At 51.9% G+C, this 58,620-nt stretch overlaps 4 protein-coding genes across 5 annotated transcripts; 2 read left to right on the top strand and 2 right to left on the bottom strand.

Moving 5' to 3' along the window:
* The first annotated feature begins 3,369 nt into the window (after positions 1-3,369).
* On the top strand, positions 3,370-10,005 carry LOC114696651 (keratin, type II cuticular Hb1-like). The gene is made up of 9 exons (XM_028874518.2): positions 3,370-3,789; positions 5,256-5,464; positions 6,455-6,515; positions 6,640-6,735; positions 7,231-7,395; positions 7,643-7,768; positions 8,042-8,262; positions 9,133-9,164; positions 9,619-10,005. The coding sequence occupies exons 1-9, from the start codon at positions 3,427-3,429 to the stop codon at positions 9,783-9,785; spliced, it is 1,440 nt and encodes a 479-aa protein (XP_028730351.1). The 5' UTR covers positions 3,370-3,426; the 3' UTR covers positions 9,786-10,005.
* Positions 10,006-18,548: 8,543 nt separating this feature from the next.
* On the bottom strand, positions 18,549-25,093 carry LOC114696580 (keratin, type II cuticular Hb6). Its single transcript, XM_028874383.2, has 9 exons — positions 24,662-25,093; positions 23,796-24,004; positions 23,054-23,114; positions 22,202-22,297; positions 21,872-22,036; positions 21,500-21,625; positions 21,000-21,220; positions 19,334-19,365; positions 18,549-19,200 (listed from the first exon to the last, which is right to left on the bottom strand). The coding sequence occupies exons 1-9, from the start codon at positions 25,028-25,030 to the stop codon at positions 19,022-19,024; spliced, it is 1,458 nt and encodes a 485-aa protein (XP_028730216.1). The 5' UTR covers positions 25,031-25,093; the 3' UTR covers positions 18,549-19,021.
* Positions 25,094-34,270: 9,177 nt separating this feature from the next.
* LOC114696581 (keratin, type II cuticular Hb1) lies at positions 34,271-39,532 on the top strand. 2 transcript variants are annotated; one of them, XM_028874384.2, is made up of 9 exons: positions 34,271-34,724; positions 35,382-35,590; positions 36,143-36,203; positions 36,864-36,959; positions 37,125-37,289; positions 37,536-37,661; positions 37,934-38,154; positions 38,689-38,720; positions 39,022-39,532. In XM_028874384.2, exons 1-9 carry the CDS (start codon positions 34,356-34,358, stop codon positions 39,186-39,188), a joined length of 1,446 nt encoding a protein of 481 aa, XP_028730217.1. In that variant the 5' UTR covers positions 34,271-34,355; the 3' UTR covers positions 39,189-39,532. The 2 variants fall into 2 exon arrangements, with proteins under 2 accessions (XP_028730217.1, XP_037053242.1); XM_037197347.1 differs by lacking the exon at positions 39,022-39,532 and having other exon boundaries at positions 38,689-38,967.
* Positions 39,533-45,468: 5,936 nt separating this feature from the next.
* Positions 45,469-50,197, bottom strand: LOC114696582 (keratin, type II microfibrillar, component 5-like). The gene is made up of 5 exons (XM_028874385.2): positions 50,100-50,197; positions 48,942-49,046; positions 46,494-46,711; positions 46,187-46,218; positions 45,469-45,878 (listed from the first exon to the last, which is right to left on the bottom strand). The coding sequence occupies exons 1-5, from the start codon at positions 50,100-50,102 to the stop codon at positions 45,739-45,741; spliced, it is 498 nt and encodes a 165-aa protein (XP_028730218.1). The 5' UTR covers positions 50,103-50,197; the 3' UTR covers positions 45,469-45,738.
* Positions 50,198-58,620: the final 8,423 nt, after the last annotated feature.

A 58,620-nucleotide genomic window follows, 5' to 3' on the forward strand; every position in this document is an offset into this window, starting at 1 on the left:
GCACTTCACATACACGGCTGGCTAGCTCATCACAGAGCCCAGGCTAGCTCATCACAGAGCCCAGATAGCCACTGCACTATTTTACAGCTGAAGAATGAAACCATGCAAAGATTAATTATCCTTTCACACCACGTCAAACTCAGAACTTGTATCTACTTTTTCTGACTCCCAGACCCTCCGACCTCGCAGAAATGGCTTCCCCCAAAGAAATATCACTTCTACAAGCAGCCAGGCACCAAACAGTGGGCCCTGGCCAGGCAAACCCTTTGGTCCCACAGGCCCATGTTGAACAATTTGTGTTAAGGAAACTGAAGGCTGTGTAGAGAAATGTCACAGGTGTTTCTCAAAATTCAGTTTAAAAATGACAGAAAACAAAAGCAAAGGCCCATGGATGTTGAGACACAAAGATAAGAATAGCAAAGCCAGAGAGCACCAAATAAGAAGCCAGGCATTCAGGTGATTACCACCAGCAAAACACAGTCAGGAGGATACAGGTGGGAGCCACCAGCCCAGAACAACAGACAGGCTCAGAGGGCTGACTAAGCAGGGCCAGCAGATGGCCCAGGCAGATGCCCCAGGTCAGTCCCTAGGCAACTGAGTCATCCAGCAGCAGCCCAGAGCAGTCACGGAGCACAGGCCTTATGATGGAACTGTAGTCTCAGCTGGAGCCTTTAAAGGCTTTGGTCAAAGCCAGAACCAATCACAGCTGGGACCCAGGTGGGCAGAGCCAGCCTTGGTGGGGAGAGCTGCCTAGGGCCTTTGTCAGTTTCCTGTGTGTGTCTGTTTTCAGGAGCTCGCTGGTCCCAATGTCTTTGTTCTTTGACACTTACACCTGTGGACTCTAATTTAGCCTTTTTGAGGTGGCGATGGTCGCCTCATAAATCCATGGCTGTTTTCTGCTGACCCAAGGTGTGGTACTTGGCATCTCCCTGGCCATGACACTGTCCCTTTGCAAGGTCTTGCTGACTGCAAGCAACCAAGACCCAGTCACCCTGTAAGCATGGAGTTGGGGTCAGGTGGCCCTTCCCATGGCTTGGACTGGGACCATTGAATCCCACGCCAGCAAAGCATGTGCCACAGCCATTCCAACTGTACATGTAAGGGAACTGGAGCAGCCTGGGCCTCACGCAGAGCTGGTACCACAGTTGCCAAAGATGCCTCGAATGTTGCGAGTCTGTTGCAACAATAGCCAGATAGGCATAAACATCATCATGGCTCCTCGAGCTGAGGAGGTGTATGTGACGCCTCAGCTCGAGTTCCTTAGCGAAAGGACCCACTTGACTCCAGCCCCAGGGCTGTGAGAGATGAGCTAGCCAGAGAACAGTGGGGCAGTTACGGGCAGTGAAGAAAACGAGCTCCGGGAAAACATCCCTCAGCACTTCAAGGACCTGGTCCCACGTGACACTGGAACCAAGTCATTCCTGATGCTTCCCTCCCGCACAGAGGAGAAGGGTCTTTCTTGGTCGTCTAGCAGCTGTGAACCTGCTAAGGCTTAGCATGACAGAACCAGCCAGCCCTACCCTCTCCAGCAGCTGCAGAGATCCCACCAGGTCCAAGCCTCAGCCCCGTGGTGGGACTCTCACACCAGGCGCCCCATCCCACCACCCACACCTTAGCCTGAAACTGTGGAGACCTGAATGTGGGGTCCAAAAGAACCCTTTCCTTCCTCACCCCTGGAAGGTGTGGACCAGCTTCCTCACAAGTCCCCACAGCAGACAGGCTCCTCTTCATTCCAAAAGCTCCCTGCGGGATGCGGTTGGTCCACACCCCACACACCCCAAGGAGGAGCGGAGAAGGTAAGGTGTTGGTGGGATGCGTGGAGGGTTATTTTTAGCTCAGCCTGTAGCTTACTCAGGAAATGGTTCCATCAAAGGCGTCATTCTCAAAGGCCAAGAGACGTGTGCCTGGGAGGGTTTATGAGCTCAGACACCAGGTCAGGGAACCCTCCTGGACCTGCCATCGTGTGACCTGAGCTTAAAGATAAGGCCAAATAAAGAAAGCATGGCTTTAAGGGTAGTCCCCTGAGTCCCAGCATTATGCCATTCAGTGAGTCCTCCCTAGGGGAGGACTAGACCCCATTCAGGACCCTGTAGACCCCACGCAGTATTTTTCCTGTTTCCCAGTGGGTGCAGGCACACCAAGACAGTCACTGAGCTTGCTGCTTGTACCTTGTCAGACTCCAGTTCTTGAGCCTGGATATTAAAGGACATTCTTCCCAATTGCAGCTTCTCCGTTACCCATTGGCCAAAAACTGGTTTCCCCAAGCTCTTTCCACACCACCCACCTCCAAACCCCGGATCTGGCTGAATCCACAGGGATCCGGCAGCATTGTGGCTACAGCCAACGTGACTGAGTTTGCATTTCCTGGAAAACGGAGGAACGAGCAGTCTCCAGATCAGAGCTAGACTACAGGGTCGGGGGTCCTCCCAATTCTGCCCCCTCCCAGTCCTTCCCAAACCCTCCTTCGATTCCCCACTGAGACACCTGGAACTCTGGAGACCCCATTCTCAAGCCTTGCTCCAGATCCTACCTGCAATGATATCCAAAACCCAAACAGCAGTTCTCTGTGGGTCGTGACCCCTTGGGGGAGTCACATATCAGACATCCTACATATCGGATTCATAACATTACGATTCATAACAGTAGCAAAATTACAGTTGTGAAGTAGCAATGAAATAACTTTATGGTTGGGGGTCGCCATAATATGAGGAACTGTATTAAGGGGTCGCAGCATTAGGAAGGTTGAGAATCACTGCTTTCGTCGAGTCTATCCTGAGCATTCCAGCTTGCCTCCTCCCATGTGCCAGCTGCTCTCCCTGCACTGGGAGTACCCAAAATGTAGAGACCAAGCCTTATTCCCACTCCAAGCTCTTGATCTCCCACCCCCACCCCACCCTGGCCAGGCTCCATGAAAGAAGGAGCTGGAAAGGTTGACAGGACCCTATCTGGCTGCCTTTTGGATGGGGATAAATGAGAAGGAGACTTTAAGGACATAATCCCTCATCGGGAAGGACAGACCAGCCACTCCGCTAAAACCCAGGTCGGATCTCCGGGATCCATAGCCCAGGTAGGCCCCTTCCTGAAAAGGGCTCAGAGAGCATGCGCCCAGGAATTCCCGTGCCCTTCTCTCCCAGAGACCAAGGGAGGGGCAGAGAGACCAGGAGGAAGCTTGTAAATGGCTTTGAAGATGAAACAGGCCCGTGGCCCAGGATTGTTGACACAGCCACACCAGGAGGCAAGCGAACTGGAGCTTAAGAGGCCAGGCGCTGCCAAGCCAATAAAACACAGCTATTGTCTCTTCTTGGCCTCTTTTAATGCCAGCTGCTGTGGGCATATAAAAGGTCCTTCAGTGAGCCAGGGAGCACACGGCCTCGGCTCCATCCGCTGTCAGTTTCTCTCCTCTTTGCACGTGTCCTTTCCTCCACCATGACCTGCGGCTTTCGAACTGGAACCTTCAGCTGCGCCTCAGCCTGCGGGCCCCGGCCTGGACGCTGCTGCATCTCCGCAGCTCCCTACCGCGGCATCTCCTGCTACCGCGGACTCTCAGGGGGCTTCGGCAGCCACAGCGTCTGCGGGGCCTTCCGCTCCGGCTCCTGTGGACGCAGCTTCGGATACCGCTCTGGAGGCGTCTGCGGGCCCACACCCCCCTGCATCACCACAGTCTCTGTCAATGAGAGCCTGCTCACACCCCTCAACCTGGAGATCGACCCCAATGCTCAGTGTGTGAAGCATGAGGAGAAGGAACAGATCAAGTGTCTCAACAGCAAGTTTGCAGCCTTCATCGACAAGGTGGGTGTCCTGGACCAGCCCCTTCCTGGAGCCCACCATAGGCATGGCGGAGGCGGGGTGTGGAGGGGAAATCAGAGTACAAACCCGTAGAACCCCCAAGGCCAAAGGGTCACAGACAGAAAGAGACTGGAAGCTGTACCTTCCAGTCTGAGATGGGGAAACCAGTTGGAAGCAAAACTGGGAGCTGGACCTACAGAAGCCAGGCACAGCCTCACCGCACAGCTCACCCAGAGCTGGCCTCCGGGACTCTCCGGTGTGTGAGACCAAGTAGATGCTCATGCAGGAAGCTGGGTGTCCTCCCCACGTCGAGAGTAGAAAGAGTGACCGCGAAGACTGCCCGGAAGTTCCTCTCACAGAGCTGTTTTAATCCCATGGAGCACCTGGGCCAGGGTACTTTGTGTAAGCGACTGTACGGGAGCTCAGCATGAAGGCCTGAGCTGCAGCCACAGGCCCGAGCCTTCTGGGAAGGAGTCTGCGTGTGGTCCGGGCTCCACAGACCCCAGCCTGCAGCCTTCTTCCCAGAATCCAGGCAGCCATATGCCACTGAAGTGTGAGCACAGGGAGAGGAAGGCTCCAGGAGGGAGCAGCTCTGGGCTGGGGAGAGCTGTCCAGAGCTGGCACACACAAGACAAGACAGCTAGCTCGGGAAAGAACTTACCAGGCATATAGCAGGGTTATTAGGCAAAGGCGTCTGTGTCTGGGAGTGGACCAACCTGGGGGGAGGGGGGAGATGAGGGTAATATGTAGCCTGGGGCCCGATAATCTGTAATTATAGGGGTGGGACATGGCCCCTGCAGATCAAGGGTCTCTCTCCAGAGTCAGCCATGTTCCCTGGCTCGACTCCTGGGTGCAAGGGTGGAACCCAAGGCATTCCTGCACTCCCATCCCAGGTGCCTATTATTCTAACCGAGCTGCTGTTGCAGCGTTCCGTAATTGTGGCACACACTCACTTCACTTTCCGGAGTTTACAGTCAAGGCAGACCCACCGGTCCATCTGCAGGTTGACTGCCACAGCTGCCTCGCTGTGTTATCTTCTCGGGGCAGCATCTCTCTCTACACTTTGTGACAGGTGCTTTAACTGCTCCTCTCCGCAGAGGGCTGGGTGCTTTATCCAAGGTTACGTATGGTGACCTTGGGTCACGTGTGGTTTAAGCACTTCCCATGACACCAGATGAACTGACTGAAGTCGGCTCTCGAGGAGTTCCAGGCAGTAAACTGATTCAGCCGCAGTGTGGTTATAGAAAGATGACATGCCAAACAGGGAGGACATGGGCTTTCAGGAGCTGTTGCTGTGTGTGCGCACGCACAAGTGTGTGTGTGTGTGTGTGTGTGTGTGTGTGTGTGTGTGTGTGTGTATGCGTGCACACACACAGACATATGCACACATGCATGCATGCACACCAGCGAGCACCCTTGCCCTCTGATCCTGCAAGAGTCCATTCTCAGACTTTTATTCTGAATGGCAGGTCCGCTTCCTGGAGCAGCAGAACAAGCTGCTGGAGACCAAGTGGCAGTTCTACCAGAACCGCAAGTGCTGTGAGAGCAACGTGGAGCCGCTGTTCGAGGGCTACATCGAGGCCCTGAGGAGGGAGGCTGAGTGTGTGGAGGCTGACAGCGGGAGGCTGGCTGCTGAGCTCAACCACGCGCAGGAGGCCATGGAGGGCTACAAGAAGAGGTGAGGGTCACTGGGCAGTCTTTGTAGGAGCTCCCTGGGTACGGAGGGACATCTGGCCTGTGGTTGGGATCTCTGCCTGCCTAGGTCAGGAAGCCCACCCCTGCCTTGTCCATCAAGGAGCCCCTTTCCCTGCCTTCCTCCAAGCACAGGGTCCCTTTCCTTTGCAAGACAGATGGTCATCAGCCTCCTCCAAGTAGTACAGGCTTCCTTTCTCCATCCAACAAACATCTGGGAAAATCTACATTTCCTGGTCTCCAGAACTAGCCCGTAAGCCTCTGGATGATGTTTGTAGGGTTTCCTTCCTGCTCTCTTCTCCAAAAACTGCCGCACCCAGGTAGCACAACAGGAGGCAACTAATCCAGCCAGCGCCGTGCATGGTCCCTGCCCTTGGGGGTTCACAGTCTGCTGGGATGTGGGCATGGCATGGCCACATCTGGAGACTTTCAGTTACATGAGACACAGCCGTGAAAGATGGGCAGGGAGCGTCAGAGAGCTTCTGCTTCTCGAAGGGACAAGCCTTCCTCAGTGACGCACTCTGGCCACTGCCCCTGGCTCTTAGCAGGCCTTCATACAGAGTGGCCCCTTGGCTCACTCCAGGAAGAGATAATAAACAGGGTGCTGACCAAGGGCTCAGAGCAAAGGATGAGGAAAAACAGTATTCCTCTCTGACCAACCCCCCCCTTCCTCTCTCTCACACACACATACACATACATGTGCGTGTGCATGTGCGTGCATGCGTGCGTACGTGTGTGTGTGTGTGTGTGTGTGTGTGTGTGTGTGTGTGTGTGTGTGTGTGTACAAATTCACAGCTTCCAAACACCGCTATCCTGTCTCTGCTGCAAAGACCTAATGTTCTCATGGGCATGTGCCTAGTGCTTGGCCCATCCCAGATCCTCTAAAGAGGCCTGGAGTTCAGGCTGCTCTGTAAGTCAGTTTCATGGCCAAGGCCCACGGCCACTTGAACAAGGCCTCCTTTCCCTCCTGCCTCAGGTATGAAGAGGAAGTGGCACTCAGAGCCACGGCAGAGAATGAATTTGTGGCCCTGAAGAAGGTGAGCGATTGAAGCTAGTCCCCACCCAGTTCCACCCAACCTTGCCCACTGGGCTGCCACTCAGCAGCCAGGTGCCCCCAGCCCAAGGAAGAGGTAGCATTATGGCTCTCTGCAAACCCCACAGGACGTGGACTGTGCCTACCTGCGCAAGTCAGACCTGGAGGCCAATGCGGAGGCGCTGACCCAGGAGATCGACTTCCTGCGGCGGCTATATGAAGAGGTAAGGTTGGTAGCCATGGTAAGCACACACAAGGCTTGGAGGGAACCCCCAAGCCCACCAAGCCCCCCTCCATAAGTAACCTAATCTGACACATGAGCCCAGGTTGGAGACTGGAGAGCTTGGGTGGGGGACTGAAGAACCAGGCAGATGAGATGAGCTGTCCATCCAGGGCCACCTAGTTCTTCCTAAACCAACAGGTACAGCTCAGTCTTACTGACCCTAAGGCTGGTCTAGAGAATATCAGGCCCCAGGGCATAGTCTGTCCCTAAGGAACCATCTGGATACAGCCTGGGTTTGCTGGGTCTAAGCAACTCCCCAAGCAAGAATTTGAGAAATTCTTGGCTGCCTCAAAGGGAACTTACAAACAGAAAGCTGTCACTTCTTTGGGGGGCAGTCGTTTTCCTACAAGTATGGCTGGCAGGCTCCAAGAGGGGGGACGACAGGTGAGGAAAAGTCCAGAGAACCTGACTATCTTCCTTCTCTCTCCTCCCACAGGAGACCCGAATCCTCCACGCCCACATCTCAGACACCTCGGTCATCGTCAAGATGGACAACAGCCGGGACCTGAACATGGACTGCATCGTGGCAGAGATCAAGGCTCAGTATGATGACATTGCCACCCGCAGCCGGGCAGAGGCCGAGTCCTGGTACCGCACCAAGGTGAGTGGTGACACACCTGTCCTTAGACACTACAGTGGGAAGGACTCCGGGATCTATCAGAAAAGGTTTCATGCACCCCAAGAATTGCAAGAAGATTGCAGACAGCTCTCAGGTGGAGGAGGCATCCCCGGCTGAGCACTGTGCTGCTGTGCATCTTGCACATCTTGCACACTCATTTGGTGGTGTGCCCACTGGGTCGATGTTGCATCCTCTGCCTCATGGGCATCTCTGCTTCCCTCATCCCCAGTGTGAGGAGATGAAGGCCACAGTGATCCGTCACGGGGAGACCCTGCGTCGCACCAGGGAGGAGATCAATGAGCTGAACCGCATCATCCAGAGGCTGACGGCCGAGATTGAGAATGCCAAGTGCCAGGTATGTAGGGGTCAGCTGTGCTGAGAATAGGGAGGCTGGGTGCCTCCTCAGTGCCATAGGGCCAGCATGTGCCCTGCTTGGCTCTTACCATTCAGTATACCTCCTGTGTATATGAACAGAATCCTGACCAAGGTCACTCAGGTTGATCCATGTGAACAAGGCAAAAGGCTGCTTCTAGAATGTTCCCAACTGGCGGGAAAGACTGGACAACATGCTGATAATGGAACGAGACCCAGGGACCACAGGCGATCTCATTCTCTTCTGTGTTCCCAGAACACCAAGCTGGAGGCCGCAGTGACCCAGTCTGAGCAGCAGGGAGAGGCCGCCCTCACCGATGCCCGCTGCAAGCTGGCTGAGCTGGAGGCTGCCCTGCAGAAGGCCAAGCAGGACATGGCCTGCCTGCTCAAGGAGTACCAGGAGGTGATGAACTCCAAGCTGGGGCTGGACATCGAGATCGCCACCTACAGGCGCCTGCTGGAGGGCGAGGAGCAGAGGTGAGTCCCTCACACACTCCACTACCTCAGGAACTTCCCCTGCTTTGTCTGTCTGCCTGTCTCCCACCCTGCACATCTCAGTTTCAGCCCCAAGAAGCAGCATAAGCTAGAGCCATTTCTGATTGGAGCCCGGTGTTCTTGAATTGGCCTTGGGTGGTCTCATGACACAAACCGTTGCCACCACAGAGCCAGAGCTCCAGCCATCATAGGACCCTGCTAGGACCAGAACCAAAGTGCCCTACCTCTGGGTCAGAACTCCCTTGGGTCTTCCAAGATGGGCACCTTGCCTGTAGGTCCATAAGGTTTTGCCCTGGGTTAGGGCTGCTGGCCAACTTCTGCCCTTGGGCTATATGCCCAGGAGGACGCCTTTGTTACTTTGCATTGCTGGACAGAGGTCGGGGAGCTCCTCCAGCTCACAGTTTCGGGGAATCTGGTCCCATCCTAGCAAGGAGACCGTGGCAAGGTAGTTCCATCCACAGCTGTGGAAGTATGTAGTGAGGCTGTCCACACAGCAGCAGACCAGGCAGGGTCAAGAGCTCAACCTCACCTCCCAAAGTTCCACAGCCTCCCAAAACAGCACCGGCAGTCAGAGCCTGTGGGGGCCATTTCTTCCTAAATCTGGGCCTAGCCAAGTCTGTCAGGGACTTGCTGGGGCTACATATTGCTGAGTCAGCCGAATGAAGGCAAGCAAGACTTGAAACCATTCTGACCTCTGCTCAATATAGTGCGCCCCGCATGGCCACAACCACCACAGAGACACCTTTGTCTAAGTGGCAGGAAGTTAAATATGAATGGGAATGTGGCATCTGAGGGAAAGCTGATGATATCTCATTCTGTCTCCTCTCTCTTCTCTGCCTTTCCTCCGCTCAGGCTGTGCGAAGGTGTTGGAGCTGTGAACGTCTGTAAGTATAATGAATCCTGAAAGGAAACCATAGGCTTGGGCATCAGCAAGGGTTCCCCAGTGTGGTATACAGACACTGGGCAAATATCACTCATAACTCCTGTCAAGGGGACTAGGTTGCTCATGCAGAAAGAGAGACTGAGGCCAGCCCCCAGAATGGCTAGTGTGGGAAAGGGGGAAGATATCACCCCCCAGGGACCCCAGAAGTCACTTAGTATGGTGTCTGCCTTGTAGCAGCGAGGGAGTCCACAACAGGAGTTACAGCGCAGAAACAGGTTCGTAACTCAGGCCTCCCGGGTCCCACCCACAGGCCTCCCTGCACAGCTTACAAACTAGAACTGAAGGCTCTTTGTGGCCTTCCCTGAAGGGCCAGAGCAACCACACTGACCAAGGGAAGGGTGACTAGCTGGGGTGGCCACCAGCCAGGCTTCAAGGCCCCGACCTTGTTCCCACAGGTGTCAGCAGCTCCCGTGGTGGAGTTGTGTGCGGGGACCTGTGTGTGTCTGGCTCACGGCCAGTGACAGGCAGCGTCTGCAGCGCCCCGTGCAGCGGGAATGTGGCGGTGAGCACTGGCCTGTGTGCACCCTGTGGAAGCGGCTCCTGTTACCAGGGGAGGTGTTAGGAGTCAAGAGGGAGCAGGGAGTGGCCTGCCCCAAGGTCTGCTGCCCTTGTGTTCTGAGAATACAGTCCCTACCCCCAGCAGCTGCCCCTCTGTCCAGCTACCTGCTGCTGGCTGTGATAGATCAGCCCCCTGCCTCAGCTGCGGTCCTGGAGGTGCCCGGTCCTGCTTCCTGTGCCTCCAGCCTCTAGGCTATGTTATGCAATAAACTGTGCCTACTCTCCGAGTGTGTAAGGTGTCGTGCTTTCTTGGGGGTAAGCTCGCACTGTCATCTGGGGAGCACTGGCCTGGTGATATGGCCGAAGGACTGAGCCCACTGGGGCCTGTCCATGTGGTAGACATTACAGGGCCTGTTCCCAAACAGAATTGTCTCCCCATCCCCACCAGGCAGAGCTCAAAGCTCAGGTTGCCTGTACTACACCTACTAGGCCGTGTGGCTTTGGGGGCATGCTCTCAGTGCTGCCCACCAAAGACAGATGTGACCCCTGACACCCGTTTCCCCCATACATACATACACGTCCTTTCTTCATTCCCAGAGGCCTTCTCAGTCAATCCCTGCGGTTGGTACAGCGAGACAATAGAATTCCCTCCTCCAAACAGTCCTTAAGGAAACCAGAGGCCACGGGCTCTGCTGAAAGGCAGGGTTGCATGTCTGTCTGTCTGCCTGCCTGTCTGTCTATCTGCCTGTCTTCCCATCCATCAGTCTGTGGGGGGGGGGTAATCTTTCTCTCTGTTTGTCCATCCATTTGTGTGTGGACGTGGGGAGGCTTGGGGCGGGGGCGGGGGGCGGTAATCTACCTGTCTGTCTGCCCACTCATCCATCTGTGTGTGGGTATGAGGGTGCTGGGGGTATCTGTCTATCTGTCTGTCTGTCTACCCATCCATCTGTCTGTGTGTGGGTGTGAGGGATTGGGGGTAGGTGTCTGTCTGTCAGTCAGTCCATTCATGGGGAGGGCATGTGTATCTCTCTCTCTCTCTCTCTCTCTCTCTCTCTCTCTCTCTCTCTCTCTCTCTCTCTCTCTGTGTGTGTGTGTGTGTGTGTGTGTGGTCCTAACCCCCTTCCACCTACACCCCACTTTCTTCTCCCCCATATGTTCACTCCTTGCATCCTAACACCACACACACATCACAGCAACAACTATCAGAAGTGCCGCCAGGACCGCTTTGTGTCGCTCCGGTCCCCACTGCCTGTTGCCATGGCCACCTCACTGCCTTGCTCCCAGTACCTCCGTGACTCATCCCCAGCACTAGGGTGGCCACTCTGTTCTTCTTGGCCTGACCTCACTGGTCCTGGGAATGCTCCAGAATAGAAGACCCAGAAGAGTTCTGAGCCCAGGCTAGAGGAATCAGAGCTAAAATATCCTCCACCCCCACGCACCCACCCCTGCCGCCCTCCCCACTCCCCCTTCCTCAGCCCTGCCTCTGCCCATGACCTCCTCCTCCCCACCTAGCCACACCCTCTTGAAACATGCCCTACCTCCTCACTGTTTAGGTCTCAGGCCCCCTGGGATCCACACCTATCACCTTCTCTCCTCCACTCTGTGGCCCCTGAGAGTCAGGTCTCCAGCCTGTCCCTCCTGCCTCATAGGGTCTCACTCCTCCCATGGACATCACTCATTGGCTCACACCCCTGACCCTGCAGCCTCACCTTGAGCACTCAGGGCCCCTCTACCTTGCACCCTGGCCCTGGACTACTGTACCAGCCTCCACCTCAGCTCCCACTATGCTCAAGGTCCTACCTGGTTAATCCTGAGGCTGTGCTCAGAATCCTGAGGCCTTCACTGGCCTCCCTGCTCAGCAGCAGGCTCCATGCCCCAACCCCACATGATCCCTCTCCCACAGCCATGGCCCTGAATTCTGCCTCTCCTGGCTTCTTCCTGCCCTTCCCCATATCTTTCTCCTCTCTACTTTGTCCAGAGCTGTAGGGTTTTTTTGTTGTTGTTGTTTTGTTTTGTTTTTACTCTTTGCTGTTTGGAGGCCAGCTACCCAGCTACCAAATAATCACACAGAGACTTACTATTACTTATAAATGTCTGGCCTTAACTTGGCTTGTTTCTAACCAGCTTTTCTTAAATTATCCCATCTACCTTTTGCCTCTGGGCTTTTACCTTTCTCTATTTCTGTATATCTTTTTTTCTGCTTTTTATTCAATGTCTGGCTGTGTGGCTGTGTGGCTGGCCCCTAGCATCTTCCTCTCCTCCTTTTCTCCTCTTCTTGCTCCTCCTCATCTCTCTTCTCTCTCTGTTTATTCTCTGCTTGCCAGCCCCACCTATCCTTTCTCCTGCCTTGCTATTGGCCGTTCAGCTCTTTATTAGACTAATCAGATGTTTTAGGCAGACAAAGTAACACAGCTTCACAGAGTTAAACAAATGCAACATAAAAGAATACAACACATTTTTGCATCATTGAACAAATATTCCACAGCATAAATGCATGCAACATATCTTTAACTAATATTCTACAACAAAGAGCAGCACCCTTTGAGGCCACAGTCCTGTCTAGCATCCCTCCTGGCCCAGGCTGCCCTTGAATTCACAGCTCTCCAAAGTACTTGCTTCTCTCCCTCCTACCACAAAACCATACAACAAGTGCTTATGTCTTTCAACAAGCTTAGAATTATTGAATAGCAGTAAATTAATTAGCTATATAAGTATTCTTGACTGCAATTTATCTGGTAATTCTGATCCCACTAAATAGTATGGCCACTGGCAATCGCAATTGGTTGGTTAGTTGACTGGTTTTTTTGAGACAGGCTCTCCTGTCATCCAGATGGGTCTCCAACTCACTGTGTAGCCAAAGTTGGCCTTGAACTCCTGATCCTCCTGCCTCCACTTCCTGAGTGGATTATATATATACACCACCAACCCCCAGCTTCAGGTTCTTTTTATTCCGATAATAGTTAATAATGTCACTCCTCAAACGACACACACATTCACATAGTAATACATATGTCAGTGACAGAGGGGTTACCAGACAGTTCAAGAGGCCACAGACTTCACTGAGCGCAGAGAACTAACACATGTGCAGATGGCCATGGGCCATTAGGTAAGAAAGTCAGCTGGAGAGATGTTAGAGGTGCAGAGCCAGGCCTACCTGCCACCAGTACAGTCAGGTGAGCTCCGAGGCCAGGTCTGCATGGACAGAATGGCCTTCACTGTTCTTAGTGTTTTGGGTAAGTTCACAGGCCTGGTTTTTCCAATATAGTTTTAATCTGCTTGTGTGTCCATGTGTTTCCATCTACTCTGATAAGTTTATGGGTGATACTTTGTAGCTTACATAAATGAGATTTATCAGTGTGTGCCTCATGTCTTGTGTCTTCACACACACAAGATGCAGAGTGTTTCAGATGGAGTCAACTGCTGTTTGATAAAATGGAATCACCCATTGCAAGGCTCAGTTCAAAAGCCACCGTTTTACATAATTCAGAGCAAGGTGAAGCTTGCTCACACCACACAGCAGTAAGAACCTCCACAGAACATGAGCCCCATCTACCATGGCTCTCTCTGCCCTCCAAGTGACCTCGGGCTATCTAGAAGAGTATACTAGCCCCCCCACACACACACACACTCTGGCTCTGACCCCCACTCAATACCTTTCAGGTCTCCTGGTCCCTTCACTTGCTCCCCACGGGGCCTCCAGTGTCCTTGTCACCCAGCAAGTGCGGGGACAGAAGCTCTGTGGGGCTCTTGCAGTTCTTCCCTTCTTGGAAGCTGCTCTGGGACACTGATACTTCTTCCCAAGGACTTAAGGGGGTGACATTAAGGACAGGCAACCTCAGGGGGCGCATCACAGTGTAGCACAGGGAGAACTCAGAGGGTCACCTTCTTCCCACCCTCTCCAAGGCTGACACTGTAATGTGGTGACATATTGTGTACCCTAATAAACTTGCCTGAGGATCAGAGGACAGAGCCAGCCACTAGATTGGACATAGAGGTATGTGGGGGGGGGCAGAGATCCTCTGGATCTCTGTGAGTTCAAGGTCACATTGGAAACAGAGCCAGGCAATGGTGGCACACACCTTTAATCCCAGTACTGGGAAGCACACACGCTTTTAATCCCAGGAAGTGATGTCTGGGCAGAGAAAGGTATATAAGGTGTGAGGAAGCAGGAACTCACTCTCTTTAGGCTGAGGATTTCATAGAGGTAAGAACTAGCAGCTGGCTGCTCCGCTTCTCTGATATTTCAGCTTTTACCCTGGTATCTGACTCTAGGTTTTTTATTAAAAGGACATTTAGAAATTCAAGCAGCACTGTAGTCTCAGCTTTTAGACCCAATGATGAGTCTCCAGGCTTGCCTCCCTGTCACAATAGTCACCCTGCTGTGTGGCTTTTCCTGGGAAGACAAATGTCTGCATATTCACCTAGATAGGGCACTGATGAAAAGCAAAACAAAAAAAGCAATGTTTCTAAGTAAGTCTATTTGAAGAACCAATGAGTGTGTGGAGATACACACACACAGAAGGGTGGGTGACTGAAAGGCAGCTGCATCATGAAGGAGCCCACCCACCCAGCGTGGGCAGTGCTCACACACACACACACACACAGGGTGGCATCCTGGAGCTCGGGCAAGCTCCCTGTCAGTTCCACCTTTATGGCCTTGGGCAGGGCCTGTGAATCTGGGGAGCCTCTTGAGCCTGGGTTTAGCTGTCTTCCTGGGTCTTGTGAGCCTCCCTCCTCCTTCCCGGAGGAGCTTTTGAGTTTGGAGGGAACAAAGGACTCTGCCGAGCCCTGGGTGTTAGGGCTGGGAGAAGAGGGAAGTGGGCGGGAGGATCACTAGCCAGAGTCAGAAGCAATGCTGGAATTGAGACCTTAAGGAGAAGGAGGGGTCTCCATCAGAATCACCCAAGAAGTACAGTCTCCATGTTCACTCAGGTAAAGAGAAGAAGATTAAAGATGGCTGTCTCGTGCCAGCTTGGGTGGCACACACTTGTAATCCCAGCCCTCAGGAAGCTGAGGCAGGAGGATTGTTATGAGTTTGAGACTAGCCTGGGCCACAGTGTGAAAGACTCTGTCAAGAAAGGGAGGGAGGGAGGGAGGGAGGGAGGGAGGGAGGGAGGGAGGAACACTGCAGAGAGGGGGGGTTGTCCCAGTCCCTGAAGCTTGTTTTAAGGGAAACAGTTATTGTCTGTGAGGAGCTATCCAGGCAGACAGGTATGTGGCAGGCACGGAGTATCAGCTGAAGAGGGAACAGACAATCCATGGGCTCAGGGAGGCTGGGGACTGGTTTGCAGGATGCCCTGGAAGCTTAAAGTGAACCAATCTGCTTTCCACTCGGCTCTCTGCCCCCAGCCCCACCCCAGCCTCCACCCACGAAAAGCTTCCTCATACAGAGGAATTTCTCATTCCTGTCATCTTTGCCCATCATCTCGCTGGGTCAATGGCGACCAGGCTTTCCAGCATCTCTAATGAAGAATGGAAACGCACTGGCAATCAGAGCCTCTGTGCTGACAAGCTTGAGATGAGATGGCTCAGGTAGTGGACAGTATCAAAATTACTGTCCCTTGGTTCCTGCTCTGCTCTGTGCATTAGCCGGAGTGCCTGAGCATCCTGTGGGCTGGCAACATCACCCCAATCGTCACACAGGTCAGAAGTTCTCAACCTGTGGGTCGTGACCCCCTTGGGAGGGTGAGTAACCCTTTCCCAGGAGCTGCCTGAGACCATTGGAAAACACAGATTTTTACATTATGATTCATAACAGTAACAAAATTATAGTTATGAAATAGCAATGAAAATAATTCTATGGTTGGGGGTCACCACAGCATGAGGAACTGTATTAAAGGGTCGAAGCATTAGGAAAGTTGAGAACCACTGACGTAGGTCAACTATATGGGGTCTGGAAGTGAGGGCCCTCAACTACATGTACTGGTTGCCAACCCTGTGACAAGAGCCTGGGCATCCTGGCCTTTTTCTACCACCCCACTCCACCTTCTCAGTTGGATGGTGAGGGATGCTGTATCACACGCTATTAGCAGAGCTGTTAAGGTTGGAGCCTGCCCTGGAAGCTCTGGTATGCCAAGCTTGGCCACCTAAATATCTGGCTCCGGGTTTTTTATTAATAAAACCCGTTTAGTAATTCGTCTCATACACAGTGGAAAACAGAAGAAGATCTACCCAAGAATGCTACATTTGGAAGAGGAACAAACAGTCCAGTGACCACCCCGGGTCCATCTTTGGGATCCTGGCATGAGGTTTAGGTTTAAATCGACAGTTAGAGGCGTGCGTAACTAAGCATTGTTGGTGGGGGTACCGTCCTACCGTCTGACCCTGCTGCAGTCTCTCCCACAATCTGTCTGACGAGTTGTCAGAATTCCTCAGGGTTGGCGCCCAGCTTGAGTACTTCACTTATCTGAACATGAGATTCCTGGGAAATCCCTATTGCTCTAGAAACACTGTTTCAATAGCCTGAAAAGGAGGGGCACAAGTCTCTGTAGTATATCTTCAGGCCTGCTGGAATGTTTCCAATGCCATCATAGCAACAGTAACAAAAAGGATGAAGCCCTTGTCCCAGCATCGTTTAATGCTACATAATGTCCAACAATTTATGTCTTTTCCAGTTCATCCTCCTGAGGAGACTGTCTTCAAATATGGCTCCCAACAATTCTATCCTTCTCTGAGCACAGCCATTCAAACCACAGAAAGGGTTCAAGACCCAGCCTCTTGACTTGGGGCTGGTCCCTACGGTCCCTTTACCAGGGAGGGCCCCTCCAGGCTTCTGCGCCCTGGCCTTGTGAGAACAGGAAGCCATGAAGGAGAAGAAAGGGCCCTGACCATCCTGCCAGCTGAGCTGCCAGCACCAAATGCCAACCATTTCAGCGAAGGCATTTAGGACTCTCCAACCACCTGAAGCCAGCATCATAAAGGAAAACAGCTACCTGACCCCACAAAAAAATAGTGTTTTAAACAACTGCCTTTGGGAAGTTTAGTTATGAAAGGGCTAAGTACAGAGAATGTGGTACCTGGTAATGAGGTGCTGCTGTAACAAAGTCAAGGACCTGTGGCTTTGGAGCTAGGCCTCAGGGTGAGCTTGAGTGTCCTCGGGAAGATATGTGGGGAAGAACTAATTACAGGGAGATAATGGATGTTAATACTGGGGAGCAGAGAGGATGCTCCGCATGTCTGCGTTTCTGTGTGTTTGTGCTCTCTCTCTCTCTCTGAATGGAAACAAGGGCATCACACATGCAAAGTGTATTAGACCTTTTGACACCATAGCATAAATGTCTCAGAGAAACTATGTGAAAGAGGAAAGCATTACTTTGGCTAAATGTTGCGGGCTTTTCCCTCTGTCACTGAGAACATGTTGGGGGAGCAGAACTGCTCCCTTCACTGTGGCCAGTGAACAGAGAACTCACAGACTTCCTCCTTTTCTTCCTTGTCATACCCAGTCCTCTAGATTGTGGGACAATGCCCCCCCCAATTCAGAGGGTGTCTGCTCCCCTTTAATTAGTTTCCTCTGGAAACCCCTTCACAGACACAACCAGAGGTGTGCTTTGCAAATACCCTAGGTCATTCTCCATCCAATGGACTGAAAATCAAGGTTAGCCACACCACCGGGCAGGCCCAGCCATGTCTGTCACTATAGCGCCTCTATTTATTGTTTTACTGTTTACTAGCCACCCCTCATTCCCCTAGTCCTCCGCTGTAGTTAATAATTATTTGTGATAATTTCCTCTGCTCCCGTTATTACCTTCCCATTTGAGCCTCGCTGATGTATTCTAGCTGACAACCCTTACCTAAGCTCTCAGCTGGCAGCCAGGACCAGGACCAGCCTTACCAGAGAGGCCCTGAGAACCTCTCTCGCAAGTACCCAGAAAGATGCCAGGTAAAGAGGAAGAGCTCCCCTGCCAGCCCACAGGGTCAGGAGGAAGCAGGGGAAGTGTGGAAGTTGTGTTTGAAGCCTTCCTGGCTGGGATCATAACTCAGCGGGAGAGCACTTGTTCAAGATGTACAAAATCATGGGTTTGGTCTTCAGCACTGGGGAAAATACATTTATTTTAAATTTTAAAAAAGACGCCTCTCTGGAGAGATTTGCCGTGTGCCATCACTGTGTGACCCTCTTCCCACAAAAATGTAGGCACCATCGTCTCATTTTACAGGTGAAGAGCCAAAGTCTGGTGAGAATGAGAGACCTGCCCGTTGAGATGGAACTGGACTGCTGATCCGATAGAGCTTCTAGAAACAAAGCCTTTCCCCCTCTCCTCAGAGAGCCAAGAGCCACCCTAGGAATGGCGTGACCCTCCTCACCCTCCAGCAAAGGAACTGGACACTCGGGGTGGAAGCAACCTGTTCATTCACCCACACAACAGGTGACAGCTGATACCAGGTCTTCTGACCCTGACCTACCAGGAGTTCCTCTCCTCCTCTCCTCTGCCCCCCACTACCGTCCTTCCTCAAGCACGGCACCCCAGAAACGCCCTTCAAGGAAGGGAAGCAAAATGACTGTGGCTGAGAAGCCCCGGGTGACATTTCACCTTGTCTAGAGATATCTTTGCTGATCACAGTAAGGGGAGAGAAATACTGCCTGCATCTAGTGACAGAGGCCAAGGATGCTACAAAATAAAGTGTCCGGGGAGCCCTCAGGGACAGTCACCCAGCCCACGATGCCCAGTGCTGAGACAGAACACCTCAGATAGAATACTGACCACCCCACAAGACTCTCTGCCTTGAGTCTGCCTTTGTTGTCCCCAAGGCCTGATTTCTCCAAGCGATGGGAGCTGCCTGCTGCTGCCTTCGCCTCCTGAAAACACCAGGTGGCTGGTGTGTGTGTGGGGGGGGGGTCCTGAGACCTCTGGCGGTGGCACCTGTCATAGGCAGAACTTTGGAGAGTCTGAGGCGCAGGTTTGATTCGCTGCAATTAGTTTATTGGGAACGCAGAGTGAGACAAAGGCCAAAGTGCAGGCCGCCGCCGCCGAGTCCCTGGTTTGGGGGGAGCGGCTGCCAGGCAGACCCGGAAGGAGATGCTCTGGGTCACGTGGTCTCTCGCTGAGTGACAGGAAAGCCAGCAACCGTGTTGGTCCCTGTCTCCGTGCCCAGGCAAAATCATGCTAGGGACCCGGCGGACAAAGAGGATCCTGGGGCAGCGGATCCTCCAAGATCTTAAGACCAATGAATCCGGCAAAAAACAGAAGGGGAAATAAAAGCAAGAAGCTAGAGAAGGCTACAGGATGAGATGGAGGCGCCGAGGCCACTGTCGCGCTGTGCGGTCACTTCGGGCAGAGTGGGCGGTGGCAGCCGTGCGGCTTCCTAGCACTTCTTACAGCCTCCGCTGCAGGCGCCCGCCCCGGCGCAGGGGGCGCAGGCATTGGGGGTGCCCACCACCACGTTACCGCTGGGGGCGCTGCACACTCTGGTGTTGACAGCAGGGCCAGTACCGGAGACACAGAGATCGCCACAGACGACGCCACCGCGGGAGCTGCTCACGCCTGGAAGCGGGGAGAACACGGGAGACCGCGTCAGGCACGGCCACTGCCAGGCGGCTCTGCAGCAAGCGCATGTGTTCCCGCCCCCAAAGGCTCGCTCCACCCCGCAGGGAAGGGGAAGGCTGGGATTACTTACACACATTCACGGAGCCAACGCCCTCACACAGCCTGTGGGAGAGGAAAGGGAGGCAGACGTTGTTAGTACACCGGAAGCATGGGACAGGGGACATCGTGGGCCCTCCTAGGCTCTTGCCCTAGGGAAACGGTGTGTGGGAGAGACCGAGAAACCAGGAACTGGGGGTAGCCCTGGGGGTACTACGTGAGTTCGGAAGGCAAGGCATATCCTCCATCTCACCACGCTATTCTCTGTGCACCCTGAGTTTTAACCTCCCCAGTGGGGTCTAGGTCTCCCCCCACCAGAATAATCCATCGCTCTCGTGAGGACAAAGAGACCTAGACACGCGTGGGAAAGCACTGGCTGCTGTTGTCCTGTTGGTTCTGAGTTGTGAGTGCATTCCAGGGGACCAGACGTGACCTTCTAAATCCTATCTGATTGCCATCATGGCAATGTGGGCCTAAAGGAAGCCAGAACTTTTTGCCCCAGTTTCTGGAAACAACGCCTGTCATCACACATGACTCCCCTGTGAAGAAATAGGTACTGGAAACCCAGAGCCCGCTTGGAACCACTTACAGCAGCTGTCTCCTTGGGAACTCACAGACTAATGGCAGTGAAGGGTTAAAACTCCAGCCCCACCTGGCCTGTATCTCCTGTCCACTTGGCATTATCTCCCAGAAGGGCACCAAACAGAATTGCCTTGAACACGCAATGGCCAAGAGCTGGCAAACTCGGCCTCAGATCCCGCAACCGGCCCTCTCTGGTCTCCTGAGTAACTGCTTCTCTCCACCCCATGTGGTGGAGGAGCTGTGATTCGCTTCCCAATGCTCTGCCTATATCTTTCTCTGACGTCCAGATCCCCAGGTCCTATCACCCTGTGCCTCTGGGCTTCCCAAGCTACTTCACTGTGTTGGGGGGGGTCTCTTTGTGTAACCACACGGACTTCCAGGGACCAAGTCTGTGTCCCCATGTCCCCAGTACACACGATTCTCCATCTGTGTGCCGCCCTGGGGGCTGGCTACACACAAAAAGCAGCTCTGGATATGACCAATGACGGACCAGGAGACAGAAAGCAAGGGTGCAAGATGAGATCTTGGTTTAGAGTGGGGTCCTTAAGGTCTTGGGTTGTAAGGGGTCCTCCACCACAGGAAGGCAGAATGGCCAGAAGTTCCTCCAATAGTACCCAACTCTGACTAGTGAAAACTAACAAAGTTCCTCTGCTGTCCATACCGCACTCCGAACTGCACTGGGAGATCACTTTAGGGCACTCATTGCCAAATACCTAAGCAGGAGGTGGTGGAATCTGCTAGCTACCACAAGCTGCTATTATAAGATAAACCTGAATTTCCAAGGGTGGAGTGGAGCTGGCCAGGGCCAGGTTAGGAAAGAAGATGGGGTCCTGAGAATACATGCAGATCATGATGGGGAAAGAAGAAACATCACCCTAGGAATGGACTCAGCTAGGCCTCAAGGGAGCAAAACTCAGTACTTCCTGTAGACAGCCTCAGAGACAGGTCAGCTGAGGAAGTGAGATGGAGCTAGATCAAGGTTAAAGGACTTACACAGATTTCCTATGCTTGTGCAGGATGATGAGATGATGAAGCGAAGATTGATGAGAACCCTAGGTTTGAGGCTCAATGCTGAGGACCCAAGAAGGGTTGGGACAGTCAAGAGCTACGGGACCCACCTGTGCTCCTCGCCCTCCAGCAGGCGCCTGTAGGTGGCGATCTCGATGTCCAGCCCCAGCTTGGAGTTCATCACCTCCTGGTACTCCTTGAGCAGGCAGGCCATGTCCTGCTTGGCCTTCTGCAGGGCAGCCTCCAGCTCAGCCAGCTTGCAGCGGGCATCGGTGAGGGCGGCCTCTCCCTGCTGCTCAGACTGGGTCACTGCGGCCTCCAGCTTGGTGTTCTGGGGACACAGAAGAGAATGAGATCACTTATGGTCCCTGGGTTGCTCTATATATTACCTGGATGTATCTGGTCTGCTACCAGCTGGGAAACATCCTTCACCCTCAAATAAGAACTTTTTCTTATAGATGTGGATCAATCAGAGTGACCGTGGTCAGGATTCTGTTCACATACACAGGAGGTATACTAAATGGTAAGATCAAGCAGGGCACATGCTGGCCCTATGGCACTGAGAAGGCACCCAGCCTCCCTGGTCTCAGCACAGCTGACCCCTACATACCTGGCACTTGGCGTTCTCAATCTCGGCCGTCAGCCTCTGGTTGATGCGGTTCAGCTCATTGATCTCCTCCCTGGTGCGACGCAGGGTCTCCCCGTGACGGATCACTGTGGCCTTCATCTCCTCACACTGGGGATGGGGGAAACAGAGATGCCCATGAGGCACAGGATGCAACATCAACCCAGTGAGCACACCACCACTGAGTGTGCAAGATGTGCAAGATGCACAGCAGCACAGTGCTCAGCCGGGGCTGCCTCCTCCACCTGAGAGCTGTCTGCAATCTTCTTGCGATTCTTGGGGTGCATGAAACCTTTTCTGATAGATCCCGGAGTCCTTCCCACTGGCGTGTCTAAGGACAGGTGTGTCACCACTCACCTTGGTGCGGTACCAGGACTCGGCCTCTGCCCGGCTGCGGGTGGCAATGTCATCATACTGAGCCTTGATCTCAGCCACGATGCAGTCCATGTTCAGGTCGCGGCTGTTGTCCATCTTGACGATGACAGAGGTGTCTGAGATGTGGGCATGGAGGATTCGGATCTCCTGCAGGAGGAGGGAACAGCAGTCAAAAGTTTGTTGAAAATTCAGTCTATCCTCACATACCTGTGCAGGCCTCTCAGACCTCCCCTGGTCCACACAGGACTTCACAGCCCTGGAATGACTGTCTTCAGTCTACTTGCCAGGCTTCCACCTGGCTACTGTCCTTACCTCCTCATACAGTCTCCTCAGGAAGTCGATCTCCTGGGTCAGTGCCTCCACATTGGCCTCCAGGTCTGATTTGCGCAGATAGGCACAGTCCACATCCTGGGAATGAGAGGTGTGTGAGCCTGAATCACTTGGCTGATCATTTCCCAAAGTCCTCTCTCTCTTCATACATCCCATGCAACACAGTGGGAAAAGATTCCTGTGTGCAAGTCATCTCAGCCTCCAATTCCCAGCATGCACTTGGCAGCTTCTCAGGACTGGAGACTCCCTGCCTCTCAGCCCCCAAGACATCTTCCCTCTTCTTGCTCTTTGATCCCATTCTATTCTAAAGAGCTTCCCATTGGCTCTCAGATCAGCCAACTGACCCTGACCTGAACTAGCAAGGCTTCAAGAGGGCATCTGGCCACTCTGAGTGACCCTATCATCCTGTACACACTGGCTGAGGTCCTAACACTCTGGTCAGACTGTAGAATGGGATGTAGACCACGCTATTTTTCAATGGACCGAATGAAGCCCTGTGGCTGCTGGCACCCCAACTGTACACCCTAGAAGCAGGGAAAGGCACAACAAGGTCAATAGGGGCATCAGGGCAGGAAGGAACAGACATTCCAAATTGATCCATGGCTCCGCGACGGTGGAACCACTAGCCCTCCGCTAGTGCCAACATTCCAATTGGCTACCACCTTCCCAACAGCCCTTTGTCACAGCCCTGGGTATGACATTCGCCGGGACACCTCTCTGAGAATTTTCCCATCTTGATGTGGGAAGGTCACAACTAAGCCTTGGGGTCACCACAAGCACAGTGTGTCTCTCCGGTATCCATGTTACCCTGCCTCCCACACCAATGCTACTTGCCTTCTTCAGAGCCACAAACTCATTCTCAGCTGTGGCTCTCAGAGAAACTTCCTCCTCGTACCTAGGCAGAAAAGGGAAAGGAGACAGTGTGAGGAACCCTACACTCCTTGCCAGGGAGTGCCATAGAAGAGCCCTCGCCGCCTCTGGCCCTGCCAGGGCTTTCTGTAGGAAGCTGGGCTGCTTGGGAGTGGAATCAGGCTGTAAAGGAACCACTTGGTGCTGTTCTGTAGTCACCCCAGGACGGAAAGGAGGGTTCATGCCCAATCTGGGAGTGGATGGGGTCTTGGGGACTGCAGCTCCAACCTCCCCTCACTTGAAGGTCAGTCCCAGCCCAGCTGCTGACTAGAGCCAGAGCCCAAGGGCTGAGTACCCAAGTCAGGGAGAGAGATGAGCATGGGCCCTGGCCCTCCTGCTTCTGTGGACTGAATCTGCTCAGGGGCCTCAGTGCCGGGGGTGGGGGAATCAAAGTCAGAAAGTGTGGATGGGGGTCCTGGGACTGTCCTTTCCCAGAGAAGGCAGAGGAGTTGGTCTCAGTCTCCGGAGGGAAGCTGAGGCAGAAGTAAAGGCTGAGGCAGAAGTAGTTCACTGATACTCTCCAGTTCTCTCCAGGGAGCATCTGTACAGATACTACATAGACAGCAAGATCGCACAATGCCCTCAGCCTGGCTAGACTTTTGCTCTCTGTGCCCTGGCTTTTGACATAAGACACATCTTATGCCAGCACCACACCAGGCCTTTTCACCTCTTCTTGTAGCCCTCCATGGTTTCCTGGGCGTGGTTGAGCTCCGCAGCCAGCCTCCCGCTGTCGGCCTCCACACACTCAGCCTCCCTCCTCAGGGCCTCGATGTAGCCCTCGAACAGCGGCTCCACGTTGCTCTCACAGCACTTGCGGTTCTGGTAGAACTGCCACTTGGTCTCCAGCAGCTTGTTCTGCTGCTCCAGGAAGCGCACCTGCCATGGGAGTGAGAAGGGGTTGAGGGGCAGATCTGGGGTGATGGTGGAGAGGAGGTGGAAGGCTCTGGGAAGGAGCCCAGCTCTCCATTCCCTTATCTTGGCCCTGCCTCAGCTTTCCCACTTGGGGAGAGCACAGGAGACCGGGTCAGTGCCCACACTCACAGATGCAGGTGGCCACTTCAGTGTCCCGTGCTGGGCTTGGTACTCTCCTCTGAAGCTAGGGAGGCAGGAGCCCCCACAAGCAGAGCACCCACAATCGCATCCCAGGATGAGGGACTGGCATGGAGCCAGGGAGACAGTGTCACAGGCCCTTTGGGGGAGCTAACTAGGCTGGCCCCTGCCCCTCCCCCAGCAGCCCACATCCCTTCCTGTCAGCTCCAGTGCAACCTTCCTCTTTGGGCTGCCCAGAGCCCCACGCTGCAGTCCCCTGGACCTCCCTGCAGTCAGCTTGTGTCCAGGGCAGCCTGGCCACCAGCCCTACTTCTCAGGACTGGCAGAAGATCCCTGTGGGTTCTTAGTGTGCCCATCTGGACACACCTCTCCCTTGAGACCAGGAGTTCAATATGAGGTCGTTCTGCCTCCTGTGCCCCTCAGTGTTCAGCCTCGGCCATGCCTATGGTGGGCTCCAGGAAGGGGCTGGTCCAGGACACCCACCTTGTCGATGAAGGCGGCAAACTTGCTGTTGAGACACTTGATCTGTTCCTTCTCCTCATGCTTCACACACTGAGCATTGGGGTCGATCTCCAGGTTGAGGGGCGTGAGCAGGCTCTCATTGACGGAGACGGTGGTGATGCAGGGGGGTGTGGGCCCGCAGACGCCTCCAGAGCGGTATCCGAAGCTGTGTCCACAGGAGCCGGAGCGGAAGGCCCCGCAGATGCTGCGGCTGCCGAAGCCCCCGGAGAGTCCGCGGTAGCAGGAGATGCCGCGGTAGGGAGCTGCGGAGATGCAGCAGCGGCCAGGCCGGGGCCCGCAGGCTGAGGCGCAGCTGAAGGCGCGGCCACCACAGTAGGATCCACAAGTCATGGTTATTTGGGGAGAAGGGAGACTGTGAGACTGGAGACGTCCAAGTGGAGGATACAGTGGACGTGGACTCGGGTGTTTACCTCTTTAGATCCTGTTGGCCTTTTATATACGTGGGGACCCTGACTGTGAGCACGTGGTCTGGAGCAATTAGATGCCTTTATGAGCTTGGCTTGTTTAGCTGCTGCAGCTCCTCCTTAAATGTGCTTAATTGGTGCCCAGTTGCAGCCAGATGTTTATGGTCCTTTACCCTAAACTGTCCAATTTTCTTCTTCAAAGGGCCAGCTCACCTACTCCATCCTCTGCTCATGTGCCCAGTACTCAGAAACAGAGGTGGAGAGACAGGGTAGGTGATTCAGGTTGCCAGGAAAATGGAGAAGGGGCTGAGCTGTTGACTGAACTAGAAAAGGTTGGCACCGCTGTCCGTGGTCCTGACCTAACCGGGCTAGGGAGACCAATGACATCAGACTGGGGTACTAAGAGGGATTCCTCTCCAGGGTGGTTCTCTTCTGTGCCCCCTAAGGCCTCCTATCTGCATAACCTCTATGTTAGTTATCTTCTCCCTCCTCCATCCCCAGCCCCACTGGCTCCTCCTCTCCTCCCTCCTCGTGTGGCCCTTCACACACGCAATTTCACACACTTCATGTCTATGTTTCACACACACACACACACACACACACACACACACACACACACACACACACACATCTATGGACATAGATTATCCCTGGCCCATCTTAGCTGGCCTGAACCAAGAGGGTATCTTCCTTCAGTCTTCCCCAAGTCCTAGGGGTACATACTGGCTCACTGGCCCCAGGAAAGCCTAAAACAAGGATCAAAATGTCCTCATTTCACCTCAGGATCCTATGTCATCCAAGGCAGGGGGTGACCTCACTGTAATGTGTCTACACAGTATTTGTCTTGGGATATGAAATCCAGTAAGGTGACATGAAGAAAACATGTCACCTCCAACTGTCACTCAAGTCCCCACTGCTTCGCACACTGTGACACCCCCCATGACCTTCTGCTTTGCACGTCAGCCTACCAGTAGCTTTGATAGGCACTAACGCACAACTATACCATCTGATGCTGCCCATCCCGTACAAGCTTTGAGCTCACAAGAGCTGGGTAGGGCCAGAACACTGCCCTGACCAGCTCTACATGACCTGATGGAAGCAGATGTTTTACTCTGCTAGGAAGCAGGCTGTAGCTTTTCTCCCCTGACTGTCCTGGAAGTGTGAAAAAGAGATGTGAGTGTATAGGCTCGGTAAACACCAGAGCACACTGTGGTAGGCTGCCCCCCAATCTTTTCCAGTTGCTCTGGGCAGTGCTTTTCCTGAGTTCATGTTGTTACCCACTAAGGGGAATAACCATCATTTCTCAGTCACAGAAAAGACCAGAACAAAAGCATCCAGAGTAGAACAGAGGGCATCTTTGCTTTTCTTGCCTCACTACTGCACCCTGACCTTCTAGTTCAGACATATGTGGTTCTGTCATTGTATAAAATTATTCCTTCTGGAGCTGTAATTCTTAAAAAGTAGAAATACATGTTATACCAGTTGAGGACACAGATCCGGATTCCAAAGTGCCTAGTTTCAAGTCCTAGCTCCACCACGCTACTGGGTAACTCTAGTCAGCCACTCAGCATCTCTGAGCCTCCATTATGATTTGTAAGATGAGGATAAATACTAGCACCTACCTCGTAAAGTTGTTTTAAGGATTAAACAATTAATCTATGCTAAGCACTTAGGTCTGAGCCTGATACACACCAAGGGCACAGATAGATGTGGATTGTTGTTGTTGTGCTGTTGCTGTTGTGGGTTTATTGACAGCTTTGATGGGGTGTACTCACTCACCTTCCCAAACCACTTATGTTCAATTACCAGTAATATGGCCTTGCTTGAAAGAGCAGTGGGAGATCTGATTAAGATAATACAAGGATAATACTTAATGTAGCAGCCGGCCCATAGAAAGTGCTTAATTATTGTTGAGTGCACTATTGTCCTACCATATGGGCCTGTCCCAGGAGAAGAAAGGACTATGGCCTAAGTGTCCATCTCCTTCCCGGTCCAGCCCAACTGCTTCAGGAAAGGCCCGCTCATGGACCCTCATCTGGGCCAATACTTAGGCATCAGCTCTAAGAGAAAAAATGCTCAGATGATCTGAAACTTCATTAATTGGAAAATAAGTAAAAAATTTGTATTTTTCATTCAGTCTTAGAAAAGCATCAGAGATCATTGACCACACAACCAATAAAAATGCAGAGTTGTAGATGCCTGTCCCAAATGATACATCCACAACAACCTCCGCCCCTAAGACTCAGGGATCCTGGGGAAGAGGGGACAGGAAGATTGGAAGAGCCAGAGGAATAGGAAGTTTGCTGGAAGATTGTGTCTCCTAGACATGTCAGAAGCTACATAAAGTCTCACTAGCTTGGATGCCTAAACATGAGCGGAAGAAAGAAGACACCAACAGGTGTCTAATTAGGCACGCTAATGTAGACAGGAGTCTCACAAGGCCTCGACCCTAGACGAAGAATTACAGGCAACTAAGGAAAGCTGACATTGGGGTGAATGACCTTTCCTGGGGAAGGGCCTCCAGTTGGTTATCCAGTACCAAACGGCCATCCCTGAAAACATACATGTGAGTAACATTATATGGACTGAGGCGGTCTTATTTATACATTCAGGAATGTATATGTGTATTTATACACATATATGTACAACAACAATTAAAGAAAGAGAGGTTGTGAATTTGAAAGAGGTCAAGGGGGTGCATGGGAGGGTTTGGAGGAAAGAAAGAGAAGGAGAAACGATGGAACTACATTGCCTCAAAAAATGAAATATTATTTTTAAAAAAGAAATCCTTGGTCATAAATTAAACAACATCCAGCTTGTGTGCCTTGTTTTTTCATCTAATCCTCAAACCTCCCGATGGGGTGGTAGCCAGAGATCCCATGGGTCTGTTGGGGGATGCCTTTGGAAATCTGTCCTAACACAACAGAACTGCAGAGGAAGCAAGAGCAGGCAAGCCCTCGCTGGCTGGCTGGAAGCTGGGGTTGAGGAAAAGCTTCCTGGGGGAAGAACTCGCAGCCATCCTGCCGAAAGAAGGGGCGTTAACTCTTTACTTCAGGAAGCCTTGTATCAAAGCAAACCCCTTCTGGACCGGCCACCCTGCATGCGGGGACACGGGGGACCCACGTGGTATGGTCTCTTCTTCCAGCCCATGTGGTCAGGTAGGCCTTGTGGTGACAAGACAATCAGACCATTTTCATCTTATGGAGTCCTTACTCAAAGCTCACTTCAGTCCTCCCCGCTCCCGGGGAAAGTATAACGCGTGCGACAGAGCATCAAGGTGGAAGCTGGCAAAGACGAGATGTGTCTCACAGATGGGGCGTCTGGGGGCCCTGGGGTTGATATGTCCTCTCAGGTAGCCCCTGAGCATGTGCTGACTGGAAAGGGGAGACTGCACAGACAGAAACTCCACCTCTGCAGCTCTCTCACGTCAAGGAAAACAGAGCCACCGTGGTGAGGAAAGCCAGAGGGTGCGGAGGAATGCCTGACTGTGGTGTCCTTCTAGAAAGGAAAAGGGGGCCCCTTGGGAAGGGCAAAAATGGGCTTTCACAAGGCAGAAGCCTGGAGGAGACTTGGAGAGTGGGTAGCAGGGAGAGAGAGCCGAGGATGGAAGCCCAGGAAGGCTGAGGGTCCTTGAAAGAAGGGTCATGAAGTGCTATGATTTCATGATGAGAGAGGGACAGAGTCGGAGACAGAGAGATGTGAGACAGAGATGGATAGAGGCAACAGAGACAGAAAGAGAGAAAGACCCTCGTCCAGCAGAGGCCAAGGCCAAGGAAGCAGGCCAGTGTCATCCTTGAGACACTAGTGGGAGTTTAGACTGGAGTAGTTCGTGGGCTCTACATCTGGAAAACACCTAAGCATCGCCTACTGAGTGTGTCCTTCCCACCTCTAAGCGGAAAGAGAAGCCAAGGCCAGTAAGGCTTCCAAGCTGTGTGAAGGAGGATATTTACACACTGACAGGACTCTTGAGTGAGAGAACTGACTTCAGGTCTAGCCTCTACATATGTGAGGCAAGTTGGGGGGCATTCTACATCAGAACCCCACTTCTCATCCTGCTCATGCCCAGGACACTGGCTAAGCATCCATCAGAAGGGAGCATCTTTGGCCAGAGGGTCAGAAGAATAGGATGCCCAACCCTTGGAGCTCAGCCTGCTGAGCCTCGCTCCCTAAGCCCTGTGTCTGCCTGCGAGACCTCATCACCTGACATCTGGGCTGACGTTGCCCCTCTGCAGACTGGTCCAGACCCTGACCTCAAGCTGTACCTTTCCAGCACAGCAGCTGCTTCCTCATCATTATCAACCTCCTCCTCCTCCTAATCTTCCTCCTCCTCCTTCTCCTCCTCCTCCTAATCTTCATCGTCCTCCTTCTCCTCCTCCTCATCATCTTCATCATCCTCATCCTCCTCATCTTCCTTTTCCTCATTCTCATCCTCCTCATTTTCATCCTCTTCATCATTATCATCATCCCTCCTCTCCCCCTTCCTCGCCTCCTCTCCCTTCTCCCCTCAATCATTTCTGCTGAAGTGTTTCCATTGTCCTCTGGATCTTCATTCACTTGTCCTCCACCCTTCTCCACTTCCTCCTATCTCTCTGACATCTCATTCTTTCCCAACTGCACCCCGCCAGCTTCCTTCCCTTCTGCTAGTGGCTCCCACACAGCTCCTTCTCCCCATAAAAAATCCCCTCCCATTCCTACCCCTCCTCCCACCCCCAACTTGGCTCACATCCCATCTACTCTGCCCCAGGCTTTCTGAATGCTCACCTTCACTGGCTGGCTCTCTTTGGCCAAGAACACATTTCTCTTACGTCACTCCTTCAAACCTCAGCATCACTCCTTCCCACCGCACCCCCAGGAATGGCCACTTCCTGGTCTGTTTTGTGTGACCCCACCCCATTTGACCACAAAGCTTTGTACAACTGGCCACCAAGCTTTGATGGCCCCATTACTCAGTACTTAATGTGTAGCTGGTACTCACTGTATTCATTCAACAGACATTTATTGAGCACCTACTATGTGCCAAGCCCTTGAAATGTGTCCACAAACAAAATCTTTGTATGTAGTAATGTGTTTCAGGATGTGCCTCACTATTTGTGATCTGTGCATGTGTCCAGCTTTGCTCTTAAAGCCAGAGGCTCACAAGAGCAAAGATGAGTTCCCCTCCATCCTCCAGCCCAGAACCCTGAGAGCAATGTGCGAAGAAGGCCTTGAAGAGGGTGTTGAGGAGGAGGAAATTGAACATGTATGTTAGGTGCTCCATGCAAACACATCCGCAGTGTGCTGCTGATGTTGGGCAGATGGGTGTGCAAGGAGCCAAACTCATTCTCTCCAACAGGGTCTGGTGCATCAGCCTCTGGGGTCAGCTGTCTCCGACCCTCACCTGGAGCAAGTATCTTCTTCACCTTCCCTGGTCTCAGTATTTCAGAACACTAGCCTCAGAGGAGACAGCATTGCATGAGGTGATGGGCCTCTGGTGCAGTGGCTCAGGAGGCAAGAGCAAGGAGTCCGCAACACAACCACCCATAACCCATCCCCAACTCCATCCACTCCGCTTCCAAGGGATCTGACTTCCTCTTCTGATCTCCCTGGGCATCAGGCATGAACACAGTGCACAGACATATGTGCAGGTAGAACACTCACACACATAAAATAAAAACTGTAGAAAATAACCATGCAAAAGCCAGCAAGATAAGAGTAGGTAAGAGTGTCTGCCACTGGGGCTGATGACCTGTCAGTCCCCAGGATTCATATGGTGGGAGAAGTGAAGTGATTCCCACAAGCTGCTGTCTGTCCTCCATGTGCACACTGTAGTGTACACACACACACACACACACACACACACACACACACACACAGAGAGAGAGAGACAGAGACAGAGACAGAGAGAGACAGAGACAGAGAGACAGAATAAATAAATGTAATAATTTTTTTTTTTTTTTTGGTTTTTCGAGACAGGGTTTCTCTGTGTAGCTTTGTGCCTCTCCTGGAACTCACTTGGTAGCCCAGGCTGGCCTCGAACTCACAGAGATCCACCTGGCTCTACCTCCCAAGTACTGGGATTAAAGGCGTGTGCCACCACCACCCGGTAAATAAATGTGATAAATTTTTTAATTACACAAGTTCATGTGTATTGACCTGCTGGAATAGTACCTTGTATGAAATAAGGTTAGCATCAGGAGAGATTCTTTTCAAAGTTGGGCGAGTATTGAGAAAATTCACCCTATAAAGGCTGATGTCCAGCTACAACTGCGTCAGAGGATGGGAAGGGATGTCCCCAGCATTTCTCTTCGATGTATGGACACTAGACCATGAGCCTACCTGGGCAGAGAGGGGGGTAGATGGGGTCTTTTCATACAGTGAACACACACCAAGTGAGCCCAACACAGGACAGCTACAGAAGGCAACACAGAGCAGAAGCCAGACATGAAAGAACACATATGATGTGAATCTATGTATGAAAAATTTAAAGCCTGGGAAATGGACAAATAGGCCACTGGTTTTAGAACCACCGGCTCTAAAAACTGTAAAGAGAAACAAGGAATAAATGGTTATAAGACCCAGGTAATGGATCGCCTGAGCCAGGGGGCAGAAGGCATAATCTCTGAAGGAGTCACAGACTATAGGCGCTCGTAGGGGCTCCTGATCACATGTTTTACTTCTTACTGTAGTGTTAGTGTCTGTTGGTGTAGTTCACAATAAAAATGGTTTTAACTTCTGTAGTTGTGGTGTACTGACTTGACACTGTCGGAGCCAAACAGCATGGTTCAGTCAACCTCTTTTCCTTCCTTCTCCCTCTCTCTTACCCTTCTCACCTCCCCCTTTTAGTTTTTCAGCTTTTCTCTGGAAGTAAACAGGCTAAATGTCCTATTAGGTGTTCAAAAATTAGCAGTGATTAATAGTCCCTGAAGTCCAATGACATGGTGTCATAGCTGAGTTCCTTTGTATCTTGTTCCAATTGCTTCTTGGGGCTTGGAAATTGCTTAGCAAGAGCTAGGCATTCCTAATGGCTCATGCTGGCACACGGTGTTTTAGTGGGGAGCTCCCCTGCCAGGAACAGCCTCCTGGCAAGTGCTGCTTGGCTCAGCACTTGCTCCAGGGACACCTGGCCAGCTGGTTGGCTGGGGCCACTGCTGTGGGCAGTGCCCAGGATGGTTGTGAAGAGCTTCCAACATGTTAGCCCAGCTCTCAGAACACATGAAGTGCCCTCAGGTGCCACACCCATCTGCAGGACCAGATCCCTGGCACAGCCTATGACCCACAGAACATCTGTCCTGTCAGTGTCTGGATGCTCTGCACAGATGTGGGAGCCCTGCTCTGAGGTTTCCTCCTTCCTACCCTCTCACCAAGCCCACCCTTGCTCCTTGTCTGGGCTCAGAGTCTTCCATCACACCGTACCACTGTGCTGTCCTCTGAACTGTCCCGGATGGTTTCTCTAGGGTATTATTGGAGGAGAAATGGCTGGTGGACAAGCAGAACCCAGTAATGAACCAAAATAACTGCGATTTGCCCAGAGAATGCAAAATAGCTAAAACTGTTGCTTCCCATGGCCTCTCAGTGCTCATATCCATGAAGCCACCTCTCAGCCACATGCCAGCCCCAGGCTGCCCTGGGAGAACACACACCACCAGCCCCTCCCACTCAGCCTGTCCCAGTCACCAACTCTGCCATCTTCCTTGTACTGTCTAAGTTCACAGATATCTACCCCAGCCAGCATTCTCCACCTTCTGGAACTTTCTCAGAGACTAGCAAATCAGAAGGTTGCTTCTCTCAAAGGCTTAGCACCTCCTAAACCCATCACTTGACAGCTAGGAGACTTTGGGCAAATTATTCAGCCTCTCTGAGCCTCCATTTTCCCTTCTGTAGAAAAAGAGGAATGGTGCATCCCTCAGAAAGCTGATGTAATAACTGAAGATTGATTCTTGCTTGTATTGATGAACACAGTAGATGACCCATGCAAAGAAATGCACACTTATCAAAGTAAGGTGTGTGTACTCACTCCCTACAGAGTCCTCACTCCTTGAAAAGGAGAAATATTCTCACACCATCCAACTTGAAATCCACAATCTGACTTATTGTGCCTCCTGGTCTGAGGCAGTAGGAACCCAGAACTCACCATGAAGTATTCTGCCCCAAATGTTGACTTGATAGTGCCAAGCCGCTAGCCCAGCACTATCTCAAAGAATGATGGATGTTCCTCATCTGTGCTGGGCGACAAATAGGCACCACTCACAAGTAGGTAGTGAGGGCTCGAATGTCCACAACAAACCAGAGAGCAAGAGAGTCAACGGACTGAGACTTCAGCTGCCACAATACCCAGGATGTCCCACGTGGAGCAATCGGTCCAAAGCTCTGACATCCCATACAGAGGGCACAGGGCGAGAGTGACATGTTAAATTGTTAAAACCTGCTTTAAAACAATCCTAGGACAGCTGGGGAAACAGAATACCGAACAGAGTCCGGTGCTTTTCTGGATTTGTTGTTGATTTTCTTGGGCGTGAAAAGGGCACTGCTCGTATTTTTAAGAAATGTACGTTGAAGGGGGTGGGGTGTCACTCAGGGATAGAGCACTTGCTAGTACACTCAAGACCCTGGGTTTAACTGGGGGTGGGGATGCTGAAGCACCTAAGGACTGTGCGTCGCACTTTCTGGAAACTCCAGTCAGGTTTCAGAGGACTAAACAGACAGATACTTAGCCTTGCACTGGGTGCTACCACTTCAGGAAGAGCAGTTCTCAGAGGACACAGCACGGAGGGAAAAGATCCCACTCTGCTTTGGAGCAGCTGAAGTCCGGACCAAAGCCTCTGGAGGTTGGGTGTTGATTCCCCAGTCTTGCTGGAGTGCCTGTCGTCGTCGTCCCCCCTCCTGACACTCACTGAAGGCGCAAGGGCAACTGCGCCCCATTCCTGGCTCTCCTGTATGCATGGGTCTTTCCTGCCCTCCCTGATGCTGCAGAGTGCGCATGCTCCACCTCAGGCACTTTGAAGATGCAACCAGCGGAGTGCCCCAGGCACAGGCTGGCGTGCTTTACAAAGAGGAGGGTGCGGGCCACTCCACCATTAAAGCACGTTCTAGAGAGGCTTGGACAGGGCTAACCGCCCAAGCCCATAAAGTCCAATTGCCTCAACCACGTTCTTAGCCAAACCCCTGAGAATCTGCCATAAATAGGACCCAGGCATCTGGATTAGCACATTGGAGTTTCCATCAGGACTCCACAGCTCCCATTCAGAACTCTGCAGTCCATCTTCAAAAGCACAATGACCTGCGGATCAGGATTCTGTGGCCAAACCTTCAGCTGCGCCTCAGCCTGCGGGCCCAGGCCTGGCAAATGCTGCATCTCCGCAGCTCCCTACCGCGGCATCTCCTGCTACCGCGGACTCTCCGGGGGCTTCGGAAGCCACAGCGTCTGCGGGGCCTTCCGCTCCGGCTCCTGTGGACGCAGCTTCGGATACCGCTCTGGAGGCGTCTGCGGACCCACACCCCCCTGCATCACCACAGTCTCCGTCAATGAGAGCCTGCTCACGCCCCTCAACCTGGAGATCGACCCCAATGCCCAGTGTGTGAAGCATGAGGAGAAGGAACAGATCAAGTGTCTCAACAGCAAGTTTGCCGCCTTCATCGACAAGGTGGGTGTCCTGGACCAGCCCCTTCCTGGAGCCCACCATAGGCATGGCCGAGGCTGAACACTGAGGGGCACAGGAGGCAGAAAGACCTCATATTGAACTCCTGGTCTCAAGGGAGAGGTGTGTCCAGGTGGGCACACTAAGAACCCACAGGGATCTTCTGCCAGTCCTGAGAAGTAGGGCTGGTGGCCAGGCTGCCCTGGACACAAGGTGACTGCAGGGAGGTCCAGGGGACTGCAGCGTGGGGCTCTGGGCAGCCCAAAGAGGAAGGTTGCACTGGAGCTGACAGGAAGGATTGTGGGCTGCTGGGGGAGGGGCAGGGGCCAACCTAGTTAGCTCCCCCAAATGGCCTGTGACACTGTCTCCCTGGCTCCATGCCAGTCCCTCCTCCTGGGATGCGATTGTGGGTGCTCTGCTTGTGGGGGCTCCTGCCTCCCTAGCTTCAGAGGAGAGTACCAAGCCCAGCACGGGACACTGAAGTGGCCACCTGCATCTGCGAGTGTGGGCACTGTCCCGGTTCCTTGTGCTCTCCCCAAGTGGGAAAGCTGAGGCAGGGCCAAGATAAGGGAATGGAGAGCTGGGCTCCTTCCCAGAGCCTTCCACCTCCTCTCCACCATCACCCCAGATCTGCCCCTGAACCCCTTCTCACTCCCATGGCAGGTGCGCTTCCTGGAGCAGCAGAACAAGCTGCTGGAGACCAAGTGGCAGTTCTACCAGAACCGCAAGTGCTGTGAGAGCAACGTGGAGCCGCTGTTCGAGGGCTACATCGAGGCCCTGAGGAGGGAGGCTGAGTGTGTGGAGGCTGACAGCGGGAGGCTGGCTGCTGAGCTCAACCACGCGCAGGAGGCCATGGAGGGCTACAAGAAGAGGTGAGGACAGTGTATGGGGAGCTGACACAGGATTTCACCTAGATGGAAATCAAGGCACAGGAAGTGACAGGAAAGTGTGTGGCCCCAGGGCTATGGCATTGCCAGATCCTGCCATCTCTGGAATTTCTGTCTAGACAGTCACCTGAAGGGGACCTGGTGCCTTTGGTCAGACTCTATCTAACTCAGCTGGAAACTGTCTAGCACTCTGCCCCACTCCCCTCTCGGGGAGGACACTCACTCTACCTGCTCATTTGACTTTTGGCCTCTGTACTGTGGCGGCCAAGTAGATGCAGCCTAGCGCATTGGGGGGGGCGGGCAGGACCCAGGCCCAGAATGTCCCACGGCCTTAGGTTCTCAGTCCTGGCTCTCTGGGTCTTTCCGCAGCTAGGCTAGAACTGGCATGTATGTGAGGGAAGGCTAGGACTATGAATACATGATGTTCACTTTGAGGCTGGGCCTTCATTCCTCTCCTAAGGGGATCTTAAAGCAGGGCTGGCCATGTGGGGTTCAGAGACCCCCTTCTCCGCCTGACCTCTCCTCTCTTTATGTCAGGTATGAGGAGGAAGTTTCTCTGAGAGCCACAGCCGAGAATGAGTTTGTAGCTCTGAAGAAGGCAAGTAGCAGGGTGTGGGAGGCAGGGTAACATGGATACCTGAGGGACACGCTGTTTGGGGAGAGAGTAACTGGTGCTAATTTAAGGGAGCAAGGGTATGAACCTTTCATGTAGGATGGGAAATTCCCTGAGAAGCTACTCAATGAATGCCGTGTCAAGTCTGGGACACAGGGCAAATTACCTGGAATGTCTAGTGACCCTGCTCCAGTGGATGGTTACACTGACCTCTGCTGCCTTATCCTGCTTTAACGGCTGTAGTCTGTGAATTGCATCCGAGGGAACCACTGGGCTTCATTCTGCCACTGAGCAACTGTGTGGTCTACCTCCCACTCCACAAGTCAGACCATGATGCCAGGACTCAACCAAGTGTACAAGGAATGATGGAAGAGAGACAGGGACCATTGTTGGGGGCAGGTCAGGCTCCAATGGCAGAGCTGGAACCCATCTGGGAGGCTTGCTGGAGCAGTACAGAATCACTTGGGGCCAAGGCTAAGAGGCAGGGAGAGTCTGCGAAGCATGAGAGTCTCCACAGAGAGAAACTGCCACATGCATTCTGGGAAGGGAAGCAGAGATGGGGTGCACATAGAAACATTGGGACCCTTCTTCCCTAAGCTGCGTGGGATGGATGAGAAAACAGGCTCACACATCCCTCTTTCCTAGGATGTGGACTGTGCCTACCTGCGCAAGTCAGACCAGGAGGCCAATGCGGAGGCACTGACCCAGGAAATCGACTTCCTGAGGAGACTGTATGAGGAGGTGAGGGCAGCAGCCAGGTGGAAGCCTGGCAAGTAGACTGAAGACAGTCATTCCATGGCTGTGAAGTCCTGTGTGGACCAGGGGAGGTCTGAGAGGCTTGCACAAGTATGTGGGGATAGACTGAATTTTCAACAAGCTTTTGACTGCTGTTCCCTTCTCCTGCAGGAGACTCGAATCCTCCATGCCCACATCTCAGACACCTCGGTCATCGTCAAGATGGACAACAGCCGGGACCTGAACATGGACTGCATCGTGGCTGAGATCAAGGCTCAGTATGATGATGTTGCCACCCGCAGCCGGGCAGAGGCCGAGTCCTGGTACCGCACCAAGGTGAGTGGTGACACACCTGTCCTTAGACACGCCAGTGGGAAGGACTCCAGGATCTATCAGAAAAGGTTTCATGCACCCCAAGGATCGCAAGAAGATGGCAGACAGCTCTCAGGTGGAGGAGGTAGCCCTGGATGAGCACTGTGCTGCTGTGCATCTTGCACATCTTGCACACTCAGTGGTGGTGTGCCCACTGGGTTGATGTTGCATCCTGTGCCTCATGGGCATCTCTGCTTCCCTCATCCCCAGTGTGAGGAGATGAAGGCCACAGTGATCCGTCACGGGGAGACCCTCCGTCGCACCAGGGAGGAGATCAATGAGCTGAACCGCATCATCCAGAGGCTGACGGCCGAGATTGAGAACGCCAAGTGCCAGGTATGTAGGGGTCAGCTGTGCTGAGACCAGGGAGGCTGGGTGCCTCCTCAGTGCCATAGGGCCAGCATGTGCCCTGCTTGATCTTACCATTTAGTATACCTCCTGTGTATGTGAACAGAATCCTGACCAAGGTCACTCAGGTTGATCCATGTGAACAAGGCAATAGGCTGCTTCTAGAATGTTTCCAACTGGCGGGAAAGACTGGACAACATGCTGATAATGGAAAGAGACCCAGGGACCACAGGCGATCTCATTCTCTTCTGTGTCCCCAGAACACCAAGCTGGAGGCCGCAGTGACCCAGTCTGAGCAGCAGGGTGAGGCCGCCCTCACCGATGCCCGCTGCAAGCTGGCTGAGCTGGAGGCTGCCCTGCAGAAGGCCAAGCAGGACATGGCCTGCCTGCTCAAGGAGTACCAGGAGGTGATGAACTCCAAGCTGGGGCTGGACATCGAGATCGCCACCTACAGGCGCCTGCTGGAGGGCGAGGAGCACAGGTGAGTCCCTTTTAGAGCCCACTAGGTTTCCTAGTAGCTGTACCCAGCAGGACTGCATAAGAGGTTGATTGGACAGTGGACCTGGGCATCAGGTGACTGTCACTAGCAAGGGGGAGGTTTATTGCTCCACCCCTTGGCAATGTTATAAATCGACCTTTGGAATAACGGTCTGGGCTGGTGGATAAGGATCCAGGCCCACTCACGTCTATCCTATGTTTTCTCTCTCCCTTCTCTACTTCTAAGTCTCTTATTCCTCGTTCCTCAAGAGTTCCTGGGGTATATAAGTGTGGGGGCTGGTCCCCAACAAGTCCCTCTCAGAGGAACCAAATCCCATCTTGCCTTTGGCCGGACTGGCTTGACCAATAGCTGGATTCTGGGGATAAAATCTTTCACTGGTCCCTTTGAGGCTGTGTTCATAGTGGGCCATATTTTGATTGTCTTTTGTGGGCAAATTCTGACATGTGGAGCACAGTTTGGGGGTCTGTGTTTGCTACTATGTTGGGCTTCATCAATTCTTTTCTTGTCTTCCCTCAGACTGTGTGAAGGTGTAGGAGCTGTGAATGTCTGTAAGTATGGGGGAGGGGCTTCGCCCCCAGGGACAGCAGGCAGTGTTTCTGAAAGGAATGGTTTAGATGGGTATTGCATGCACAGTAGCAGGGGGGATTTGGGGTCATGCAAAAAGACCACGTCTTTGGGTCTAGATAGAACCAGAGTGCTTCACCGGAAGTGGGTGGGTCTGGCTTTCAATCCCAGCAGTTAAGGGATGGGGATGGGGTCCTTAGGAAATCAGGCGGCTTTCTGGGCTACTGCCTCTCCCCGTATCCGTGCTCAGATCCTCGCTCAGATCCTTTCTTCCTGGACCCGCAGGTGTCAGCAGCTCCCGCGGAGGGGTCGTGTGTGGGGACCTGTGCGTGTCAGGTTCGCGTCCAGTGACCGGCAGCGTCTGCAGCGCCCCCTGCAGCGGGAACTTGGCGGTGAGCACAGGCCTGTGTGCGCCCTGTGGCTCTGCTGTGTCCTGCAGCCGTAAATGTTAGGAGCCGCGTTCACCGGGCTTGGCTTTTCTCCCTCTGAGCTGTCTCTGGCTGCCCAGTACTGGGACCTGAAACAAGGCATTCAGCAACTTGCTTGCTTTGAAGCGACCCTCTCACTCTCGGTCCCTCTGGTCTCCCTGGATGAGCCCGCTGCTCTCAGAAGTGAATACTGGGATGGGCTTCTAGAAGTCCCTTTGGAGCCGCAGGGTGGGGGTCTGGAGGGTGGGGCTAGGAGAGAGCACCTGCCCTGCTTACCTGGGAGCTAGCTGCTGGAGCCGCAGCTCTGCCCCTTCCTCTCTAATCTCTGTCTTGATCTGTTTCCAATAAATTAATGTAGTCAACCCTGAGCCTTGTCTGTGTCTCTGTTAGCCCTCTGAGGAGTCGGGGTTCCTGTCTCCAGCGTCACATGGGGAAAGCGGGGCTTCCAGGACAGTCTTGTCCCTGGACTCCCATCATCAGTCTTAGACCTGGCTGAGACAAGTTTTCCCCACACCACCTTAAAAGTACATCTCCCAAGATGGAGAAAGACAGCCGTCAGAGATGAGCAAAGGCTGGGGCAGGGGCTGCCTCTTAGTTGAGGGGTGCAACTGCCATGAGTCCTGCCTTTGCTGCTTGTGTTCATTTCCTGTAACCGCCACTACCTCCCAGAAAACAGCCAGAGCACCTTTGTAAATGACGGGCAATAAGCATCACATTCCCCAGTGCCTGAAGCTTGGGAAAACATCACTCACTGTCCGATGGAGAAGACTCATACCCGAGTAATTTACTGGACCCCTAAAGGCATGAATATACGAATGTGATGTAAAGCTTCAAAAAATGCCTTTGATTTGGCTGTCTTTTCTTAATGGAGTCCCGCTGGGGTTTGGAGCCGTGCCAGAGCTGCTGCCTTGCCTCAAACACAGCAAAGAGCACACAGCAACAATCCAGGCTGCTCTGTCTCTTCCCAGCTGAGTAAAGTGGGCTGCTTGCTTGCTCTCTCTCTGTGCCTGTTTACACAAGGCTAAGACAGGGATGACAAATTCCCCCCCCCCCCCAACTCAGGTTCCATGGGAGAGTAAATCAGTTTCACAGATGTACAATAACCAGGCAGGAGCAACCACTATCTGCATTAATTAGTATTGCTCTTTTATTTTAGTAAAATGTCTCCAGGGATCAGAACTACCACCAGCCTCTTATTACACGCATATTCATGAACAGAAGTCATAAGCATGGAAAGAAATGTCCATATCCTACAACTAGGGGCTGGAACAGCAAGGCTGTCCTATGACTTTAAGGCTGGTCCATGGACATACATCTTTACAGTAGAACGCATCTCAAAACTTCTACTCCCAGGCTCAGAAGATGTTGCAGAGATGGAAGCCCCCACAATGAAGACTATTGAGAGAGCAGGAGAGAGTGGCCTGAACAAAGGCTTTGTCAGAGGTAGGGTCAAGCCAATGCCAGCCATCTCTGATAGACAGAGCCCCAGAGATTTCCCAGAGTGTATGATACTTCTTGACAGCCCTCTGCCCTAGGGTATCATATAACTAAGAAGTAGAGCCTATATCCAGATTCTGGCCCTGAAGCCCCAGCCCAGACCCAGCCCAGATTGCCACAGCCACAGCCACAGCCCAGTCCAGCCACGGCCACAGCCCTCTAGGACCCTTCTGTTCAGAAGCTCATATCAAGCTCCAGTCTTGACCGCCCACTTCTTGCCCCCTTCCTGTCAACCTCGCTGCTCTCACCAGCCAGGCTAGGCCTTGACAGACCACTGGGTGGCTCTACTGTCACTCCTTCATCTGGCTGAGCTCCAATCCTCTTTTTCCTCTGTTCCAGCTACACAACCTCCACATCCTCCAAGCTTCAGGGATTTGTGAGTGCAGTGTAGGGATGTGAACATCCTACACCTGATGGTTAATCTAGATTGTCAACTTAATTGGTTCTGGGGTCAACTAAGAAACCTGTTCCTGAGCAGATCTATGAGGGTGTCTCCTGGAAAGACTGACTGAGGGGGAAGACCCTCCCCCAGAGTGGGCAGCTATAAAGAGGTCTGAGAGGAAGATAACGCTGCTTTGGTCTGCCTGTCTTTGTCCTTGTTGGTGAGGACATCTAGCCTGCTGTTTGCAGTGATACCGGCAGCCTTCATTTCTTCAGCCTTGCATCCTGGGCTGAGACCAATAAGTCTGAGACGTCGTCGGTGCCAGGCAGGGGCAGCTGGGAGATGTGCAGCCTCATAGATCCCACAGCTGCGTCATCTTCAGCTTCCCTGGTGTGCAGCCAGCCATTGCTGGACTTCATACTGCGTAACCCATTCCTCCCCTTTGTAATATGCATGCATTCTGTGGGCCCCGCTCCCCTAGAGAGCCCTGATTACTATACCGTGTGCGTGTGTGTGTGTGTGTGTGTGTGTGTGTGCGCGCGTGCGCGGGCGCGCGCGCACGCGCACGCGCGTGTTGGTTAGGCAGGTGTCACAGGAGGACGCGGAGTCAACTCAGAGTGGTGATAGCCGCATGCTGCCGCGCAGCATTCTGGGAAGGGTTCCTCTGGAAACGCTGTCTTTGATGTTCCAGCCCCTGGGTTTGTCTGCCTGTCCCTGCCTGCTGTTGATCTAACTGCAGCCGAGCAGCTGCCTTGGGCTTTGCACCACTTTTGTGAAAGGGATTCTAAATGCTCCCGAAGGGCTGTGCATGCAGATTGGAGCAGAGTGTGCACTTGGCACACACAAGGCCCCGGGTTCAATCTCCAGCACTGTGATAAATACATATTTTTTAAATGACTTTGAGGGATTATGTAAGATGGGACATGCTAATAGTGGGGGGGGGGACACAAAATATTCCTGCATAGGTCAACTTAGAGCATAAAGTCTCAATCTGTCCACAGCTACTTATATGGTTGGGCCCTAAAGACAGGTGACTGAGACAGTCACTGTCCTCATGGGGTTCAAATAGAGATATGAACCCAGGTCAGCTTCCAGCACATCTGAGTGCTATGAACTGTGAAGCAGGGGTGTAGTGGGTCCGAGGAGCCAACAGAAGGCCAACTTTATGGATGCACCTCTTGGCGTGGGTGTGGGCATTCCCAAGGGATCTTCCCCTTGGGGCCTGATATCCTGACAAGTCTGTGTGAGCAGAGTACAGTTTATTGAGGCGGAGAGAGGAAAGGAGAGACCTAAGCACTGTGTGTGTGTGTGTGTGTGTGTGTGTGTGTGTGTGTGTGTGTTGTGGCTTTTAAACTTATTGTAACTTATTGTCAAAGGATGTAATTTACAATCAGGCTCAAAAATTAAAGTGTAAAAAATAAGTAAAGATTATTTTAAGAAAAAAGATATGCGCTGGTTTATTTATCCTAAAGAATTCCTTCTTGTGGGAGCTGGAGAGATGGTCTAGCAATTAAGAACCATTTATTCTTCCATAGAACCTGAGTTCAGTGCACAGCACTCATATCAGAGGCTCACAACCACCTGTAATTCCAGTTCTAGGGAATTTAATGCCCTCTTCTGGCCTCTTCAAGAACCTGCATGCACGTTGCAAATATTCACGCAAGCATACATGTATACACATAAAACTAAAAAAATAAATCTTAAAAAAAAACTGTAGGGGAGGCTCTTGAGATGCATTGTTCAGGTGTAGATTACGAGATAAATGCCCAGAGTCCAGCTGAAAAGAGGAAAGAGGGATTCTATGAGCAAGGGGTCAAGATCATGATGGGGAAACCTACAGAGACAACCGAACCAAGCTAATAGGAACTCATGAACTTTAGACCAACAGCTGTGGAGCCTGCATGGGACTGGACTAGGCCCTCTGCATAAGAAAGACAGTTGTGTAGCTTGGTCTGCTTGAGGGGCCCCTGGCAGTAGGATCAGGATCTATCCCTGGTGCATGAGCTGGCTTTTTGGAGTGCATTACCTATGGTGGGACACTTGCACAGCCTTGATGCAGGGGAGGGGCTTGGACCTGCCTCAGCTGAATGTACCAGGCTCTGCTGACTCCCCATGGGAGGCCTTACCTTTTCAGAGGAGGGGATGGGGAATGGGATGTCAGGGAGGGATGGGGGTGGCAGGAGGAGGGATGAGAGGGAGATCTGTGGTTGTTATGTAAAATGAATAAAAAATTTCTTAATTAAAAAAAAAGAGATAAATGCCCATAAGTTAGATGCAAAGTCGAATGCTCGGTCTTTAACAAATATGACCCATGTGTTGTTATAACACTCATTTCAAATTGCCTCTCAGAAAAAGGGCTCTTTTCTCTTCAAGCTGTCTTCTGTGATTTGGCCAGTGGGTTAAACTTATTCAGCCAGTTACACATGTACACTAAGTCCTAGGATATGGATCTTCCCCCCTTCCCATGACCCTTCATTTCCTGTCTTCCTCTCCTGCCTCACGCTTGTGATGAGACGCAATGACTGAACTGGGGACAACCCTGCTTCCTTCAGAAGTCACCTCAACTCAGAGCGAATGACTCCTCATAAAGCTACCAGGCGGGTCCCCCACCCCATCCCTCACTGGAATGTGGCCCATGGCTTGGGGAACCTCTGAGAGAACAGGTCCCAAACCACAGATATTCCTGTGATTCAAATGACCCTAGCCCTAGCCTAGACCTGACCCCAGGCCCTCAGGATCTCTGGACAGACGCCAGGGAAGTCAAAACATAGGGGTTGGAAAGGAAAAATGTGGGCAGCCAGTCTCCAGGGAGAGGGATGCAGGATGCTACCTGCGTCCCTGAGACTGCACTTCCTCAGAGGCCCCTCACTGACGCATGCAACTGAAACTGGAGCTCAAACAAAAACAAAAAGCTGCCTTTGAAAAATCAAACTCATTACCTCCCAGAAAAATACAAGGGACATGAAGCTGGACTCTGGAAGCTCACAGAGAGGGCTACATTCCCGGGGCTCCTTGTGTGGGGAGAGTCAGTAAGAATGAGTATCTGATTAGAGGAGACCAGAGATGACCCACTGAGGCCACCAGCAAGCCAAGTTTCCATCCATTCCTTTTCCATGAGACTGTCATGTTTACCCAAGAAAGGAGCCTTTCGGATACCTGTTCCTCAGGTGCCGCAGCAGGAAACCAGCAGACACTCTGGCACTTACGCTCCTTAAAAGGCGATGCCGGGCCTCTGGCTAATGACGCACCTGCGCCCCACCCAGAGACGTGGAGAGCAGGAACTATTGTTCCCAAGACACACTGATGATGTAATCCTTTTCGCAACGGGAAAGAATGTGAACTCTCTAAACACTCTCTGCTCTCCAGCCTTGCTCTGGCCACCCCGCCTTCAGAAAACTCTTCTGTCCTTTGTGAAAACTCAGACCAAACTACTCCTCAGGTTTGGAAGTACAGGTGAGAATGTTTCCCCGTGCCTCAGTGTGCTGCTCCTGGACCACCACCATCATTTCCTAAATTAGAACCCAGGCCTGGGCCACCCAGCGTTGTCTATCCTGGCCTTTAGTGTGTATCAGGGCAGCAGAGGGAGAGGGATGGTCTTCCCCGTCCCAGCCTTCTTCACTGCCATTTATTTCTGTGCCAGTGTCCCGCCTCCAGAGAGCAGGGCTAGAGTGTCTAACTCACTGTCAAGTCTCCAGGGCTAAGAACTACATGGCATCTTATATCAGCATTCCAGTAGGAGCTGGGTGTTGTGGTGCATGCTTGTAACCCCAGCACTCGGGATGCTGAGGCAGGAGAGTTTTGAGTTCAGTCCTGGGCCATATAGGAAGTCCCACGCCAGTCTGAGTTGCATAGTGAAACACACACACACCACACACACACACACACACCACACACACCACACACACACACACATACCACACACACACACACCACACACACACACACCACACACACACACACATACCACACACACACCACACACACACACACCACACACACACACACACACACACACACACACACACACCATCTCAAAAACTGGGTAGGGGTGCTGGAATGTAGTTGAATAGTAGAGCACTTTCCTAGTATGGATAAGTCACTGGGTTCATTATCCTCAACTCCAAAACAAAGACCGACAGAATAAGGGAGTGGGCGATAGACAGAGGACTGCCCTGCCAGGAGAGTTGACTGTGGACCCCGGCACACAGTCTGTGGGGTTTACCCACTTCTCATTTTCTCCACCCTACAGTTCACCTGCCATCATAAAGATCCGAGTGGTACAGTAACAAGACACCCAAGGTGTAACTCACTTTGTACCCACACACCGTCATGTTCTTTCCCAGTATTATTGGTTGGAGCCAATGGGTCAGAGCTGGAACTCGGCTGTGGGGTAGCCTGGAAGTCAGGATCAGAGAGGCTGGCCGCTTAGCCGCCACTGAAAGTTTTATTAAAAGGGGAAGCCTAGAAAAAAGGGATGGGGCAAGTCAGAGGGGGCAGGGCACAAGGATCCGGTAAGCCACAGGCCGTGTCTACAGGGTGACACCAGCGTCCCATCGAGTTCCAGGTGAGGTGCAAAAGAGACGAGGAGGTGAGGGCCCGCTCTGTGGGCGAGGGAATCTGAGACAAGAGGGCCAAGTCTTTGGGCAGAAGCACGCGTTCCTAGTCTTCTCTGGAGGGAAGCGGGGAGGGAAGGGTTCAACATTCGCGGAAGCCAAGGCAGCCGGCGCAGCCCGCGGAGCTGCAGAGCGCGCAAACGCCGCTGGGGGCGCTCATGTCCGGGCCGCGGGAACAGACTCGGGGGCCTCCGGGGGCGGCGGCGGCATCGCTGCCTGGAGCTGCGTGGAGAGCCGGGGAGAGGTGAGACCAAAGCACTCAGGGAAGTCTTCCCGCCCTACCCCTGCCAGGGAGGCCCGTAGACTTCTCCAAGACCCTCCTGGGCACCCGACGGGAGGTTGGGCTCCCACACAGGAGTAGATAACACTCCTCCCCCAGAACACACACAGGGAATCACCCCCTGAGAAGAACCGGTACCCCACAACCTCGATCTGGACAGAGAGACAGATAAACCCCTTCTGAAAGGAATAGGGGCGGGGGGGGGGATGCCAGAAGAGCTGGCAAGTCACATCTTACCCAATTCACTTACCCGTACTCCCTGCCCCAAGTCCCAGACAAAGCCTGCGGCAAAAAGAAGCAGCAACAGCTAAGTCGATCCCCCTACCAGGTTCCCCAAAGACAGACACCTCTGACTCCCACGCCCCCAGATCAGGTAGAGCCTTCCAGCCTGCAACCTCCTTGGGTCTGGGTCTGGCTCCCACCACTGTCTCCTCGTCTTGATGGACAGACAAACGGCTCTGCTGTCTGATACCGGCCCAGCCCACACCAGGGCAGCAGGGAAGAGCTGCAGAAAAGCCAGAGCTTGACACCCATTCTCCCACCTCAGGATACCTCACCTCTGCTCCTCGCCCTCCAGCAACCTGCGGTAGGTGGCGATCTCGAAGTCCAGGCCCAGCTTGACGATCATGAGCTCCTGGTACTCACGCAGCTGCCGCGCCATCTCCTGCTTGGCCCTCTGCAGGGCAGCCTCCAGCCAGGCCAGTTTACCTTTAGCGCTGCTTGAGGCCACATCCTGCAGGGTCTCCACATCTTTGGCTTTCTCTGGTTCACGGGGCTGGGAACGAAGCAAGGGCCATAGATAGAAAGACAGCCTCAGCCTCGTTTCCCCCTGCCAATGAAGGTGGGAAGATGATCTGCGGTCAGGAGGAAGTGGAGACCCTGCTCTGAAATGTGTGTACTTGAGTATGTCTAGACCAGGAGACTAAAAAGAAAAGAAAAGACCACCCGCTCCCGCACTCAGGATTGACACTGGAGGCCACCAACGGGAACGGCGATAGCACTCCTCTCGTGAGTGAAGATTAGAGAGAGGATGTGCAACTGTTCTCTATCAAGAAAACTAGGGCTAGTGTTTCATAAGGAACGAACAGTATCTGAGGTTCAAACATGCAATTCCAGCTACTCCAGAGGTTGAGGCAGGAGGATCAAAAGTTCAAAGCCTTCCTAAGCTCCGGAGAACTCAAGGCCAGCTTGAGACACTCACGGAGACCTCACCTCACACTGAAAAAGTGGATTGAGGGCTGGGGAGCAGCGTATTAGCAAAGTGCTCACTGCTATGGGAATGGCTCTGGACCCTGCCCCCAGTACCCCCAAATCAGAAGCCAAGAGGAAGTGAGCAGAAAGACCCCTTTTCCACAGGCCCTAGAGCGCACATCTCTGGAAACAGTGTTCACAGCACAGTCTTGGTGAGGGTTCCCGCTGCTTGGGCGATGGGGGCAGCTATGGCTAGTGGGAGACTCGGCCACTGTAGGCCTCCCCACCCTTTCTGTCACCGCTAGGACCCCACCAGCTCATTTCCCTCAAAGCCACCAGCTCCCGAACAAGGAACCATATGCCAAGAATACACCTCAAGCCCCAGACACTTGTATCTGCAAAAAGTAAAGCCAGACCCAGAACAAAAGCCCTGGGCAGGGGTGCAGAATGAGCCAGGCAGACTGAATAAAGAGGGCTTTGGGGGCAGAGAGAGGAGGCTGGAGAGCAAGAGACAGGGAGAAGGAAGGTATCCATAAGCATTCTCTCCCTGTGCACCTGAGTCTGAGTCACAAACACCTTCAGGGCCTGCCTGGAGGAAGTGAAAATGGCAAGGCCAAATGCCAAACACACAAAATCCTGTTCCCAGGGGGACTTGATCGCTCTCACTCCACCCCACGCCCCTCCCCGGAATGGCCAGGACTTTTCCTACATGCTTCCAGCATTTGCTTTCTCTAGAGACACATTCCTGTAGAAGCATGGAGTCAGAGTCCTTCCTCTGCCATAAGACAGTATCACCGCTGTCAGAGTGAAGGATACAGTCAGGATGGCGGAGACGGTGGCCCGCCAGGGAGCTTGTGCCCTGTGAGGAGTAGCCAGATGCTCCTGTGGGAAATCACGGTTTGCTGCTGCCAGCTCTTCATGTTTGGTTTGGTTTTGGGGGGAGCAAGGGGGTGGCTTTTGTTTCTCTGTATTGTTTTTGTGGGTTTGCTTGTTTGTTTTGGGACAGTGTCTCACTCCATTTATTCTAGCCTTGCCTGGACCTCATCAGGCAGCCCAGACTGGATTCAACTGGAAACTCTTCTGCTTCAGGCTCCCAAGCACTGGCATTAGGGCTCTATCTTATGTTTGGTTTTCCAGCAAAGGACATGAGAACCAGGGCGAACATTCTGCTGATGAGCCAGAACTAAAGCTCTAACCAACCATGTAACTCAGACCCCTCTTGAACTCAGGATACGGCGCAGGTGGCCTAGAACTTGAGGTCTTCTGGGTGCTGGAGTTACAGACGTGTGCTACCACATCCACCTTGATTTTTGTGTTTAAGGAAAAACTGGAAAACTGAGTTTCTGGTAAATCTTATCATTTCTGAAAATAAGCTCAGAATTATTACAGGGCAAAACAAAAACCAAACAAACCTAGAGACATTAAAATATATACAAACACGTATAAAGGGAAGATCAAGCAATAAGAACTGATACATATCCTCTTGGTTGTCTTTCCATATACAACATGCAAAAAAAAAAAGCATGAGCTGCACATGCAGCCAGTACTTCTGTACACACACACACACACACACACTCTTGCACACACTCACAAACTCACACCCACCACACACTCACATACATGTACTCATTCACATTACACATACTCACACACATGCACACACACAAAAAAAAAAAAAAAAAAAAAAAAAAAAAAAAAAACAAAAAACAAAAAACCCTCACCTCTTCCTAAGGATGAGGGGATCCAGAGAAGGTGTCATAGGTAATGGCACCCATGCTCCACCAACCCCTCAACTGGCTCTGAGCACTGCTCACCTCCGTCTTCAGCTGCTGAATGGCTTGGTTAAGTCTATTCAGGGCCTCCTTGCTGTGCCGTGGGCTCCGCACACATTTCTGCACAGTGGCCTTCATCTCCTCGCACTGGGATGGGGCAGCAGAGCAGAAATCAGGGAGAGGGAAAGACGAGGATAAGGCAACCTCAGTGCCCACCAGACGCCTGGTGTATCCAGCAAACCCTCTTCTCCAAGCATCCAGTTCTCCATCACTGTTACTGGGAGAATTCGGTGAGTTCTATGGGCCAGACTGGCAGGGAGTAAAGAGAGCCTGGTGCAGACTCCAGGGATCTCTCAGGGGGCTTTAGGGGCTGGACAACCTGGGGTTCATCTCAAGGACAGGAAGAGTTAGGCTCTGTGAAATCAAACACTGAAACTTACCACATCATTTAGGAAAACCCAATGGTAATTCTTAAAGTTAAAAACAATTTAAATTTTGAAATTATATTTGTGGTATGAGTGTGTGTGTGCATGTGTGTGTATACATGTGTGTGAAAGTGTGTGTGGAGACCAGAGGCCAAATTTGAGTGTTATTCCCTAGGAAGCTGTCGACCTGACTGTGGGTGTGTTTCATCTTGGTGTTTGTTTGTTTGTTTGTTTGTTGTTTTGAGACAGGGTCTCTCAGTGGAGTCCAGGGCTTGTTAATTAGGCCCGTCTGGCTATCCAGAGAGCCTCGGGGGTCCTCCTGTCTCTGCCTCCCCAGCTCTGAGATCACAAGCACACACCACCAAACCCACATTTTGACATGGGTTCTCGGAATCGAATGTGGGTCCTCATACATGTACAAGCACTGCTTCGTGGATGGAGGTATCTCCCCAGCTGCCCAGACTTCATTTTAAGTCAGGCCCTCTGCTCTCCGCTCTGGAGGAGGGATGAAACCACACAGGCCTCCACCCTGACAAGGAACTGTTCACACCAGCACAGTGCAAATTTCACAGGCAGAACATGGGGGAGGGACAAGGCCGGATTGTAAAACATCGTCTCCCACACGGGTCTCTGGTCCCTCTCGTCGTCCCCTTTCCTGTTGCATGTGCCCAAGGTAAGTGGGACACAGCAGACAACTTGTGGCTGGAAGCGTTTAGAATACCTAGACACACACACCCCACAACGGTGTGACTAATGAGCCGTAGGCAAGCCTCACCATGGTAAAGGAACTTTGACTCCTTCGCGCCTCTCAGCGCCAAAGCCCAGCTCCAACCTGAAGAGCTCACAAAATCCTCATCTCTGAGGACACTCACTCCTGGGAGGTTTGTGACCTCACTTGGTTACAGTTGCCAAGTTCTGATTGGAGTTTTCAGAGGCAGGGGTCGGAAGGAGACAGTGCTGTGAGCCCAGGTTGGGAGAAGTCTGGAGGGTGAGGTTTCCTCTTGGAGGACCCGGGTCACTCTGTGTGACTGGCTCATACTTGGTGTAATTTTATTTTTATTTTGTTTTTTTTTTCTTACAAAGACGGTGTATACATGGGGCTGGAGACATGACTTGGTGATTAAAAGGATGTGTTGCCCTTACAGAACCCTCAGTAACTCCAGTTCCAGGGGATCTGACACCCTCTTCTCATCTCTGTGGGCACTGGGCACAGGGGTGGTACATGCTCTACATATGGGCAAAACACTCATACACACAAATAAATCTAAAAATAAATTTAAGATGCATGCCCATGGTCCACACGTAGACAGCTAGGAGTACAACTGCAGGATGGCAGACATCCAACTTGACAGGATGATAGATAGTTGTCTTCCAAATATGTTATAATTACTCATTCATTGGTAATGTATAAAAGAGATCCTCCTCAATGTGTATTAACTTTTTTATATTTTATGTGCATTGGTGTTTTGCCATGGGTGTCGGGTCCCCTGGAACCGGAGTTACAGACAGTTGTGAGCTGCCATATGGGTGCAGGGAATTGAACCCAGGTCCTCTGGAAAAGCAGTCAGTGCTCTTGACCACTGAGCCATCTCTGGAGACCCTGTGTGTTAACTTTTAACAGTTGAAACTATGTAATTGTCTTTGTTACTTTACTTGTTGCTGGGACAGGAAGGGTTAGCTCTGGCTCACGGTTTGGTGGGGTAGCCTGTCACAGCAGGAAAGTATGGCAGCGGGCACTTGAAGCTGGCACCTGATGCTCCACTGCATCTGCAGTCAGGAAGCAGAGAGCGATAAACACCGTGCCAGACTCACTTTCTCCCTTCTGTTCAACCCAAGACCCAACCCATGGAATGGTGCTCCCCATATGTAGGGTGTGTGCTCCTAACTCAGCTAACCTAATCTAGAAACTCCCTTCCAGATGTGCCCAGAGGTTTGTTTCCATGGTGATTCTAAATCTCAGCAAGTTGACGACAAAATTAACCCTCACAATAATGAACCCTGGTTTGGGTCTGACTGCATTTTCAGGATCCCTAGTGAAGTCTAATATCACTTCAAACACGGGCTAAGGGGTCTCTCCAGCTTGTTCCCCATTGAGTTGATGGGATTGTGAGTGTTCTTTGTATTCCAGGTAGTGCCACTTTTCACAAGTGCCACAGACAGTGTCTTCAAGGTTATAGCTTTTTTGTTTGTTTGTTTGTTTGTTTTTTCAAGACAGGAGTTTCTCTGTAGCTTTGGAGCCTTTCCTGGAACTCGCTTTGTAGATTAGGCTGGCCCCAAACTCACAGAGATCCACCTGCCTCTGCCTCCCGAGTGCTGGGATTAAAGACGTGCGCCACCACCACCCGGCTATAGCTTTTTTTTTTTCTACTGTTTTTTAACTAAATCTCAATTGTTCAATTTTACCAATAAAGACTTGAGAGCCAGATGCTGGGGTGAAAAACGTGCTAGCTCAGAGAGGCAGAGAAAGCAGCCAGCTGACCTTCCTCTTTCACATCCACGTCCCAGGAAGAGCTTTCTCCTAAGCTAGCTCAAACAAAATTCCTTTTTTTGGAATGTCCCTCCCTTCTACTTCCTGTGTGTCTCGCTATCCATCTTCCTGACTGCCTCTTACTCTCTGTTTTTCTTCCTGTCAACTGGTTGCTTGCGCCGCCTCTTGACCTATGGTTGACTTTATTTACAGTGTTCAAGCAGAAGGCTTGAGGTGTGTGCTAGGGCTGAACCACACCACTAGAAACAGGTTTTCCCAGTAAACAACACAATCTCGGGGTTCACAGTGTGATCAAATATCTTGAACCACTCAATGTCTTATTTTGATAAATAAAAGTACTTAGCTTTAATTTTATTAATATCAATATTTTCTTCTAATCGTCTTCTGAGCCTTGTTTAAAAATCCTAGATCTCTTTGTCCCCCTTCCTAATATGATCACACAGAATAAATCTCTTCCCTGTTTCACTGTTACTAGTTTAACGGGCTTATTAAAGGTGAGAGGCTGAAGCTTGCTCATTGGGGCTGACCCTTAATAAACTCCAGGGACACAGAAAACATCTTCTGTGTGGTCTTTGTATTGCATTTGGAGATCATGGGGATCTTAAGAGTGATGTTTTCATCAAACATTGGACATTGTATATTTTTCTCCTGCCTCACCCTCCTTCCTTTCCAGGTGACCTATGACAAGGATGCTCAGTTATTTATTGTCCTTTGGGTCCCCGAGACTCTGCCATTTCCCCTTTAGTATTTTTTCTCTATTCTTTGGGTTAGAACATTTCTACTACCTGTCTCCAAGATCACTGACTCTACTATGAGCAACACAGAAAAAAAAGGTTGCTGCCTGGACATTAAAAACAGATCACCACACCTCAGTGGCCCAAAGCTCTAGAGAGAGATAAGGACTTGGACACATCACTCTCCTGGAAGACAGGATGCCCCACTTCTCCCATCACTTCAAGCCTTTTAACCATAAAAAGGTTGTCCACACCCTATTCCCTGATGTAAACTACTAATTGCCTCCTATCTCTTTCACTACCATCTCTGTCTCTCTCTGTCTCTCTCTGTCTCTCTCTGTCTCTCTCTCTCTCTCTCTCTCTCTCTCTCTCTCTCTCTCTCACACACACACACACACACACACACACACACACACACACACTTGACTCTTCCTACCTTACAGGACCCCAAGAATGAGTCATTGGTCTGGCTCGAGGCCTCTGGTCTCTGCTACCCCACTGCTAATGGGTCCTCACTGGCGTTCCTCTTGGACAGCCTGTTGTTGTCCTGTGTCGTGGAGATCCTGTAAAGATTTCAATTTTGTTATTTTAACATAATAAATTAAGTTTCCTAGGTTTGGGATGGCTCATTAGTAAAATGCTTGCCTAGCATGTTCAAAGTCCTGGATTCAGTCCCTATCGATGAAAAAAATTAGCTTCCCTGAGTTCAGATCAAGGGAAAAGGGAATAACATGAACCATGCGGCAGGAATGGGGTCCTTTTATCTCAGTGCTCAGTACTTAGAGCAGTCAGGCTACAATCAGTGCTCAGAAGAGGTGTGCAGGATGCATGGATGGATGGATGCATGGATGGATGGATGGATGGATGGGTGGATGGATGGATGGATGGATGGATGGATGGATGGATGCATGGGTGGATGGATAGATGGATGGATGGATGGATGGATGGATGGATGGATGGATGGATGAATGGATGGATGCATGGGTGGATGGATGGATGGATGGATGGATGGATGGGTGGATGGATGGATGGATGGACGGACAGATGGACGGATGGATGGATGGACAGATGGACGGTGTCCTGGTTCATTTCTGTTGTGGTAACTTTTTGTTGTGGTAACGAATATCCAGACAAAAAGCAACTGAGGGGAGAAAATGGTTTATTTGGCTTATAGTATCAAATTATAGCCCGTCATTCCTGGGAAAAACAGGGCAGGAACTCAATAGCTGGTCACAGTCAAGAGCAAAGAGAAAATAAAGACAACCTTGCTCGCTTTCTTCTTCTTCATAGAGGTTGCCCATAGAAAACACTGCTCTGCTCGGTGTGGGGGCACATGATTTCAATTCCAGCCCTTGGGAGACGGAGACAGGAGGATCTCTGTGAGTTCAGGGCCAGCCTGATCTACATATCAAGTTCCAGCGTAGCCAGAACTACATAAGGAGACCCTGTCTCTAGAAACAGTAAAAAAACATATATTCTTAAAAACCACTGCTCTAGCCTCATCTATCTGTCCCCTGGATTTCTGCCCACCTCGTCCATCGGACTGGGAGTGCTCTGGAACCAAGCCCTCCTGTCTCTCACTTCCCCTCTCATGGGATGAAGGATAGCTGCCCTGCCCCTGCCCCTTACTCTTTCATTACTGGAGACTGAGCCTAGAGCTTTGCGCATGGTCAACCCAGAAGCTGCACCCCGCAGTGTTCCAGGACACCCACCTTGTTAATGAAGGCTGCGAACAGACACGATGGTGATGGTGGGGAAGAGCTGGGCCCCCCCAACACTGCCAGCTGTATCTAAAGCTATGTCCATAGGAACCCAGGCCAAAGGTCCCACCGATGCTCTGCCTGCATCCCCCGGAGAGGCCACATGTGGCAAGAGGTGCTGAGCTGGGGTTTAGGGGAATGCCACTGAAGACGTACCCAGACTCCACTGCCAGAGTTCAGACAAAACCACCTACCTGTGGTGGTGGTGACTCTAGGCCAGAAAGGATGGAGCCAGAGGAGGAAGAACACCATCTGATGCCTCCCTCATTGCCACCTGTTTATAAACCCAGATACAAGGGTTCTCTGCCTTCTGAGGTGCAGTAACCATTTTGTCACTTTTGGACTTTGGGATTGCCGGCCATTTCTCCTTTCCCCTGGAGTTAGCTTTGGTGAATCCTGTGCTCTAGGAGTTCTGAAATCTTAGCAGGCTTCTTCCTTGTTGAGGTCTGAGTGTCCAGATGTCAAGCTCCACCGGTGCTTATGCATGCTGCACTCTGTGATCAGGGCGCGAAGGGGGACCACATCGGGCTGCTTCCTTTGGATTAGTAGCCAGACTCAGAACCTCGGCTTTGCACTTGGGCCACAGGATGAGCCGTGGCCAAGAACAAAGGACAGGCCATGTTGACCCCATGTACCTTGGCAGCTTTGAGACAAAGAGCCTCTCAGGAGCCCCCCAGGCAGAGCTTCAAGGGTCAAGTTCTCAGGGTAACCTGGAACACTTGGACTCTGCATGGCCCAAGGGAATATGACAGGTCCAACACATAGCCAAAAGTGTTCCTCCTCCCTGAGGACCCATGGGTTTGGTGAGCCTGTGTGAGCATCTGATTGGAGAGTTCCCAATACCTGTGTCTTTAAGTACCCCAGCCTGCTCACTTGCCTCCATCCTTCCTATGCGCTGTCAGGATGTCCCAACCCCGCTCCACGCCTCTACCTCAATGTGAACAAAAGCCCAGGGCTACTCTCGGATAGGTTCTGTTACCCTGGGCTCCCTTCATGAGAGCTTGTCTCACAAACTCTGAGTCCAGCCTACCAGATCCTGAGCTGAAAGGTGAAACCAAGGCCTCCCCAGACCCAGAGCAGGTGAGACTGAGGAGGTTAGCAGCTCTTGGTGATGACCAGGTAGGCACCTAGAGTGACCAGCAGGTAAAGGAGAAAGGAGAGCAGCTACAAGATACTGCCAGAAGAGCTGTCAATCAGGTATTGTGCTGACCCTGTCCAGATGCCTGTTGTGGAATATTACTTTAACTAGGCAAAGATGTTACATTTGTTTATGCTGTGGAATATTACTTCAACTGTGTAAAGGTGTGTTACATTTGTTTCTGCCGCATGTGTTTAACAATGTAAGGATGTGTGTTTAATCATGTAAAGATGTATTGCATTTGTTTCCCCTCGCCTGCCTAAGGCACCCGATTGGTTTAATAAAGAGCTGAATTCCATTAGCTGGGCAGAGGAAAGCTAGGCAGGGCTGGCAGGCAGAGAGAATAACTAGGAGAAACCTAGGCTCGAGAGGACAAGAGAAGAGAGGAGAGAATGAGGGAGAGACCCAGAGCCAAAAGATAAGATAAACATAAGATACACAGAAGGAAAGAAAAGTTAAAAGCACCAGGGAAAAGGTAGAAAAGAGAAGGTTCATTTTAGTTAAAAGAGCTAGCCAGAAATGAGCCTAAGCTAGGCCGAGCATTCAAAACTAATAATAGGTCTCGGTGTCATGATTTGGGAGCTGGTTGACAGCACAAAAGAAAAAGCCTGGTAGAGACACCCCTCACTTTGTCCTCATGGTGTCCTGGACAGGTCTGGTTACGCCAGTGCCAGCAACAAAAGAAGCTGAGGCTCAGATGCTAGGTACAAGTTCTCTCAGGTGGTAATGGTGGGCCTGAGGTGCGTTTGATTCCATACTTGACATGTATGCCTTGGAGAAGGAAGAAATGTATTTCTGAGGTAGGAGCGTTGATGTTTGTGGTAATTTGAAAAATGGCCACCACAGGCCCATAGGAAGTGGCATTATTAGGAGCTGTGGCTTTGTTGGAGGAAGTGTGCCCCTGGGGTGGGCTTTGAGGTCTTAGAAATTCAAGCCAGGCCTAGTGGCTCACAGTCTCTTCCCGCTGCCTACAAATCCAGATGTAGAACTCTCAGCTACCTCTCCATCACCATGTCTGTCGGCATGCCGCCATGCTTCCTGCCATGATGACAATGGACTAAACCTCTGAGACTGTAAGCCAGCCCCAATTAAATGTTATAAGAGTTGCTGTGGTCATGGTGTCTCTTCACAGCAATAAAACCCTAAGACAATGTTCTAATCTTGGTACCTTCCAACTCCTCACATTCTCCAGATCCAATCAAAGAGCCATCTCTTCCAAGGACCTGCCCTAATCTGGCCCAAAACCCCAATATGGGGAGTTCATCCAGTGAAAAATTCATATGATTTGGGGTTCAAAGGTCAGACCCCTTACTACTTCTTATACAGAACCTGTGTATGTCTGCCCTGTCCCAGCTGCAGCCTCCTCATTCACACTCTGAGCCTGGTTCCTGACGGGTATGATGACCAAGACAAGACAGCAACTCCACCCCAATGCCACAGATGAAAGGCCCAGGACATACTTTCCAGGGCTGAGACTGGGGAAGCCCTTCACCTCCCCAGTACCAGTCACCATATTCCTCTGATGAAATGCCAGTCTTGGATTGCATCTGATATTTCTCATGATTCAGCCTACTTCCCTCCCAAGTTCTAAAAATAATATAGGGACCATTATATTATGGAGCACGCTTTGCTAGGGCTGGATCCAGAATTAGTATGAACATCTGGGGGGACCACTGCAGCCTACGTGTCAAGCTAACCCTCTCAGGTTGTGTACTTAGCAGTCTCAACTCAGCCTGCGGCTCTCCCAGTCTCTGAATTTCGTATACACATAATTTTCTGTGCAGAGAGACTGGATATTAACACCCTGACTGGATGCACTAGCACAGACAGTCTGCTCAAAACCCAGAAAAGCTTCAAGCCAGAACTGTGTGAGGCTTACCACACTTCTGATTTAAACACTCATACGTCAGAGAAAGCCTGACTCCTTTGGTGAGAGAGGACTCCTCAACACTACTGTTCCCAAAAGAAAATTAGAATGTGAGCCCATTGGAGGATCAAGTTATCAGCATGCATAAGGTCCTGGGGTTTATCTCCAACATATATGAAGAAAAGGAATAAAAATATACAATCTTGAGTCAGATATGGTAGCACAGACTTTCAGGAGAAGAACAGAACATCCAAAGCTACTCTGAGCTACAGAGTAAGACCTTGTCAAGAAGAAAAAGAATCTTACAGCCAAGACACTAGAGTTGGGGGTCCATCTCATGCACAGAACCATGGTTGGGCTAAACTGATATGAAACAAACCCAGGCTGGACCAAAACAACCCAACCCAAGAGAGCATGTAAAAAAAAAAAAAACACACAGCAGTGGTGGGAATAGGACACTCCTTGGAAATGAGATGTCAGGGTTGACCATGATGATCTTGGAGTTCCCAGATTTAATTGCTGCATGTACAATAATAGCCTAGCTTTAAAACAAAGGAAGTGTGGGGTGACACGCATGTCTCTCTTTAATGCTGACTGCTGAGCACACACTCCGGTTTCCGCTGCTGATAATGGGACACATAATTAACCTCCTTTGTGATGGTTCTGGCCGCCTAGAGTCAGTGCCCTTGACCAACACCGAGATGAGGGGAGTCTAGAGCAGCTCAAATCTTGCCTCCAAGAACTCAGCCTCACTCAACCCCAGCCACACAGACACATGCCCTGCAGAGACCGCATGGAGCATCCCTGGACTCACAGATTCCGGGTCCACTCCTCGAAGCTTCCACATAAGTCTCAATGCCACTATGAGCTCATCTTCCTCTGAAGAAAGCCTTGGGAGTTAGGAGAAATCAAGTGTTAAACAACCCTCCACAGTGGGTGTGGTGGTTAACGCCTGCTGTGCCAGCATTTGGGGGGTGGGGGTGGGAGCTTTGAGAGCTCAAGGCTACTGGTAGTTACACAGTGATCTGGGGCCAGCCAGGACTGCAAGAAACCCTGTCTCCAAAAACAATGAAAATCCCTCTGTGGTGAGCTAGGCAGGCTGCTGGCATCCCAGCAGTATTACTGGCTTCCCTCTCCAAGCTGCGTAGAGAAGGGTGAGAGGAGGCAGGAGCTGAGCTGTGAGAGGGAGAAGAGAAAGTTTCTGCCCAAAGGGACACAGGAGAAATAACAAATTAATAATAGTGGAACAAATAGATAAACAACAAACATTTCTGGAGCTCTTAGTAAGTGCTAGGTCTCACCCTGAGGC

Source organism: Peromyscus leucopus, chromosome 20 (assembly GCF_004664715.2).
Source record: "Peromyscus leucopus breed LL Stock chromosome 20, UCI_PerLeu_2.1, whole genome shotgun sequence".
NCBI lineage: Eukaryota > Metazoa > Chordata > Mammalia > Rodentia > Cricetidae > Peromyscus > Peromyscus leucopus.

What these genes read in the sequence shown, in the direction of transcription:
- LOC114696581 (XM_037197347.1), top strand. Translation starts at nt 34,356, where the DNA reads ATGACCTGCGGATCAGGATTCTGTGGCCAAACCTTCAGCTGCGCCTCA. An exon ending in ATGGAGGGCTACAAGAAGAG is followed by an intron (nt 35,591 to 36,142) that starts GTGAGGACAGTG and finishes TCTTTATGTCAG; the next exon opens with GTATGAGGAGGAAGTTTCTC. An exon ending in AGTTTGTAGCTCTGAAGAAG is followed by an intron (nt 36,204 to 36,863) that starts GCAAGTAGCAGG and finishes CCTCTTTCCTAG; the next exon opens with GATGTGGACTGTGCCTACCT.
- LOC114696582 (XM_028874385.2), bottom strand. An exon ending in TTCAGCAGCTGAAGACGGAG is followed by an intron (nt 46,712 to 48,941) that starts GTGAGCAGTGCT and finishes CTTCGTTCCCAG; the next exon opens with CCCCGTGAACCAGAGAAAGC. An exon ending in ACTTGGGGCAGGGAGTACGG is followed by an intron (nt 45,879 to 46,186) that starts GTAAGTGAATTG and finishes CTCTCCACGCAG; the next exon opens with CTCCAGGCAGCGATGCCGCC.
- LOC114696651 (XM_028874518.2), top strand. Translation starts at nt 3,427, where the DNA reads ATGACCTGCGGCTTTCGAACTGGAACCTTCAGCTGCGCCTCAGCCTGC. An exon ending in TTGCAGCCTTCATCGACAAG is followed by an intron (nt 3,790 to 5,255) that starts GTGGGTGTCCTG and finishes TCTGAATGGCAG; the next exon opens with GTCCGCTTCCTGGAGCAGCA. An exon ending in AGTCCTGGTACCGCACCAAG is followed by an intron (nt 7,396 to 7,642) that starts GTGAGTGGTGAC and finishes CCTCATCCCCAG; the next exon opens with TGTGAGGAGATGAAGGCCAC.
- LOC114696580 (XM_028874383.2), bottom strand. Translation starts at nt 25,030, where the DNA reads ATGACTTGTGGATCCTACTGTGGTGGCCGCGCCTTCAGCTGCGCCTCA. An exon ending in TGAGGAGACTGTATGAGGAG is followed by an intron (nt 22,037 to 22,201) that starts GTAAGGACAGTA and finishes CTCCTCCTGCAG; the next exon opens with GAGATCCGAATCCTCCATGC. An exon ending in CGTTGGCTCCGTGAATGTGT is followed by an intron (nt 19,201 to 19,333) that starts GTAAGTAATCCC and finishes CCCCGCTTCCAG; the next exon opens with GCGTGAGCAGCTCCCGCGGT.